General features: G+C 42.6%; 3 protein-coding genes and 1 long non-coding RNA gene across 7 annotated transcripts in view; 2 read left to right on the top strand and 2 right to left on the bottom strand.

Annotated features, from left to right (window-relative positions):
• Window positions 1–668, top strand: part of CSTA (cystatin A) — a 12236-nt gene extending 11568 nt beyond the window's left edge. For all 4 annotated transcript variants that reach the window (XM_013958042.2, XM_013958044.2, XM_013958045.2 and 1 more), the window contains exon 4: window positions 432–668. In XM_013958042.2, coding sequence (XP_013813496.1) covers window positions 432–560 — 129 coding nt within the window. In that variant the 3' untranslated portion in view covers window positions 561–668. The remainder of the gene's footprint in view (window positions 1–431) is intronic.
• Window positions 669–3342: 2674 nt separating this feature from the next.
• Window positions 3343–10580, bottom strand: LOC106497183 (cystatin-B-like). Its single transcript, XM_067302504.1, has 3 exons — window positions 10322–10580; window positions 4861–4962; window positions 3343–4158 (listed from the first exon to the last, which is right to left on the bottom strand). The coding sequence occupies exons 1-3, from the start codon at window positions 10385–10387 to the stop codon at window positions 4030–4032; spliced, it is 297 nt and encodes a 98-aa protein (XP_067158605.1). The 5' UTR covers window positions 10388–10580; the 3' UTR covers window positions 3343–4029.
• On the top strand, window positions 9775–11069 carry LOC106497210 (uncharacterized). Its single transcript, XR_001294772.1, has 2 exons — window positions 9775–10043; window positions 10579–11069. It is a non-coding gene; the product is annotated as an uncharacterized lncRNA (long non-coding RNA).
• A 2938-nt stretch (window positions 11070–14007) lies between these two features.
• On the bottom strand, window positions 14008–55573 carry CASR (calcium sensing receptor). The gene is made up of 6 exons (XM_013958015.2): window positions 55389–55573; window positions 45700–46006; window positions 41233–42114; window positions 23120–23350; window positions 19240–19363; window positions 14008–16378 (listed from the first exon to the last, which is right to left on the bottom strand). Exons 1-6 carry the CDS (start codon window positions 55571–55573, stop codon window positions 14928–14930), a joined length of 3180 nt encoding a protein of 1059 aa, XP_013813469.1. The 3' UTR covers window positions 14008–14927.
• Window positions 55574–71846: the final 16273 nt, after the last annotated feature.

Here is a 71846-nt window from a genome sequence, read left to right as displayed (position 1 = left end):
TGTACCCTCTAGGAGCTGACGTTGTCTCTGCATCTCATCCCGCTTCTGAGTCATCAGGATTTACTCATCGTCTTTTGTATCCTGCTCTGAGTATCCTGAGAAGTTGTATGCTGATGTGCTGGGATCTTGATGACCTTAATCAGGATGCCATCAACACATTTCTCCTGTTGTTAGTTCTGGTGCTTCCACATCGAGGCAGTCCTATTCATTTTCCTTTCATGTCAGTCTTAAGGTTTCTATACGTTTCTCTACAGGTATAGACAGTTTCAGCCACCTGCTACTAGCCAGACTTGGGTTAAGAGATGCTGAAGTAAAAATGGAGACATGCCTACAATTAAGCTCCTGAGATATATTTCTGCAAGTAAAGAGCATGCTTTGTTTGAACCTGCTTCACACATGTTCCTTACTTTCCCCATTGTTTTGGTTTTTAGGTCCAGGTTTCTGATTCCATGTATGCCCATCTGAGAGTTTTTCAGAGCCTTCCTCATGAGAACCAAGGTCCCAGCCTTGTCAGTTATCAGACTGGCAAAACCAGAGATGATCCTCTGACCTACTTCTAAGAAACAGTGGGGCATGGTTCCTCACTTCTGCAAGTCACATGTGGATTCAGCCTCTATCAGTAAATCCATGCAAATAAAGTTTTGAAAGCTATTTGTTCCTGTATTGCAGGTCACATGCTGTTTGGCTAAAGCGTGGATGGAGTCTGAGGTAACTTGTGCTGAAATACGAGAGTCAAAACTGCTTCTGTCACCTGAGGCACTCCAGCTGTAAGGCAGAGTACATCCTTTTCAATTTCTCTTTCCAAAATGCTGCTATGCATGCTTTGAAGACAAAACTTGGGCCTGCTGTGAGAGTGAGTGCTTTAGGCTTAAGACAGGCTCCATACCTTAGCACCAGACTGAGATGTCTTCTTGGGGTTGCTCTAAGCGCATTAAACACAAGCTACAGCTTCTCTTCAGTAAGCATGTGAGACACATTATTGCTGAAGAGGGGAGCTAAGAAGCCAGAACTTGGGTGCCCCCCCCCCCCCAAATACGGCTTCAGTGGTGTAGCTACTTGGGGTAGCAGCAGGAGAAGGGCCTCCAGCCTCAACAGAAAAAGCTGCATCCCAACATTAAGCCCCTGGAGCAGGACGCAACCATCCTGGCTAGAGAGTGTGTTTTACTGGAAACTTAAAGGGCTCGTGTTGTTTTTTTTTTTGTAGCATCAGCTGCCTGTTATGAGAGCAGCCTTCAACTGAGCTCTGAGTTGAGGAAGGTAGAGGGCAAGCCCAAATCACAACAAAAACACTTTCCTCTTACCTGAGCAGCTGCTAGGCATCCCTGAATTACCTGCAGTACAATCCAAACCAAGGAGGTAGGGCTTGGGTTCAAGATACTAAATGGTGAAAGGGTTTCAGACCATGCCTTGCATGTATTCATTTTTTTGCTGCGATACTGAATGGTGGGAATGGCAGTGTTGCAGGCATATGGTGTCTAGAAAGAGGCTGCTACTACCCCACCCCAATTGTCTGCATAAAGTTTTCAGGGTGTGGAGACAGCCTGTGCCCTCCTGTGACTTTGGGAGTAGTCCACCCCTGGAGAGTCCAATGGGTCCCACAAGAGCTGAAACCTGCAGTCCAGTGTTAAAAACTGTTGAGATAGATACAGCAAATCTGGCAACAGCAGCACAACATAAATCCAGCCCAGTCAGTCGTCAGCTTTTGAACCTCACTTCAATGCAGGGAGTTCCCAGCATCAAGAAATACTGCTTCCATCATTGCCAAAACCCACGGGATTTTTTTTTGGTTTTGTTTCTGTTTTTTTTTTTTTTTAACTTAGCAAAATAAGAAGTACGCCTGACAGCAGGTTTTGATGTGTGCAAAAGCACATATGCAGAGCAAGCAGTTTGAACTCCCCTAAGCCCCCTAATAATCAGTTTGGAGGCAGAACATGCTCCTTCTAAGCAAGGCTGGTTACATATTCCCGTGGCGTAAGTAAGCCTGCAAACCCCCTCCCCCCCCCCCCCAGCCAATAACACATGCATAAATTCACCCTACTCTCTCTTACCAAAAGTGCTTGTAGTTTCTTCAGTATGGGCATATAGAAGTAGGCTGTTTCTCCTCAGAGTTCAGCCTACATGGAAAAAAAATTTACAAGGCAAAGTTCAAAAATTTTCTAACCTTTTCAAAAAAAATTTCTAATCAAGCATAAACAGTAATGCTTACACAGCATCACAGACTAATGGTTGTGGGAGGAAGGGCCTGCTGGAGATCACATAGTCCATTCCCTCCCACTTCCACCCCCCCCCCCCCGCCAAGTGCAACACAGGGGCAAACATCAGATTTGACTGTCACCATGGATGGAGCCTCCACAACATCTCTGAGCAACCTGTTCCAGTGTTTGCTCGTATCAGCAGTGGTTTTGTTTTTTTAATACCCTAATGTTTAAGTGGAATTTATGTTATTTCAACTTGTGTCTATTTCCTCCTTGTCCTTTCACTGAGCATCACTGAGAAGAGTCTGGTTTGTTCTTTACCCCCCCCCCATCAGATATTTATATACACTGAAAATTCTACCCCCACTCCCCCCCCCCCCCAGCCTTCTCTTCTCAAGGCTGAGCAGTCACCATGCTTTCAGCCTCTCATGTCAGATGTGCCAATCATTGTCATAGCCCTTGGCTTGTATTTCCACATCTCTCTTGTACTGGAGAGCCCAGAACTGGACCCAGCACTCCAGCTGTGGCCTCATCAGGGCTGAGCAGAGGTGAAGCCTCACTGCCCTCAACCAGCTGGCAACACTCTTCCTAATGCAGCCTGGATACCATTGGCCTTCTCTGCCGCAAAGGCGCATTGCCAGCCCATATTCAAATTGCTGCCCACAAGGATGACTAGGTCCTTTTCTGCAAACTTGTCTATGTCCAGTTTGTTTACATGTTCCCTAACCTGATCCTACTCTGCCAAGTCTTCCTTTTTTCAGACCTTCCCATTGGTCTTAAGGACCTTGGATTGCTGAAGGCAGGTCTTTCCATTAAAGGCTAAGGCAAAGAAAGCATTGAGTACCTTGGCCTTTTTCATGTCTTTTTGTCACCATGCCCCCTGCCCCACTTGGTAGAGGGCCCTCATTTTCCCTAATCTTCCCTTTGCTACTGATGTACCTGTAGAAGCCTGTCTTGTTGCCCTTCATGTCCCTTACCACATTCAAAGGAAGTATTTCTAATTAGAACATAAAGATAAACATAAATGTAAACATAAAGAGAAATATAAAGGTATCTGGAATATGAAAAAGGCTCTGGAAAAACTCTGAGCAAGACAATAACCAGTACTGAAAAGCAGCAAATGAAACAGTTGAAACACCAGTCAAAATGCAGTCTAAACTCAAGAGAAGTATTTATTGTTATTTATGCAGATACATTGCCTAGTTTAAATTTCTTTCCAGGACTTTTCCTCAGGAATCAGAAAATAAGCAGGGTTTTTTTCAACTCATACACCCTCTACTGGACATTATAACCTACTGCTGCCAGTAGATAAACATGATAACCAAGGGAATGTTTGTTTCAAGACTACAATCCTCCTTCCTTTTCCATGCTTTCAAATTTGCTCATGCTCAAGTCTCTCTGTTGTTAGGTCCTTGACAATAAAACACATGGTACAATTTAAATCTACATGTATATTCACTGTTACAAAATGGCACAGAGAAGATCCAAGTTTTCCTCTTGCTCCTTGCTGCAGATACATGAATGCTAATGAGACTCCCCTTGCAATTTATAGACTGGGGAAGTCCACATACTTAACTCAGGCACAGTATTCTAGTCAAGTTGCACTGAAGTCAGTGCAGCTTCTTCGGGTTTGCATTAGTGTAGGTGAAAGGAGAGCTATGTTCCTCATTTAGATATTGCATACCAGGGAAAATGCATACAAGAAATAGACCTTTTCCAGCATTAAGTTTATGAAGAGACATATTCTTGTTCTCACTTGGACAAGAGTCAACATTTTTCAGCCTACAGAAAATGCATACAAGTGGCCATTAGGAATATGCACAAGATAAGCTTGCTAGAAATATGTCAGTTCATCATGCTTAGTCTTGCTGCTCTGGTAACTGTGAAGGCTCAGTGGCTTATTCTCGTGAGGAAGGCTTCTGAACACCCGCAGGTGCACAAACTCATCATTGCCAACATGGACCTGAAAGGTAAGAAAAACCGTGAGCTCCATGGAATCCCAGCAGCTTTCAGCAGGAGGTATGGTTTGGACTGGTGTGTCTTCAGGATGGGGAAGCAGGAAGGCAGTAAGAAAAACCATCATCTCAGAAGATGTGGTCTTGTTTTGAAGCAGATTAGAAATCATGGCTTTGTGGAAATATCACTTAATCCTTCTATGCCTGTTAATCCTCCCTGTGCCCGAGATAGGGAATGTACAGCTAGGGAATCAGAGTTACAGAGAGGTGGTTAATATATTCAACACCTACAAAATACTCTAATCTTATCTGGCACAACAAGCACTTAAATGCTTTGATCACAGTTGCTTGTTCTTTTGTTTGGCATGACTACAGGCAGAGTCAGAGAGGGTCTGATGCATCACTGTCTTTACACACCTGGATTTCACTTAATGCAATATTAGTGCTGAACATCATGGATGTGTAACTATCCCCCAAACCAAGTTTCACAAAATACTGAAGAGTAGAAATCATTATGGAAATAGAGAAGTATTCTTAACTTTATCTCCATTTAATACAGGTAGGGAGACAGGTGGTGGGGGGTGTTGCACACATTTTTTCTTATTAAGATGAAATCACAAGCATTCTTGTGTAGGTAAGTAGTTAAAGAAAAAAAATTCATCATATTATACATGTAAAAAAATGGGATCCCATTCCCCACCGCCCTGTACCTTGATGAAGTAATTTGTTCCAGCAACCACCTGGGTTTTAAACTCCACTGCAGTGAAAACATTGAAGGTTTTCCCTTCTTTTTCTTCTAGCTGAGGCTTCACCTTAAAAAAACAAAAGGTTATTTAAGACTGGTGCAAGATTCAAGTATTTAGGACTTAAGGCCCACAATGTCAGTGCCTCAGTACCATTCAGGTGACTGCTGCTGAGTTTCTAGACACAGAGTTCCTGCTTTTCAGAGTTACTAAAAGATCAAAATGGATAATGTGAAGACTTGTATTAAAGCAAGGCCAGAAATCTAGACAGGCAGCGAAGCCAAGACAGCAGTGTGATTCAATCATCACAGACTGAAACTAAGCCTCTAACAGAGAACTGTCTGGGTACTCCAGAAGACGTATTTTGACGAACGATTTCTTCTCTCCACATCTCAGCTTCCCTTTCTGTCCTGTGTACTTATCAACAAATGTAAAGTGGTTTGATACCTATATGCACATGACTTTAGGTTTTTGGTTTTTTTTTAAAGAGAAGTTTATAATGTATATACAATATTCAGCCCGAAAAAAAGGCTTTCTTCAGCATAGCCTTCCTTTTCAAATTCAGAACAAGTTATTACAGAGGTAGCATCACAGAACAAGCATTCAAAATCAAGCTTTAAAAGCAAAACGCGCAAATCTGAGGTTTTATAACACTGATTTGATAGTTCTTCTAGCATGTGATACTGTAGTTTGTAGTGTTTTCAAACCACAAATATTTTCCAAACAATAACTGAACCATAAAGCCTTCTGAGTTATCATTCCCAGAGTGTAAAATCAGCACTCGTAAGTCACAATAACTTGCCCAATACTCCAGATGGAGACATGAACTCATATGAGTTCCAGCTTTTCTTTCCTACATTTGGCTCTCTAGAACATCACTGTAAAGTTCTTGGTCAGGAAAGCAGAAGATTTCAGGTTTCCTTTACAAGGGCAGTAAGAATTAGTCTCGTAGTCCTTGCTGCAAGCTCAGTGCTACCCAGAAGGTCTTCCCTCCTGCAGTACCACATTATGCAGCTCTCCCCGGACTCCCAGTACAACAGGAAGAGCAGTGAGCAGATTTTCTCTTTCCAGCTATATTGTGTTATTTTCCTTTCTTCATAAATTCAAGGAGAATGAATATGTTTGCCATCCTGCCTGAATCCCACCTGCTTCCTTGGGAGAAAACAAGTGTACTCCTCAGGTGCTCTAGGAAACACAGAAGTAGGAACAGAAAGAATTCTTGCAACAGGATCTGTTCTCATGCTTTTCCCTCCCCAGTACTGAGAAGGTGCAGGCATTGGCCATCCATCCTGGCCCAGGGAGCCAGGACCATACCATACATCCTCTCTCAGAGGTCACAGCTCTACGCTTCTTCCAGGTTAGGAGCAGTACATCAAAAGTAAAAAATGATGTTTTAATAATGCTTTCCTCCATAAGATTTGTGCTATACAGAAATCCAAGTGAAACCAATACCTTTCCAAGGAAGGGTGCAGCTGCAGAAATCACAGCAATTCAGTCCTCCCTTCCTCCCACTGGGACTCAGAGGAGGGAGAAAGCAAGCTCAGTACCTGTCACCAGAGCTACTATCGCAAATTTTAAGAAGGGGTGGCAGTGGGGAACTATAGGTATACTGCTGGCCCTTTGCTGTCCTCCACTCCCTTAGCAATCCTAGATGCTGCACAAGGTTGGTTTTTTTTAGGTCTGAAAAGCAGCCTGGATCAGCACATTTTCTATTTCCACCAGAAAGCTGAACACTGGGCTCTATGACTGCAGACAGCTCAGAGTCACATGGCAATGACTTGTCACAGCATGTGACAAAAGGGCATCCTTGGTCAGGGTGGAGAGGGAGAGCCCAGAGAGAAATGCTCACTGAAAGAACCGATATCAGCCCACTTTGCTAGCAAACGATCTAGTGCTAGATCTGGGGTGCTGGGGGGACAGCGCACTAAACCTGAGCCAGCAGTGCGCCCCAGCAATAACAGCATAGCAATCTGCATTGGCACAAGTGTAGCCAGAAGTCAGAGGCAAGCGATTGCTACCCTTTACTTGGCATTTGTTAAGCATGTCGGGAGTAATATGTCCAATTTTCCTCTCCTCAGCCAGGAGGAGAGGCGGCTTGTGGGAAAGCCTCCCAGTAATGACAGGTTACTGAGAAGACAGAGCCTGGCTCTTTACAGAGGGCCATGGCAAAAGGATGAGACACAATGGTCATAAATAGAAACTGGAGGGTCTGACTAGATATAAGGAAAAGCTTTTTCCCCATGAGGACAGGGTGCCCAGGGAGGTTGTGCAGTCTCCATCCTTGGAGGTTTTCAAGCGCCAGCTGGGTGAAGGCCGGAGCAGCCTGGTCTGAGATGATTCTGCTTTGAGCAGAAGGAGAGGTCCCTCCACACCTGAAGAATATATGATTCAATCACAGGACTGAAAATTATCATGTCTCGAAGGCTCTGTGGTGTCCTGCATGCTCACTCTCAGAGCAGTCACTAAGAGACAGGTGGTTAAAATTCATCCCAAGTAACCTCCGAAGGCTGAACAGGCCTGGGCTGCGATCCTTGCCTTGGAGAGACAGCTCCTAGAGGACTCTCAACCCAGAGACACCGTCAAAGAGAAGCCTGTCCTGCTATTTCTCATGCTTTACCTGCTCTTGGTAAGCAGCACTACTTGCCAGCGCTACAAGTCCGACCAATGTTAGGCATTACACAAACCTTAGGAAACAACGTGATGGAGATGAGAACTGGAAAAGCAGGAACAGGAAACGTATTTGTGGTGAGCAAACTTGGCAGGCTCTAACAAATCTCTGAAAAGATTTGATTTTAAGCAAACAAAATTAATCTAAGAACTCTTATCTTGATTTAACAAAAAGAATGTTTTCATCATAGTCTGTATCCAGCTGAGCATATTATTCCATGGGTGAATTTCAGTTTTGAGTTTTCCCATGTATATTTCATTAAATAATTTAAACTGGCAGTCAAAACAAACTGGACAAACTTTGAAGTATTTAGTTTTAAAAGAAAATGCCAGATTTTTGGTAAATTCCATCACTTCTGAATCAAATTGGTTTGGTTTGGCTTTTACTCTTCACCTTGTTTTTGGATTATTGTACTGAAGCACTGCAGCCTGCCACAGAACAGAAATTCAGGTTTTTAAACAAATCTAGTTTTCAGTCCCTGTGCAATGTTAATTGCACACGAGCATTATCTTTAACACAACATTCAGGCCTTTTCAGAGCAGAACAATAACTGTCAATCTCTCAGCAAATCTCGATACTGTATTCAATACTGCAAGCTCAACTTGGTGCTTAAGAGATACACATCTCTTTTTAGGCAACACCATTGGATTCTACAAACTAAACTTTAATTTCAGTGACTGCTGTGCAGTCCCGTTGCCTTTGGGTGTTTTGTACATGCTTAGAAATTACTGCTGTCTAGCAAACAAATCTGGACAATGATAAAGAGCGCAAGAAACTATGATTTGCCCTTAATTTTTCTTCATTGGTGTGACACACCCTAGCTGGTAAAAGCAAAAAGCAGAAGGCACTTTGGAGTTATTACATGTAACTGACCTGAAATTGTACGTTTTGAAAGAAGGACTTATTTGTACATAGTCACTATTAGAGGAAAAGCATGTGTTCCATTCATGGACAGTAATTTAAGATACTATAACTAGCATCACTATTTGGAATTGCCAGTTGTTAGAGTTGAATTCTGCTTTGTGACATAACAGAGATATTTTCTTGCTTATTTCCCCCCAAAAAGTGGCTACAAAGTTTAGACTTCATAAGCCAGTGAGCTCCTCCTTCCAGCTCCTGTTTCCTTTTGAAAAAGGAAACAGATCTTTTAGAGTTCAAACATGAGAAAGCATACTGATCACCTTGTGCTAATATTACTGGTAGTTACTACATTATTTGCATAAGCTGGAACAGAGCTGTAGAGTGCCCCAGCTGCGCCTAAGCACTTAACAGTGCTCTCCAAATTCTTCTAACATTTCCTCTTAAAATCTTCAACTTGCTCTCTCTGAAGTCGATAAAACTTTAACAGAGACCAAGCAGGCACAGGGATGGGCTCCAAGTAGTTAAGAATTGCTCCATACATTTCTGCACTTTGCCAGCCTTCCTGCTTTTAAAGGAAGGGAGGGGGGGAAGGAGAAGTTTCTGCCTAGAGCATTGGCTAAACATCTAGACCTCTGAACATCCTTCCCACAGAGATGCAGCCCCAAAGCAGTGAATTTAAACCTATGACTACTGACTTACCACTCTTTGTTTACATATAGGAACGAGGCCCGAAAGGCAAAGAAAATGTGTGCTTGGAGAATGCTGTGTAGGACTGGGGGCACACCGTGTTTGGTGGGAGGTGCAAACTTAAAGCACTAATGAGAGATGAGCGAGCAAACAGCGGTGGAGAGGCATCTCCACAAATGGGAGCTGATGGGAGAAGAGCTCCCCCAATTTGCTTTCATGAACTTCAAGGCAGGCTCCCTCTCTCTCCAGTATCCAGGCACTGATAAGGGATAAAATCCAGAGTTTAAAGATAACTGCAGCACCTCTGGGGTAGATACTCGTAGGGTATCCTCACTGCAGGTCCTGGCTATGCATCACTACGCAATTTTTGACAGAACATCTAGGTGACGCACAGAGCGGTGGCATCACAAAAAAAAAAAAAAGAAAAAAAAGGACAGGTCAGTGCCATAAAGTAGTCTGGAGACCTCAGCAAGGCAGAGGGGTTTCAGAAGATGAGTTTCTAATCGCCTCATGCAAAGTTTAGCACCCAGGAATAAAAAACCCGCAGCTGGGCTTCCACGCGAGCACGTTTCCCAGAGAGCTAGCCGCACTGCCAGAGAGGCCCCAGGGGCAGCCGAGGTTTGGGACTCACCTAAAGCATTCCTGCTCCAGGCTCGGGACTCACCTAACGCACTCCTGTTCTGTGACGGGGCGCTTTGGCAACGCTTTCTTGCGAACAACAAACAGTACGCCATCAACCAGAAGCTCTCAGTAAGCTAAAGCCAAATCGAATGTTGCCTTGCTGGCCAGAAGAAACCAGACTGAGCAGGAGGGAGCCTGCCGAGCCCCAGCACCGAGTCTGGAAAGCCTTATTTGGTGGCTGCACCCATGCTCCAAAAAAAGGGTCTTGCGGAACCAGAAAGGGCTCAGGAAAGAGGTACCGAAGGCGCAGACGGTACGAAAGACCCGTGGGCGTCACTACGCTCGTTCTAGTTTTTTAAGCAAAAGGTGTGTGTGGGGGGGAGATATCCCACGGTGGGGAACACCCCCAGGAGGAGGAAGGCTTTGACCGACCCCTGCCGCCATGGCGCCGCAGCGCAGCCGCTCTCACGCCCGGCGGGGCGGCCCGTGGCCGGGCCGCAGCCAGCCGCCCCCCCGCCCCGGGGCAGGGCGGCTCCGCGCCCCGGGGCCGGTCCTGCCCCCGCCCCCACCCCCGCCGCGGCCCCCTCTCACCTCGTCCGCAATTTGCTGCGTCTCGCCGGTGGCCGACCGCGCCGCTGAGGTGCCCCCGCACAACATGATGGCGGCGGCCGCCGCTCTGCCTGGTTCCGCCCGGCCCCGCCCGGCTCGGCGCGGCCCCGCGGGGCGGCCGCACTCCGCCTTTTCTCGGCTTACACAGCCAGGAAGAGGTGGTAACCCCGGGAAAATGGTAGAGCAGGGTAGTGGGGTTTTTTTTGTTTATTTGTTTTTAATACCCTCTCATACAAAAGAGAGTGGGGCCGGCTTTCTCCAGGCTTCGCAGAAAACTTCCCATCCCATGAAACGTTGGAGTCTGCTAGCTAAAGGAGGAGAAAAGAAACCAAACACAAAGAGTTACAGGTAAAAGCTGCCTGCAAAATGAGCTACCGGAAAACTACGTTCAGCCCTCCGCAAATAATGCTGGTGACACAGTCCTGACGGTCCCAGACGGGAGCAGCTATGGGCAACGCTATTCGGAATTGCAGCTTGTTTCCCCAGCGTATTACTTTTCCCAGCACTCATCACCTGTATCCCGTGTTTGCTCTAGCAACATGGAAAGTTTCGCTCCCTGGGACTCTCTCCTTCGGCGTTTTATCGTTCCACCTTCCAGCTTGATTTCGCTCTTCCTCAGGCAACCAAAGACTAGGGTGAATTAGCCAACACCTGCTCCTAAAGAGAAGCTCCCTGGCGAGAGTTTAGCCTGCGTGTCCAGCTCTCTAAATAAATGTTTACTTCTCCCTGATTTCAATATCCAGATCCTTTGGGGGGGGGAGGGAGGGGAAGCCTTTCCCAACATCCCTTGGTTAATTTGGCAAGTTTAACAGCTACATTTATCAGCAGTGGGTATTGCATGCTGAAAGGAGGGAGTTTGGTTGCAAATCACCTTTATAGAGTGTCCTCTTTTTCTGAGCTTCCCTTGCATTTAGTTGTGCTCCACTAAAGTAAGTTGCAGGCAGTGGGTCTCCACAATATGTAGCTTGAGGCTTGCAGTGCTGGCTAAATGTGCAGTGGGAGCGGAGGGGGGTTCATCCTCAAACTGAGCACTGGCTGATTTGTCACTATAAAATTATGGCAGCTGTGGAAGCCTCATCATGTATAAGGGCACTTTTTTTTTTATATAGACATAAAAAATTAAAAACACCCCAAAGCTTAGAAATAAATGCCAACATTATTGACTGAATGTATAGGTGGTGAATATCGTACTCCCGCCAGCCTGTGAACAGTGCTGAGTTTTGAAAAGAAGGCAGCCACTGGTGACTTTCTGGTTTTCATGTTGTGTATGTTTGTGCATAGTCTTCATTTTATATCCTGTGCCTTCCTCATTCAATTCATTCAGAACATCAATGCTTTCAGTGCTGTCAGCTTCAGAGATGACTCTGGTGTCAGGTTTGGCCTACAGCAGTGATTCACAGTTGATAACGATAAAACTATTTGGCTACTGAACTTTTGAAGAGTGTTTGGGCCATAAACAACTATGTGTGTGTGTGTGTGTGTGTGTGTGTGTGTGTATATGTGTGTGTATATGTGTGTATATACATACATATATGTATATATATTTAAGATATTTCTGCCACCTAGTGGCTATCTCCGTGCACTCATTTAAACTCAAGAAACTCTGGGTCTAAACTATGTATTCTAAATTAAGGACGTAGGCCATGTTCAGCAGGAGCAGTGAGCAACTCTCACTGGGTTCGATGGTGGAGTTTCATTTTCACAAGTGTGGCCACAATGATTTGTGTTTTCAAGCTTTTTTTTTTAACCTGCTGTGCAAAAGTTGTAATCAAATACTGTAATTTGCAGGCCATACAGTTAAAGTTGGACTGGTTCATGCAGTTATATGCAGTAATTAAAATTTTAACCCATTGCAAGGTGAATGTAACAAATCAACAAAAGGGTTAAAGGAAATTGTCTTAGTATCATGCTCCTAGAGGTTCCAGACTTCCATTGCAGTCTCCCAAGCCACAACTCCTCTTCCTTATCAGCAACAAGTGGAGGTGGCAAAACAAAATTTTTATGCAGTAATGTCGCCTATAAGTTTTATTTGCCTGCCCTGGCAAAAGAACAACCAAGCAAAACCAGAGAATTGTGGTAGTCTCCCCAAGGCATTCACCAGGTCCTTTGGACTCTGCTCACACTAAGCTGCAGGCCTATATACCTTTCTGCACTGGTCTAGACTGTGTTCCAGCAGGTCAACCCCCAACCTGTACTCCTGCACCTGGGGAGGAATAACCCCCTGCACCAGTACAGGTTGGGGGTTGACCTGCTGGAAAGCAGCTCTGCTGAGAAGGACCTGGGAGTGCTGGTGGACACCAAGTTAAGCATGAGGCAGCAATGTGCCCTTGTGGCCAAGAAGGCCAATGGTATCCTGGGCTGCATCAGGAAGAGCGTTGCCAGCAGGTCCAGGGAGGTGATTCTCCCCCTCTACTCAGCCCTGGTGAGACCACATCTAGAGTACTGTGTACAGTTCTGGGCTCCCCAGTACAAGAGGGATGTGGCACTACTGGAGCAAGTCCAGCGAAGGGCCACAAAGATGATTAGGGGACTGGAGCATCTCTCTTATGAGGAAAGGCTGCGAGAGCTGGGCCTGTTTAGCCTGGAGAAGAGAAGGCTGAGAGGAGATCTTATCAACGTGTACAAGTATCTGAAGGGAGGGTGTCGAGAGGATGGGACCAGACTCTTTTCAGTGGTGCCAAGTGACAGGACGCGAGGCAACGGGCACAAACTGAAACACAGACGCTTCCATCTGAACATGAGGAAAAACTTTTTCACTGTGAGGGTGACAGAGCACTGGAACAGGTTGCCCAGAGAGGTTGTGGAGTCTCCTTCTCTGGAGATATTCAAAACCCACCTGGATGCAATCCTGTGCAATGTGCTCTAGGTGACCCTGCTTGAGCAGGGGGGTTGGACTAGATGATCTCCAGAGGTCCCTTCCAACCTCAGCGATTCTGTGTGATCCTGTGATTCATGTTTGATGAGAGGTGGAACTGGCATCTTCATGCCAGCTGCTTGTTCTTGCACATAGGATCTGGGAAGAGGGAAATAAATTCTGCAGCATAACCTCACCCTTTCCTGTCCAACTTTCTTGGGGCACCCTTTGTTTCATCAAGCCACAAAAAAATCTGTACTAATGACTTACTTCCAACTTTTCCAGTGTGGATGGAGAAGAACCAGGCATACTTTGCAAAACTAGGAGCACTTATGTCTGCTTTTGGGGGAGCAGGACAAGCACCAAGAGGAAGGAAGTTCTCCTATGCTCTCTTCTAAAGTCCTTACTCTTAAGGTAAAGTGCACACTTCTTGCACTAGGTGCCCTCTCTTCAAGATGGGCCAGGAGGGAAATACTTACCCTAGGCATCTCCAGTAAAACTCCTGGACATCTGATGCCCTGTAGGAGCCAAAATATACCCAATTTACTCACTTATCAGGGTGCATGTCTCAGAGCCCAGGCCTGTATGTCTTCCTCATCCAGTCATCTACCAGCATGCACAGTTCAAATATTTATCTTTTCCTACAATTATATTATCACTTTTGGGGGGATATTTCTGCATCTCTTAACTCCTCCATTTCCTCTTGTTTCATTTGCTTTGTTTCAAGCCCACCACTATCATCATGACTAGTGCAATACTATGTGTAGGTATGAGGCAGATTAATATGGCAAAGCACAACACTGACTATGGTGTGAAAGGTTTAGCCATGTATGCCACGTGGAATATTACAACAGCAACATGTCATTAAGCGTACAACTACTAGTGACATAATCAATCATGGATACATCTCATTGTGCTCTCGCAACATTCTCCTGGGGGATATGACAAGCTGTTCTCCCCCTCCACCAAAGCAGTCAGGCTGGAGGTGAAGCTACCTCAGCTGGAAGAAACCAGTAGGAACCTAGTAGCTTGGTCTAACGTAACGGAGTCTATGAAGAGCATTGTCTAGTATTTCCTACTGCTCCCACTTGTGGGCAGAAAGGAGATATTGGGACATTACTAAATATAAATAGCAGGGCGCTCTGTCACATTAAATACTTTACACATTCACACCCTTGGCTGTACACAGCATGCAGGATGTTGGGGCTTTTTTATTTTCCCCATGACTGTGTGTTCCCCAAGTGAAACTGTGTATCTTGCTTTTGTAGAACGGAGAATCCTGATGAACATGGTTACAGATCACATATACTGGATAAAGAGGGGCTATTATACATAGTGGGAAAGAGGAATATTGTACATAAGTGTAAAAGCAGAGTATAGTGGAATTGCCTAATTGCCTCCCACAGTCAGCTGAGTTGCAGTCTGGCAGGAAAAGATTACAGAGGCAAGGCAGCATGCAGAGTTCTGCTTAAGCCCCACCAGAGGCCATCTTCACTTGTCCTTCCAAGATGTCCTGATTTCAATAAAGCAAATGCAATTTCATTTCAAGGGTCCCCAGACACAGGCTTTGGACAGTCCTTCCTCTGGAGGCATGTGTGTTACCCTACCGGCGCTAACAATAGACTGTGGTGGGGCTGTGTCACAGATGTGCATCTTTGTTGTCTTTCCCAATCAGAAGCAAGAGGTGAGCAAGTTCCTCTTGGGGACTGGTGTGGTTTTCATGGTCTTCTTTCGTTAGGAATGTACTGTGTTCTCTGTGACAGAGCCACCTCCAGTGCCTATGAAATTTCGAGAGTTAGCCGATGGCAGGGAAGGCTCCTCCTTGGGGCCTGGTACCTCTTCTTTTGAGTCTCCCACCATTGACTCCTGTGAGCTGGACTCTGGGCTGGAAACTGCCTGAAAGCTGGGCTCTGCGCTGAGGGACTCGCTATTCTGCAGGGGGAGCAGAGCCCGGTGCCGCATCAGGCTGTCATCGCTGTTCTGTGCTTCCAGGGAGTTCCTGCGTTTGGTGGTCCTGTTGGCCACGGCATTCTTCTGCGGCTCCTCAAAGCTCAGCGACAGGGTGACCGTGCCGCTCCCGAAACTGACCTTTTGCTTACACCCGCGCTGCTGCTGGAGCTGCCTCTCTGTGGAGGCTGGTAGAGGGAAAGGGTCTTCATGGTTGCTCTTGCTGCTGGTGGAGGAGGAAGGGGTGGAGCCAGTAGAGCCCCCGAGGCTGTTGGAGCGCTTGCGTGACACATTGCTCCGTCTCAGCGTGGCCCTGGCAGCCACCTTGAAAGCATGGGCTGCTGTACTGCAGCGCACCTCCTCGATTGTGTTGCGGGAGGGCTTGAAGAGGATAATGTAGACTTTGTTGAAAAAGATGCAGGCCAGGAGCCCAAAGCTGGCAGCCAATATTGCAATCACCTCCACAGCAGAGACAAACTTGCCATATGTGCTGGCGTAAGCAGGGATGAAGGAGATCCAGACGATGAAGAAGATCAGCATGCTGAAGGTGATGAACTTGGCCTCATTGAAGTTCTCAGGCAGCTTTCGAGACTTGAAGGCAAAGAAAAAGCAGATGGCTGCCAGGAGGCAGGTGTAGCCAATGAGGAAGCCAAGTGCCATCAGGGAGCCTTCATGGCAGGTGATGAAGATAATCTCATCCTCCAGGTCATGGTTTCGGTAACTGGATGGGGGTGCTGTGTACAGCCAAATCACACAGATGACAATCTGCACGAATGTGCACAAGAAGACCAGGAGGAACTGGAGATTGAGCCCCCACCACTTGCGGTGGAGGCTCGTGGGGATCTTCGCCTCAAAGACGAGCAGGACACGGTTGGTTTTCACCAGGATGCAGGAGATGCAGAGGACAAAGCTGATGCCGAAGGCTGGCTGCCGCAGACGGCAAGTCCAGTCCTGGGGTTCACCAATGAAGAACAACGAGCTGGAGAAGCAGCACAGCAAGGAAAAGAGGAGGAGGTAGGACAACTCACGATTTGTGGCCTTAACAATGGGAGTATTGCGAAATTTGGTGAAAACTCCCAGGACAAAAGAAGCCAGGAAAATTCCCAGCACAGCGAAAAGAGTCAGAGCAATCCCAAAAGGTTCTGTCCAGGAGAGGAACTCTATCTGTTTGGGGATGCAGGATGTATGGTTCTCATTGGACCAGTAATCCTCAGGGCATTTGTCACAAGCACTTGCATCTGAAAAGTAAGTGACAGAGGAAGAGAAGGTTTGTTATAATGAAAGGTTGAAATGGCTGATGAGATAAATGGGGGCTACACACTGGCCTTCATCTTAAATACAGAGGATCTTTCCTTCTGGTGCCTGCAGGTTCCCAGTATCAGATCTAGGAGTGTTTTACCGTGAAACAACCAGTCTCCAATGGGTTACATAGCAAAACACAAAGGACATTTAATGCCAGCTTAAAAAAAGGCCTTCCCCTGCACTCTGGCTTTTCAAATCAATTTCTTGGCAAAACTTTGCATGTTTGATTACTATCAGCTGTTACACAGGCTCTGTCCCTTGCTGTTTCTTATTCCTTCATTTTTATCATCTGCTTCTCTCTGTCTTCATACCTCTCAAACTTCCATCATCATTTGAAACATCCTGCTTGCCTCTATTAGAGGGAAAATCAAAAGTGTGTGTGCATCCCTAAGTGCTTTGGGAGCCTCTTTCATACTCCAAAGACATGAATCTTAGAAGTGTTTAAATTGTTCATCCCTGGAAAGCAGGCACTCCCACCATACTCTCATTTCACTTAGAAACATCAGTGGAAGACGTGTCTTAACAACAGTGGTCTCCCCACACCCAGCAAAGCCTGCCACTGACACTTGCAGAGGGGAGTTTGATGCCTCCATCTCTTTCCCCTACAGGAAACTAGTTAGGGTATACTGGGCTGGAAACATCTGTCTCCGTTGGCTGCCATGATCAAAAGGTGAGAACCTGCACCTACTGCACTTCTTCTCTAACCCAAATGGGTCTTGTGTTCCAGTGGTGAGGGTCATGGCTCCCTTGATGGTGGTGGAAAGAGATTGAGAGCAGTGTTCATTGGAAGGTTACTGGCTAATGAAGGCAGAGTATCCCAAGCTCTCATTTTGGAGAGGTCTTTGGAAGGAGCAGCTATTATCAGACATGACACCGCTCTCCCAGTGACTGGTTGTCTCACTGTTCATGTCAAAAACTTGCACTAGATGTGAAAGTGCAGTCAGAAGCTCCTATCACCACTTGTCATTAATGCATTTCATTTACTTTCATTCAGTCAGTCATTTTTATTTTTCTTGAGCCTTTCACCTAGAAGGCTATTGCAAACTGCATGCAAGTTAGCAGTGCTAACTGCAAATACCAGGAAATACAACCACCTCTACCAGAGAAGGGGGCAGCTATTTAGCATTGCATCCTAAAAAAGTGCTTTCACTGCTGTCTCGAGCTGACTAGAGACCACACTGCCACTGAAACAGGTATTCCAGATCTCCTTCCTCCTCTGAGGCTGCCCATTCCTGCCCTACCTTTGTGTCAGCAGTAGTGCTCATGCAACTTCTTGTTTCCGCTGGAAGCTAAACCTGCCAAAAATGAGTTTTGTTTTCAGGGAGACCAGAGCCCTGATCCAGCTCGCTCTGTGGTCACACAAGTACCAGCACTACTACTGGACAAAAGATGGGAACAAACAGCTGGGAGAGGGCAGGAGAGATTGTCTCCTTTGGTAGCATTACAGTCACAGCTTAATGAGGCTGGCTGTAAAACAGCAGAACGCAGTCCCTCGCACCCCCCCCACCCCAAATTTCACCAGCACACCAGTGCCAGCTCCCCAAATCTTGTGAAAACACCAAGAGACCCCTCTTACAAGTGACCAGAATTGCTGCTATCTAATTCAAAAATGCTACCCCCCAGAACCCCGTGGTACTATATATTCATGTTAAAAAATTATCATTCCTATCTGATAGGATGAAAATCAGATCCTCCCAGAGAGGAATGACTGTGAAGTCTTGCATCCAGTTTACTGAAGTTTTCACCTCAAGCAAGGTCTACAGCATGTGCTGGGATCAGCGCTGCTAGTGAGGGTGTGAGGAGATCCTGAGCATTCAGCAGTGCAGAGGGGCCTGCTGTTCTGCAAGGATTTACTTGCCTTTCTTAGCTTGGAGATGCCCGACACTAAGGAAGCACTAATGGTGTTGGAAATTCAGAATTTTTCATCTGTCTCTAAAACTGAGGTTACTTTTTCCCTCCACTGCAGAACCTGAGTGGCTCGATCCGAGCTCCCACTGAAACCAACAGAAAAGATGTCCATGGATGTTTGATATGACCCAAAGATTCTGGTTGCTTGTAGTGTCTGTGTCCAACAGAAGCTGTGGTTGGTGACCCCGTAAAGGGAAATACTCCTCTCTGCTTGTGAATTCAGGGATGGAATGGACTTTATTTCTTTATAAAGCATGAAATAAAACCCTTACAACATGAGGAAAAGATGGAGGCAGACAGACAACTACAGAGTTTAGGATCAGGGTAGGGATCTCCTTCTTCCACATTTTTGGAGTGACAAAAGCTTTTGCTACAGTGCAATGGAATTTTCTTATGGCTGCATGAGAGGCTTCCTACATGCAAGTCTTTTTCAATTTCTCTGCCTTTTCCTAATTCAGAGCAGGAGTGACAAGCAGGCTTAGCAGAAGACAAGACCTGGCGACCATGGGACTCAACTCTCATATGTTTTTCAGAGAAAGTTCCTCCAGGCTTTCTGTGAAGCTCCCTGGCAGAGCAGGGCACAGCAAAAGGGGTAATTTATGCTGTCACTGCCTCTCCTGTGCCTGGTCTTTGGAGGAGTGGGGCACCTGTTTGTTTGGACTGTGACTTTGGCAACTTTGGCCAAATTAATAAATCCATTAATATGGACTTCGTAAAAGATTCCCAAGGAAAGGATCTAGCCCACCTTCGTGCAGGAGTCCCTGTGGGCTGTTCTGTGGGACTCCAGCTCAGCACTACAGGGAAGCAACCTTAGCACAATTGTGGGTGATGCCCACAAGAGGCCTCCCACAGTCCTCTGCAAACCCCAAAGAGGATCTGTGGGTATTACCTGTTTCATCACTGTACTCCCCATCAGGGCAGTCCACGCACTCGAAGCAGCAGGTGGGCTCTCCCTCAATAATGCCCTTCCTGGTGCCTGGGAGACAGTCCCTGCTGCAGTTAGAGAAAGGCACCTGCAAGAAAAGAGCCCAAGGATGGTTAATGGTGACAGTGGCCCTTCTGGAGCCTTCCTGCAGGAGGACCTTGTGCTTACTCCAATGGTGTTATTGCTTGATTGACATGCTAGATTGACAGCCTCAGAGATTCACCTCTTCTTTCCACAGAAAAGACACATCTTGCACATTGGTCTTCCCCCAGCTCACTGCAGTGATATTCTCCATGCATTTGTTTGAAGGATCACATCAAAGGATGGTAGGGAAGATCAGCAGATCTCTGTAATCTCTACTGTGTTGTGGGCACTGGGAACCGGTATGTGACCCATGATACATATACTATAAAACAGTCATCAGATGATTTTAAAAAGAGAAGATCAATCTCTACTGGCAGGAATTCGAATCAGCCTTGAAGAGGAAGGGCTCTGACTACTGACTCCCAATTCATTCTCTCTGCTATATATTGCATATTAGCTGGTAATGATTTATGGGAATTAAAACAGGTCCTTAAAGCCCACTCCAAGCTTGTTCTCCTGAAGATCCTCTCAAACCCAGAAGCAACAAGGTGAATTAACTAAACAAGAAGAGCTCTTCCTGGTTTTAGAATTCTGAACATCTAAAAGTGCAAATCAGCACCTATATGCAGATCCAGAAAAAGGAGTGTACATCCACATGGGGTACACCTTAGGTTTTCCATGTTTAAATCCATAGAAGGGATCTATAAAGCCTCCACCTAACTGTTTATGTTCCTAAGTTTTCATCAGAAAGGTCACTCCCAGACTTCTGCTACTGCAAATGACTATGTGTGTTGGCTATTGGCTGTGCATTTATACTATGTTAGCTTACTGGGCATGCTCATGTCCTGGCAGCGAGTGGTCCAACAGGCATGCTTAGTGCATGCCTACACACACTGACAAGAAATTCAGCACAACAGGTGGAAGTCAGGATCTCTTACACAAAAGCACGACCTGAGCTTAAGCTCACCTTTTCCCAAATAAATTAAGGCACTGACACAGAACATGACTTTCCCAGCTCAGGGGAGTTAAACTCACACTTTCCACTGCTGGTAAAGTGCCCTGATCTGTAAGCAGCTAAGGGCTGCTCTGGTTGGAAGCTTCCATTCACCTTATTGAAGGTTTGCCACTATGCTGAAAGGTAACAGCCTCCATTCCCTCCTTCCCCATTCCTCACACAAGGATCTGAACCCTTTTATTTCCTCACTTGTCCTGTTGCCTTGCCCAAGTGCTGCTAATCTGCTGATTTCCAGAAAGCTCCTGTATGAATGCAGTGAGTCCAGGGTATGGTTTGGAAATTGCTTTTGTCCAGGCACTGACCTTAGCCACAAGGTAAGCAAGCCCTCAGTTACAGCTAGTGGCAACATCTAGGTGGAGATGCCCATTTTATGGCTGATGTATCTGCCTGCAGCTGAGTGCAGACACCACTGCCTATCACTCTGAAGTGTACCTGCAGCATAGTTTGCAAACACTAGTTCTGAGCTGTTAAACAGGACTGATTAATTAATTAGAGGCATATCCAGGGCAAATCCCTGCAAGCTCCCCACTTGAAGCACACTTTGCAGCAAACCATTAATAACTATTCCTTCGGACAGCAAGTTGGGCATCTATCGAGCAGTTCCTCAGTCTAGACCACCTTTCCCTAGGCTGCCACTGAAGATGCTGTATGAGGCTGAATCAAAGGCCTCACCGAAGTAATGCACTGCTTCCCATTTACCTACTAAGCTGATTATCCTGCCAAGGAGAAAAATTAAGTTGGTTTGATGTGATTTGCTCTTGACAAATTCATGTTGGCTCTTTCTTATCAGTTTATTAGCCTCTAAGTATTTATAAACTTTTATAATTTTTTATCACATCTTTTTGGTTACTGAAGCTAGCCTCAATTGTGTGTAATTCCCTTGGCTCTCCAATGTCTCCTTTTAAAAATAGGTATTACGATTACCCTCTCTAATCCTTTGAGACATCACCCATTCTCCACACTTCTCAAAGATAAATTGCTAGTACTTTTGAGATTGCTTTGGCTGACTCCCTAAGTATTCTGTGGGAAATTTCATCAAGTTCTGCCAAAATTAATATATCTATCCTGCCTACTCTTTAACTTGTTCTTTTGCAAGTCTGGCCAATACTACAGTTCCCTTGTTAAAATTAACTACATTTAATCTGTTTTGATGAAGAATGAGGCACAGAAGGCATCAGTGAGTAGAGTACTGGCTATTCTCTGTGAACAGGGTCTTTTATCTGAAAGAAATTCAGAGTCTATAAATTGAAAAAAAGCTACAGTAGACAGAGAGATCACAATCCCTTTAACTGGAACACAATTTGCATGCCTTGGCATGACACTCGGCAATGTACAGCCATGTTTATAATAGTTTAGGACAAAAAATGAAGATAAATATTGTGCTGTCAGAGGAATTTAGACCAAGAGAATGTAATTACACTGTTTAAGCGAAAAAAAGGGAGCTAACATCCTAACTTTTGGAAGAGGTGTCAACAGCATTTGCAGTTATCAGACGGGGTTAGAGTATCACATGCTTTTAACTCCACTTGTAGTTTAGGCTCACAGTCTTCAACTGGGATTAGAAAGGCCTGAGCTCAGTATTCCTGCTGCAGTGTGCTCTGTCTGACCCATGCCCCCTTCAGAGAGCTCTGAATTTAACCCATAACTGAAGTTGGTAAATCTGGAGTCAAATGAGGGTTAACTGATGGTATAAACATGTTAGGCAAATGTAGCCACTGCAGCAACAGTTACCGGAGCTGTCAGTGAAAATGAATAATCACTTGAGGTGAATTGCTGTGTTCATTAATCAGGTACTAATTTAACATGTCTAAGCATTGCAGCGGAGCCTGGCAGTGACCCTGGTAAGCTAACACTCCATGTCACCCCTCAAGCCACATGCCTGCTCAGTAGCCCCTCTAGGAGCCATGGCTTTTATCTAGGGTGGAGTGGGCTGCTACTGTTGATTACAGCAGCTCACCTGGCTCCTGCCCAGAGCTCTCTGCACTGCATTCCCATCACATGGGGGAGACACAGCCTTGGACACCAGTGAAGATATGGTTATGCTGGAAAGATCTTATACCTGCAAGTAGGTGGAGCAGGACTTATGTCTAACTAAAGTCAATGGCTACTTCATGTACCTTTGAGACTGAACAAGTCTCTTCCAGTAGATAAAAAAAGATACTGGTGCAGCTCACAGTTTGAACAGGAGATCCAAGCTAACACAGGCAGATTAACAGGCTTTGTTCTGTTTGGTTTGCAAGGCAAGGGTGTGCGGAAGGCTGTGGGATTTGGAGGGTGAAGCCTGCAGAAAACAGCTGTGAATTTGACTAGGAGAAGGAAGAAATGCTTCTTGATACAAAGGTACTGGGAGTGGAAGAGGTGGCCATTTTCAGCAATGAAACTACCGCACTTAGGAAAACCTGACTGTCGACAGCCAGCATTGAGCAAGGAATTTCTCATCCTTGTGGAAACAGCATTACAAAATTCTAAGCTAACTATCTGGGCCAGAAAAAAAACATTATTTAAAACATTAATATCCATAACAACTCCATGGCTCATTGAACATATTGGAAGGGAGAAGAAGCAGCCCATTATTTCCAGAAGTGGGTAATGACGGTGTAAAGGACTAGGGCAGAAAATGCATACACGCTAAGATAAATGGGCCTTTTAATGAGACATGGAAACATGTGTGCAGTATGCAGAGTTATTTCAAATTTCAGCTTTCAGAAGTTTGGGAAACATTGCTGTAAGAATATAAGCACTTACCTCCTTAGAGAATCCACTCCACAGGATTTTGTTTTCATTGATAAAGAGCCTCTCCCCTTTCTTGGCATAAACATTGTAGTGCCCAACCTCCTCAAAGATGACTGAGCCATCCTCCGGAGAGAGATGCCAATTGATTATTGAGTAATTCCCTGCCAGGTCCCCAAACTCATCAAAATCCACCTGTTCTCCCATGTTATTGGTGAAATTTAAGTGACGCAGATGCTTCAGAACCTGCAAAGAGAAACAGAGACACCATGAATACCTGCATGTCACAGCCCTAACATAGCACAGATCTGCCATGTGGACAAAACCAAAAACAATATCACTTTACTGCAGTCCTTAATCTCTTAAAAATCACTTAATCACAGCAGTAGCAGGCTTTCTCTCATAGACACCACACACACACTCCCTCTCTCTCTCTCCCCCTGTAGAAACCTTGGAGATAGCACAAGGTATTATGGCAACTAAGGTAGATGGCACCCATCTGTAACACTTTGCTTACCAGGTGCTACCCATGTCAGCCTTTTAGCATTCCTCTCCAGGCCCTTCCAGTCACCTCTGTAAGACTGCAGCTCTCCTTCATGGGCAGAAAAGTGGCAACAGCCACTGAAGTGTTTCAGTCATCCAGGCATTCCTCTCACCCTGCCCTTGCAACCACTCTGCATATGCTCTCATTTGGCACAGTTCATCTTTGATCACTCAGAAACAGAAATGCTTGAGAAATAATTCAAACTTGACTTTTGATTTAAAAACCCCAAGGCCAATGCACTTCTGTAAGAAACAATGAATCAAACTTGTTCACCATGTGGCAGGCCTGGAGAGTTCACAGCACTTTTGTTGTCTCCTGGCCCTGGTTGCAGAGTTTCAGATAATCACGTTCTGTCTGTCCCCACATGTCGGCCCCGGATTTTTCACCTCATGTCTTAAACTATCGTACTCTGTGAACAAGAGCAATTAATCCCAGGAACACTGCAGCAAAATTAATGATCCGCCTGGCCTGATAGGTAGATGAAAGAAACAGCAGCATGTAAGAAAGCCTATACTAGGAGTTGTGATACAATTAATCCATATTGCAGGTATTTTTCTAGTCTTCATAAGTTAGTTGCTCATTTATGCAATTATCAAATTTTTTGCCATTTAATATTCTCAGACAGTTTCTCTACAAAGCTTATGCAAAAAGCCGAGGTGACACCGATGGCCTCCGGCTGGCAGCAGTCCTTATGGCACTGTGTCATAGTTGCTGCCGCAGTTCTAGTGCCTTTGACAGCATGTAAGTCCCTTTCTCTCTCCCTTACATGCAGGTCTCCAAACATACAATCCTGAATGACAAAATATGAGAAAAAATAAAATGAAATCATTTTGTCTGGGCAGGCAAAGCCCTCCTCACCCTGCAGACATGGAACAGACAAAATTGTTTGGTTGAAGTCTTTTCACCTGGAAGTGCAGAGACAGAGGAACAGAATAATTTCATTAATTCCTGTCAGTTTTGCTAAATTGTTTCATTTTTCTCTGTTTCCCTTTGAGACTCTCCTGTCTCAAGCTGACATCCCCAGAGCTGCAGAGAGGCCCTCCTCTTATCTCACTGTCTGTATTAATGCCAGCCTGAGAGAATCTGGAAAAATCAGAGTAGGACCAAACAGGACATGGCTGGTAATACCATTGATTTCTGTGTGATGTTGATAGAACACTTCCAAATATTACCATGCTATTCAGTATTTGAATACAGGCATACCTCGTTTTATTGCGCTTCACTTTATTGCACTTCGCAGATATTGCATTTTTTTTACAAATTAAAGGTTTGCGGCAACCCTGCATTAAGCAAATCTATTGGCAAGATTTCTCCAACAGCATATGTTCACTTCATGTCTCTGTGTCACATTTTGGTAATTCTTGCAGTATTTCAAACTTTTTCATTATTATTATATCTGTTATGGTGATCTGTGATCAGTGATCTTTGATGTTACTTTTGTAATTGTTTTGGAGCGCCACGAACTGCGCCCATATAAGATGGCGAACTTAATCGATAAATGTTGTGTGTGTTCTGACTGTTCCACTGACTGGCCATTCCCCCGTCTCTCTCCCTCTCCTCAGGCCTCCCTATTCCCTGAGACACAACAATATTGAAATTAAGCCAATTAATAACCCTACAACGACCTCTAAGTGTTCAATGGAAAGAAGAGTTGCACATCTCTCACTTTAAATCAAAAGCTAGGAATGATGAAGCTTAGTGAGGAAGGCATGTTGAAAGCCGAGATAGGCTGAAAGCGAGGCCTCTTGCGCCAAACAGCCAAGTTGTGAATGCAAAGGAAAAGTTCTTGAAGGAAATTCAAGTACTACTCCAGTGAACACCGAATGATAAGAAAGCAAAACAGCCTTATTGCTGATATGGAGAAAGTTTTAGTGGTCTGGATAGAAGATCAAACCAGTCACAACATTCCCTTAAGCCAAAGCCTAATCCAGAGCAAAGCCCTTCAATTCTCTTCAATTCTACGAAGGCTGAGAGAGGTGAGGAAGCTGTAGAAGAAAAGTTTGAAGCTAGCAGAGGTTGGTTCATGAGGTTTCAGGAAAGAAGCCGTCTCCATAACAAAAAGTGAAAGGTGAAGCAGCAAATGCTGATGTAGAAACTGCAGCAAGTTATCCAGAAGATCTAGCTAAGAAAATTGATGAAGATGGCTACACTAAACAACAGATTTTCAGTGTAGACAAAACAGCCTTCTACTGGAAGAAGATGCCAGCTAGGACTTTCATAGCTAGAGAGGAGAGGTCAATGCCTGGCTTCAAAGCTTCAAAGGACAGGCTGATTCTCTTGTTAGGGGCTACTGCAGCTGGTGACTTTAAGTTAAAGCCAATGCTCATTTACCATTCCAAAAATCCTAGGGCCCTTAAGAATTATGCTCAATCTACTCTGCCTGTGCTCTATAAATGGAACAACAAAGCCTGGATGACAGCACATCTGTTTACAACATGGTTTACTGAATATTTTAAGCCCACTGTTGAGACCTACTGCTCAGAAAAAAAAGATTCCTTTCAAAATATTACTGCTCATTGACAATGAACCTGGTCACCCAAGAGCTCTGATGGAGATGTACAACAAGATTAATGTTGTTTCCATGCCTGCTAACACAACATCCATTCTGCAGCCCATGGATCAAGGAGTAATTTCGACCTTCTAGTCTTATTATTTAAGAAATTCATTTTGTAAGACTACAGCTGCCATAAATAGTGACTCCTCTGATGGATCTGGGCGAAGTAAATTGAAAACCTTCTGGAAAGGATTCACCATTCTAGATGCCATTAAGAACATTCGTGATTCATGGGAGGAGGTCAAAACATCAACATTAACAGGAATTTGGAAGAAGGTGATTCCAACCCTCATGGATGACTTTGAGGGGTTCAAGACTTCAGTGGAGGAAGGAACTGCAGATGTGGTGGAAATAGCAAGAGAACTAGAATTAGAAGTGGAGCCTGAAGATGTGACTGAATTGCTACAATCTCATGATAAAACTTCAATGGATGAGGAGTTGCTTCTTATGGATGAGCAAAGTGGTTTGTTGAGATGGAATCTACTCCTGGTGAAGATGCTGTGAACACTGTTGAAATGACAACAAAGGATTTAGAATATTACATAAACTTAGTTGATAAAGCAGCAGCAGGGTTTGAGAGGGTTGACTCCAATTTTGAAAGAAGTTCTATTGTGGGTAAAATGCTATCAAACAGCATCACATGCTATAAAGAAATCCTTTGTGAAAGGAAGAGTCAATCGATGCGGCAAACTTCATTGCTGTCTTGTTTTAAGAAATTGCCACAGCCACCCCAGCCTTCAGCAACCACCACCTTGATCAGTCAGCAGCCATCAACACTGAGGTAAGACCCTCCATCAGCAAAAAGATTACGACTCGCTGAAGGCTCAGATGATGGTTAGCATTTTTTAGCAATAAAGTATTTTTTAATTAAGGTATGTACATTTTTTTTTAGACATAATGCTATCGCACACTTAATAGAAGACAGTATAGTGTAAACATAACTTTTATATGCACTGGGAAACCAAAACATTCATGTGACTCACTTTATTGTGATATTCGCTTTATTGAGATATTCGCTTTATTGCGGTGCTCTGGAACTGAACCTGCAATATCTCCGAGGTATGCCTGTAATAGGTCAGATGGTGGAGGCAGGAATTTTTTCTCTTGTTCTCACCCTCATTACTCCCCCTCTCTAGACCAGCTGCCCCATAAGTTGTGCAGCTGAGATGATCTCAATGAAGGCCCAGCCCTGTCCCTGGAAGACCTCACCCTCTGATGGACACTGCAAAAGAAAGTGAGGCTGAGGGCTCTTGGGACTCTCCTTTCCTCTTCTTCTTCCTCCTCTCCTGCTCCAGTGGCCCAGGACACCCCCTCCTTTACCAGCTCTCAATGACTGACCTCTGCTGATGCTGCAGTTAATGCTCTGCTCTGGCACTTTGCTCTTCACTCCAGCTCAATATTGCACTCTCATACAGAACTGCAACACTCTGCTAAACAGCTGCTGTGCTCTCTGCTAGGCCTGACAGGATTTCAGTGAGGGGTTGAATATTATCTGTATAGACAGGAGATGGAGACCTTGCACTTTTTTTGATTAAAGTTATTACACACTGGTGAGCTGATGTCTCTAACAGGCAGGTACATATTCATAAGAAAGCACTGATCCGCACTGAACGTTGTCTTCTCCCAGGCATGGCGTAGCAAATTCAGTTACATGACCCTACCTGGGGAGCAGGAGAGCCCAGGTGTGTCAGTTCCTGCAAGAAAGACGCATGCTCTACCTAGAATCCCACCAGAGGGACAACAGGAATGACAGAAATAAGGAAACCCTGTTTTCTCTTCCCACCAAATACCAAAGTTGGCCTTGAGGTCTAAATTTGTGAGAGGCAGCTTGTGAAACAGTAACTGAACAGCTGCTAGGACATGTTCCTGTTTCAGATTGTCATAAAATCCCAGGATGATACCTGTATATCACACAAGGGTTACTTTCTACAGGATGAAAGTAAGGTTTAAATGGCCAAGGCATATTTAAGCACTGAAATTTAAAAGAGCAAGTTGCAGACTCTACACCTTCCTTGAACAACTACAGCACTCTTTTATAGACACCTATCAATGATTAGCTAAAGCCTTTACAGTTAAAAACGTGTCACTATGTTTTGTAACTAAAGATAGAAACATAAATACCCAGGACTCAGTCCACAAAGACTTAAAAGATCCTGCTTCAGCAAGGGCAAGGAGCATGTGTCAGGGGTGTATGTGGCATACCCTAGAACTGAGAGTTTAAGAAAGAAGTGATGGCCACATGACTTGAACACATTAGGTCAATACATCATCAGAAGCTGGTAGAAGCCAATAGGGAGAGCATTCTGTATGCTACTACCTTCAGATGTTTTTTTTTTTCTGTAATTGTTCCTTTTTTTTCCTGTCACAGGCTACGCATTGAATTAGAATGTTTTTAAATTAAAACACTCATTATCAGAAAGGACTTGTAAATTCCTCTCTAGTTTACCCTGCCATTATTCCTGTAAAGATTATTCCAAGCCACTTAGTATCCCATGCTTTATCCAGGCTAAATATTCTGGCTAATGTGGTCTCCACTCTTATGGAAGGAACATAAGAATATAATACAAATACACCTGTATCAGGTCAGACCAGTGGCCCATCTCCCCAGGACCCCATTTCTGACCACAGCCAACAGCAAATGCCTAGGAAACAGAGGTGGACGTGACACTTCCCCAGAAAACTCTCACACATTTTGCAGCTCAGTGACTTCCTATGCCAAAGGTCTTTGCACTCGATAACCCTCGGTGGATTTTTCTTCCATGACGTTGCACTTTGTGTTCTGCATCTGCGCAAACTTTTCACAGCCACAGCTGCCTAAAGGAAGGAGATCTGCATTTTATGAGAAAAGCACCTCCTCTTGCCTATTGGAACAGGACATCTGCTAATGTCTTTTAATGCCCCTCGTGGTTATGTTGGAAGAGACAAAGAATTGTCATTTCCTAGTCACCTTTTCCATGCCTCTCAGGATTTTATAAACCTCTATCAGATCTCTCTTCAGTCATCTCTTTCCCAGGCTGATGAGTCCTATCCTTTAAAAAAGTCATGCTGACTCCTTCTTAATATATTCCCTTTATCCCTGTGTCTCTTCATTTAATTCTTTACTACGGTTTCTAATAATGGGCCCAGTCAGCCTTCGGTAGTTCCCTGGATCTCCCCCAGAGCCCTTTTTAAAAATCAATGGCACATCTGCCACTTTCCAGGTCTCAGGGTCCAAGACAGTTTTGAGCAGGGGGTTGAGCACCACAGTCAGCACTTCAGCTACTTCATCCATACATTCTGGCAGAGCTCTTGGTGAACACCATCATTCAATCCTGCCAGACAGTAATAATAGTAACAAAAAAGTTCATTTTGCTCCTGTGTTCCCTAGTCTCTTCTACAGTTACTTCAGTTTCATACAGATCCTCTGACAAGTCTCCCATAAGTAGGGTTTTAGCTCAGGACCTTTCTCAAGTTCTTCCATAGTGATCACACTTTTTTTCTGCCTTCTCTCTTCTTTTACAGTGATTATCTATGGCTCAACAGACTGACAGGCTTCCTACTCCTGAAGTGTTTAAGAAAGGATTTATGAGCTTTTACCCCACTTACAACCTGTTCCTCAAACAATTTTTTGGCCTGCCTTATTTTATTTTTACATTTAGCCTGCCAGAGTTTACGATACTTTCAGTTTTACTCACTGAACAGGACACAGCTCAACTTTTTGAAGAATGCTGCCTTGCTTCTAGTGAACACCCCTTACCCTGCTGTTTAGCCTTGCCAGTTCCTTATGGCATTTTTCCACTTTTTCTTGATATCCAGTAAGTGCTTACTTTGTGCCGCTAGTATTGGGGCCTGTGGTAGGCAAAAAAAAATAACTTAAATTGTAAATGCTGACAGGCAGCAGATAAATTGGTGTGTATGTAAATGTCCGAAATTGAACTTTTGTACTCCCAAGCACAAGCTTGCTAGCTGCAACCAATATGGGCTTGTTGTAAATTCTGGTAACAGCTGGACTAAACAAAAGTAACACGTCCTGAATCCTCTGATTAGCAGAGACCTGAGACAGAACCACCAATAAGGAAGCTGATCACACTTTGTGGCTCGATGTGAAGATGAAAAACTGGCAATTGAGCTGAAAATGGCAAGTCCTCCCATTCGCTTTGAATTGCTGAGGGTCCACTCTTCCCTGTTGTTTCAGATTCGTAGGCAAGCACCTGGAGGAGATATTTTCATGATGCTGTAACAGGCATAAGGACTTGAAAGCTCAGCTATCACATTAGCTGATGTTTTCTTTAACCAAGACACCAGGATATGCCAACACCATACATCTTGCCTTTTTCCGAGGGATGTCCTGAAGGTGACAGAATCTGTTAGACAATGGAGGAGGCAATTTATTACCACGCACAACCTGGGCCATTCCAGTTAAGCTGCCTTGTTTCCATTGGTTTTCTACTGTGGAAAAAGTGACTATTGATACAATTTAGCATTATAAGGGTAGCCCAGATGAAGAAGTTTAAGGAGCCCAGGAACAGAGCTAGGATTCTCGCTGTAAACACTGAACAACAAAATGAGATGACCTTTTGCTATGCACATGGAGCCTCATGCACAAGGAGTGCCTGGTCTGTGGTTGGGATAGTGGGCACTTTACGCTAAAATAATGAAGACTAGTCATCACCTACTGTACAAGGACTGAGCTGTGCGCCAGGATTGAAACTGTCAGGTTTGCTATCAGTCCAGATTAACGCAGATTACAGAGGGAGATTAACTCTGGAAGAAGGGCTGGGGGTGAAGAGTTGAAGAGAGGGAACAGTGACAGTCAGCCAGAGATTCACTGACAATATTGTGGAGGAATTCGGGCTTGGAATAACAAGATGGGGTGGACAACCCAGTTGCGGTGAAATGCCAGCTCTGCCAGTGACCCAAAATCACACTGAAAGAAAAGAGTTCAGTTCAAGACTCAAGAATAGCTGTACAAAGGCTGAGAACAACTTGAGAAGATTCAGGGTTGTTGTGCTTATCTAAGACCTGAATGACATCCTTGTAAAGTTAGGTAAATGAACAGCGCTACTGAAGGCTAAATGTATATGACAAATGCAAATTGCCAGGTACTAGAGGTAATAATTTAAGATGCTCATAATCTTTATTGGAAGCTAAATTAACAGTAACCACTCAAGAAAAAGGCCTGTTCATTATTCTAGGCAGCTCACTGAAAAAACTCTGTGTATTATGCAACTGAAAAAGCAACAAAATGTTAGGATATTAAAGTGAGAAAAAACTGACACTGAAAATATGATGCCAATATATACACCAGTAGTACATTTTCCCTGGGAAAAATGAGTTTAGTTCTAGTCATTTGATTTAAAAAAAAAAAAAAATCATAGAATGAGTAAGAGGGTCCAGAGATGGTGGTGATAGCTCTTAGCCAGCAGGCTTGACTTCCATTTGAAGAGAAATGAAAAAATGTGGGATTATTTAATTCAAGGAGGGAGACAGAGGAAGTTTATGTAACACATAGTGATTTGTAGGAAATGGTGACTTACTTACATTCTCACAGAAGCAGAGAACCCGTGAAACTGGCTGACTTCATTCAAAAGGAACAAAAGACTTTTTTACAAGACCCACGTTTACGTGATGGGACTCACTGCTGCAAGTCATCACTGACTCACAAAGATCAGTAACGTCCAGAGAAGCATAGGATGTCAAGCTGCCATGCCTAGGTGTGCAGCTTAGCATATTTTGAACTGATAACTGGTTTGGTTTAGTTTTGCTTCTGTTACAGATACGAGATCCCTAAGCAGCTGAGAGATACATCTCTCCTCCTCTTCCACTGTCCAGTGCCCTCTGCCCAAGGAGGGGCAGCAGTGGTGCTGACACGGGCACACACACACATATGTTTCATTTTTAATTTTTGTGAGAAAGAAGCAGGTCCTCCGATAGAAACTTGCAGAAATAGGGAGAGGGAGACAATGCAGATGGACTGTGTTATAAACACCTCACTTGCTGTTTGGTGGAAGTTACTTGGTGTTTCCTTTGCTCATGCTATGTTGTGAATGCTCAGTCTGCTTGGAAACTGATGGAGCCAAGAGTTGCTTATGACAAGGACTGGTTTGGTTGCCTGTACCTGGGCTTGGTGGGTTGTCTTGCATAGCTTTTGTAACCAGCAATCAAGGGACACTACTTAGATGATGCAAAGCAGCAGCAGCTTTGCCCTTTCTTGACACTGATGGGTAATATAAGTAGCAAATTAAAAGCAGCTACAGAAATAGGAGGGAGTTACTAGACCAAAAATATCAAAGAAGGCATGCATTTTCAAAATGAGGCTTGTCTGACATATAACAGAGCCACTCTGATGTAGGGTCAAATTGACTGAGGTATTATATTTACAAGGGTGGCCAGAAAGAACTCAAGAATGCAAGCCTAAAGGATTCCACAATACTGACTGCACAAGTCAGGCAACTGAGATATTTTAGAAAATCCCATTATGTGTTTGCTATTGTTGGCAGATGCCTCAATGCCATTGCAAAATTCACTCTAAAATGCTTTGGAAAGACCTGTCTGCTGAGTCACAGAGGTTCCCAAAGGAATCAAGAAATGATCTTACAGTATTTTGGCCTTGCATGGCTGGATTTCCAAATTGTTTTAACTACCAGTTAGGAAGGTGCAAGACACAGTGAGGATGGGACCAAGATGGGCCTCAAAAACTTGTGCTGGCCATGTGCAGAACTTCTGTCCAGCCCATTGCTCTCCACTCTGCATCTGTGCAATTGATTTTTCTTTTCTAAGCGTACTTGTCCATTGGATGCTAGTCTTGAGTTCATACTACTTAATGCAAAGCTAATAGTTAACAGCTCATCACTGAAGCATATGATTTTGCTAAGTTTGACAACACTGGAGAATATATCAAGAAAATTTTCACTTGTTTGGCCTTGACTGGGTCCACATAGCACAAGAAGAAGTGAGCAGACTGGCAACACCCTCTGCATTACATTTCAACTCAAGAATGATTTTCTAGAATCAAAGATTTACATAGGAAAATGTCATGTGAAATTCAGTCAACTGAAATTAAGTGCAAATGTGGTATTTGGAATGACAGCACTCCCCCGCCCAGATACCCTGAGTACTAATGCACTTCCTAATAATCAGGACAAAATTCCTGGTAGGCAAGAGAAAGATAATGTCTATGGAGAATGCCTAGACCTGGAATATAATGCTACACAAAATCAGGCAAGCTTCCTACTAGTCTCTGCCCCAGCAATGTACAAATGTAGATCAGTGATGACGGAGGTCTCAGTGCCCGACAGAACAGAGTCAATCCACTGACAAGGTAGAGCAAAGGACTGAACAACTGTACCTGATCCGCATGCATGATAAGCCCAGGGTCATTTCAGACATTGTGGCTGTGCTCGTTAAAATTAAAGCTCATTAATTACAGAATAAGGAAATATTGCTATCCTTATCATGCAAATAAAGCTCAACAGCACTGTATTTACTATGGCATGCTCTAAAAGCACAAACCCAACATAGATCATTCAAACAAGGCTGCAGAACACAAGTATTGTATTAACTGAAAACAGAACCTAAAAAACCCACCAGGCTATATATTGAGAAATTCCTTAAACACTAGAATTGAGAAGGTGTCATGTGAAGTTAGGGCAGACCCTCATGACTTACATAAGGCTGTAAGAGATAGCTAAAGGGATGGTGAAGGAGCCAGAAAGCTAAATGAATTATATGTAATTGCCCTTACTACCAGAAGAAAATGGGACATCTTATCCCAAGGGTACTTGTTTTGGAAGCCATCGTATGACATTAATGGAGGTAGAAGGTCCTTAAAAAGGGATTAGAGAACAGCCTGAGCAATTTAAATTGGCTCTAAAAGACTGACAGAACCATAGTTCATCACAGCACTCCACTAGCAATAAAAGGAGTGCTAATGCAGCTGGTTTACAATACATGCATAAAAATGCCACTGGTCTCAAATGACCGAGTCAATACATTAGCTAATACTATTCCACAGCAATCACAGTCCACCTCTCTGCTACACATCCAAATGTAGTGCACAACCAACATGGCATTTAAAGTTTCCCTCTCTGCCAGTCCATACAGGGCATGAAACACAGCCCCTTTGCAGAGGCTTTTATTCCTGCTCCGTGTGCCCCTCTGGAGATCGCCAGTTCAGCCTCTGATGGGCTGGCCACAATGGCTGCCAAGGGAAGATGCCATCATAAATGGCAGAGGGATGTCCCTGTAATGAAATGCTGGTTAGCCTGACATTGATCCCAGGGAAAAACAATGGGAAAAGAAGAGTTTTGAGTTGAGGATCAATTAGGATAGAATTATAGGACAGAAACATAATTACTGCCAGTATGGCTTTGAGGAATATAGATATTGTTAAATACAAGTTTGGTTGCCAAACAAACCCCTTTAGAAGTGAAATACCTAAGCTTTACATCTAATGCAAAGCATCCATTAAATGGATCAAGAATTGCCTGTCAGATGTCCAAAAGCAGATATCAACAAAGACAAATCATCAGTTATGGGTAGTTAATAGGGAATTCCTCCAGCCTTGGTAAACAACTCAGTGTTATCCACTATGTTCATCAGTAGTCTGACAGCAAAAATAAAAGTGCTGCTGGGAAAATTTGCAGAAAAAGCATGGATTAACGTAATGCTAAATAATAAGAAAGACAAAGCATTCCCCCCCGGCTGCTCTCTCACATCTGTGTTTAATACAGTGAAATTCAAAGTCATTTATCAAGGAATAGGAAATTCGAACCACAGCTACAGAACGAGTACCACATCCTGCAAAGTATTGCTGAAAACTTAAGGTGACCTTTCCATTGCACACTGTGGCAAGAAAGGCTAATGTAACTTGTGCATATATAAACAGGGCAGTAATAAGTGTATGTAAAGGAGGGATTTTTTTTCAATGTCTGGCTGTGCTGAGGCTGTTAGAGCAATATTGAATATATGCCAAAAAGGATGAGTAAACAGACAAGATGCAGAAATAAAGCAAAAAATATACCTTATGACTAAAAACCACTATGTTGAAATTATCAAGATAAGACTCAGAAAAAATTTGATCAATGTGCATAAATACTTTCTTAAGAAAAACGATGAGTACTTAATCTGGACCCTTAAATCTAACAGAGCAAGGCCAAATAAGGACCAATGCAACTTAAGGACAATTAAGTTCAAATTAGAAAGAAGACACAATCTGTGACAGGAAGGGTGACCAACCATGGACCATACTAATAAAGAAAAAAGTCTGCTAGTCAGTATGTCTTTGGGGAAAATAGATCTTGTTAAGTTCAAGTTTGATTAGCAAACACACTCCATCGGAAGTGAAATAACTAGGCTTTACATCTAATGTAAAGCATCTATTAGATGGATCAAAATTACTTCTCTGAATGTGGTGTAAATCTACATGGTTTATTATACAAAGGAGATTAAACTGCATGATCATTTGGAAAGTGACCCTCTTTTAACATTTTTGAGGTTCTTGTTAAGGTTTTGTGGAGAGAGACGGTCTCTGGACAAATGAAAGCAGCCATACGGACACAGGGAGAGCATGTTGTCAGTGCTGTCAGACTCCATTTTGTACTGTATTATGTTTGCTCCTATCTTTACCTAGAGCCATGATATGAAAGAACCATCATGGCCACCTAGTCTAGACCTTATGTCACAGTTGCTTTGTTTTTCACTTTTAACAAACATAATTTGAAGAAATCCATCGAATATAATGGCCCAGGGAACTGTGTTTACTAATGGTGAAGAATCTATTAGCAGAAATCCTGACTGAGTAAATGATGTTTTAATGCTCTTAGGATATCATTGTACTGCACGTTATGGCAAAGTATCTAAAAGCCTAGGGTAGGCTTATTTTTATTAATTTGTCTAAATTTAATACTGAATAATACATAATGAATTATCTGATTATTAAAGCTAATAGTAGAGCCTATGGTTACCCTATAAGCTCAGTGTTTTCAAGTAGCATAATTCTCATAGAATATCTTGCATAATCAAAATTTGATTTAAATGTATTTTCCATGGTGTTGGGGGCAATAGTTTCCCTGTGCATTTTCTACTGGTGATGTTACAGGCCTGGCCCACTCTCTACTAAAGTCCAGTCGAGTCTTTCTCCTTTCGGTAGGAGAGACATCCAAATAATACTCCATTAATTGTCTGCTTAAATGAAGAGCAACACAAATACTGTTCTCAGCTGATGACAAATCATTATCTCCAAACTGATGAATCAGAAAACATCTGGTTTTGCCCTTGTGAGAAAATAGCTGTATTTGCTGTACTGACCCACAAATTTCTGTGTGTGGTACAAATTGCCTACCTCTCATTTTGGTCTCAAATTAACTATTGTTTGCCCTAAACGGCCATTTCCCCCACAAAGGCACACTGATGAGATGGCTTGCTTTTTGTTCGTAACAAATATATCTCCAGTTTATTTGTAATGCAGATTAGGTGATGTTTTGCAATTACCTGATATTCAGCAGCCGACTCTAGTTTCATGGCAGTTCTTCCTGAATGACTGAGTCTCACACAAGCCTCAGTTAATACCTGCTCTGGTATTGCTTCATTTTCCATATCACAAACCAGCTGTATTCAATACACTATTTTAATTGTCCAGACAGCCTATATAGTTCAACTGATACAAAACTGATTAGATAAGCCCTTAGGCTCAAAGGTCTGGGGAGACACGTTACCTAAGGAATCATTCACTTCTTGAAAGCCTTGTAGAATCAATTTCTAGCCGTACAGACGTACCTAAATGTAAAGTTGGAGAAGGCACCAATCCATTTTCAGAATATTTACCTCTTCATAATGGGTATCATCAGCACAGAGGAAGGAAGTGTTGGCTGGAAGGTGCACAGCCCTGTAATAAAAGACTTTAGCTGTTGCTAGGTGCAGCCAATTTGCGCTTGTTTTTTTTTTCTTGTGGAAGAGCATACAGTAATTTTTCACTAAGTCTATGGTCAATCAGATTTCTAGGCATAGAATAATTTACATGACTGCCTCCTTAACCTGCTAATCATTTGGACAATGAATATTTCAGCACGCATAGCATGCTTTGCCTTGGTACCTAGAAGAGCTATCCCATTTTTTATTCATGAACTGCCCTAAGTTCTCAGCCTCCAGTGTAACCACAGCCTGAAAATCACCTGGGAGTCTAAATAAGGATGTTTTACACCACAGCCTTGTGATGGCACACCTTTGCCTCCTCATATCCACAGGAACCCATCTTCCCCATTTAATTGCAATGCTTTCATTGTGAGACAAAAAAAGAGGCCCATAAGCTGCTTGTTGGCAATCAGCAAGAAGACAAACAAATGGTCTCAAACGCAAAGTGGGCTATGTCTGAGGTAAAAACAGTGTTTTCCTGTTCTCACACAGAAAGAATATGAAGTAATAAATATCTGCTCTGAAGGACTGACTAGGAGTCCTTGCTTGTTTTCCTTGTGTTTTTTGCAGGACCACCCAGTGTGTGAGAAGAGAGAGAGGCATCATGGCGGCTCCTGTTAATGCCCCAAAGGGTTACAAATCTTTGCTCAAAGAAGAAATAAAAGAAGAACAGATGGACAGAGAGCTTGCTGTTAGAAGCGGCAGTGGGAATAGCTGTGTGAATCGAGACCAAGAAAATCAAGGAACTTGAAGGCCAAGGGAAAGAAGACATGGGAAATCTTATCAAGGAAGATGTTAAGAAAAGAAGGATACAGCAGCAGACTATTTATTTGAGCTGTTACTGAGAGACAGGACAAAGGGGTAGGGAATTCTGACAAGACATGTTTGAAGACCTACGTGCTATGCTTTCTCAAAGAAGCATCCGTCCAGGAGTCCAGAGCCAATGTCCCATCTCTTGCTGTACCGTCCCACCGCTCGATTCTACAGCTTATGGGACAGCCTGCACTTGGGGGAAGCCAGTCCATGAACAAGAGCAACACCCAGCATTAGCTGCACTCGATACAGTCTCCTGAGAAAATCACAGCTGACCAGAGAAAGGGCATCTGGTAAGAGGTGATGGAGCCCTTTACAAGGACTCTTTCTGTTGTATCATTTGTAGGATTGCACTTTAATACTTAGCATTTTGTGTAAAATTTTGCCTTTTCCAAATGCAACAGAAATTGCTTATACATTTTTGTTTTGGATTGCCTTGCACCTCTTTACCAGAACAAAATACTTCAAAAAGAAATATTTCATCTGATCTTGATGAATACTGTGCAGGATACCACATACCTAATAACACATGTAGAGAATACTATCTGGTCTTTACAGACATCCTGCACAGCTCAGTGTGCACCTGGACTATCTTCTGCCTTGCAGTAGGGTAATTTCATAAAACATTACTGTAGCTAGCATATACATTCTTCAGAATAAGTGCAGCACAGACATCTTACTTAAACAAGTAGCTACAAATAAGTAGAGAAGAAAGTTGTTACTATCTGACATTTTAGTTTAGGAGGCAGGTAAAAATTCTACCTGCCCTATGGTGAAACATACTTAGAGCTTTCTCAAACTGTAGATGGTAAATTCATAATAGTTGTATTGCACCCAATTTAACAAACTCACAGTAATTCTGTGCTATGCTTCATACTGTCCAGTTCAGATGAAATGATCACTGAGGTAAAAATGTGATTTGTATATACAAACCTACACATACACCCCACACATTATATAAAACAGTTCCCTCCAAAAGATTTATATTCTGAGTAAAAAATAATAACAGCTAGCAGACAATGAATAAATAATAACTCATATGAGTTAATGGACTAATGCCATTGAAAGGCAACAAAATTAAATGATACATAATTAAATTGTAGAACACACCATTTATCCTCACAAGTCACCGATCTCAGTGGCACAGGCTGCTCTGGACAGGAGTTTAGGCTAATGGAGCCATGAGTTCATAGGGAATGCCTTATCTGTCCAACACACCACCTGGCTCATGATTTCAGACACTATTAGCAGCTGCTGCCTTCAGTCTCCAGTGTAGAGGCTTCCTAACACCTTCCTCAAGCTCTCAGATCACTTTATAATAAGAAAGCCTTGAACTGATTTTGTGAAACAGGAGCAGGCACTGAACACTGGCAGAAGTACCACTGGGAATGAGTTTGATTCAAATAGAAAAGTTTTCTTCAAACTTAGGTTCTGGTTGTTCAGAAAACCGCTCTCTAGAGATGCTGGAGGATGCATGTTTGCAAGATGAACTCATTACCCTAGTGGCTGATGAAAGCTGCCCGAGGGTAATGAGGCGCAATGCCTGATGTGAAGTAGATGTGCACACAAATCTGGCATTTACCTGCTATTCATGTGTGTGATTTTGAAATGAAGTGAAAAACTGCACAAATATCAAATAAGCTTGATCGCCACCACCACCCCATAATAGCGGTCATTTCAAATATACCCTGTTCCCTTTATAGTACCCGCTATTCCTATCCACTCATGTTATCCCCTACATACTCTTTCTTGATGCTGCTTCCCTCCTTTAGGGCAAGTATGCATACCCAAATACCTGGATCAATGTGCTTCACATTTTGATATAGTCATCCTTCAGCATCAGACAAGCAACACAGAAATAAAAGGACCTTCTTCCCTACTATGGAATCCTCAACAAACACCACACTATTTTACTGTGCTATGGTATGAATATCCTGCTTTTTTACTTTCCAAGTTGACAAGGCACGAGGGAATGAATCAAAAATAAATTTATTCTGGAACATTTTTACTGACACAGTCAAAGCTAAAGCTGTCTATGACTTGCCCACTTCTGCCAGTATGCTCCTGAAAAGCAGAATAGGATTGAAAGACAGAAACCTCAGAGAGAGCTAGCAATTACAGAATTCCCCTAAACCAGGGTCAAATCCCTCACCCATCAAATCAGAGTAAAGTGGTTTCAGTAATCCTGAATGAGATACCTAGAGCTAAAGGATACAGGTTTCCCATAAATGCCAAGATGAAACCTCTTAGTTTGAACTCATTGATGTTTATACATTGACTGAGACTAGACAAGAACCAAACTGCAGTTCCCACATGTGAGTGTTGACCCAACATTCACAAAGTTTGTGGCATGGATAGCCTTTATTTTGGTTTGACTAGCCAGAATAGAGGAAATTACACATACAACAGTGATGTGAGCCTCATTATTTTCAACAGTTTTGTTCTGATTTCAGGTATGTTTGGATCCAAGTTTTCACTGATGGCCAAAGCTGGGAAAAGAGAATTTGCTACATATTTGGCATATATTTATTTGATAGCCCTACAAGCTAGTTCTCTTGTTTGAAAGTGTAGAGGATATTAAAAACACATGCTGATTATTACAGTGGATAGCACAATCAAACACATTATGGGGTATGGAGTACTCCTAAAGGATCAGAAAACAGAATGCCAGGAATACTATCCATATACTAGTGAGCAGAATACATCTACTGATTTGGTAAATGTGACTGAGTCATTACTATTGTTTTATAAGTTCACAGGTATCACTGCCAAATCAAAGCAGCTACCCATTATTTGCCAAAGAACCACACATTATTTTTCTTCATTATTCAGCCTGCTTTAGTTCTATCCTATATAAGTTTAAAACTGTGGAAAAGAATATGGCCTGTATGGAAAATTGCTGTGGGATTGCAAAAGCTGTAGAGCTTGCCAAAGAAAATGAACTCTGAAAACTGTTTTCCTTGTTTATGTGCTCTCTCCAGGCCTTCTTGTTTATGTAAGGGCTCAATATATGATCAAGTTACCATGCGTCAGCCAGGCTGCGGTCATTGTCTGTGTGTGCACTTTTGGCCTGTAGCAAATACAAGGAAATTTAACTTAGTTTAAACCCCTTTCACCGTAGGCAAACCTAACACAAATCACCTTACATTCACTGCAGGGTGGGAGCATGCACCTAACTCTCATGCAGCTAAGTCACAGGAGCCTGACCATGTTTCTGAGACCCAAGATTACCAAAGGCACCCCTTCCCCAGGAGAGCTCCTGGAGAGCTTGCCTTTTCTCTATAGCTATATTGCACAGACACACCATAATACTAATGAAAGACTCACCTGCCATGCCTCGACCTTCTTAATATCTGCACATGATGCATTAGTAAAGAGTCCTTTCCCAGGGGTACAGGTATATATATCCTGCAAAGCATGGGCAATAGAATATACTGCCAAGTACACATTATAGGATATCCGCAAGTGCGTGTAGTCCATGTATGGTGTCTCCACACTGGTGATATTCTCATCCCCTGTGCATGGAGGACGGAAGGCAGTTGTACCATTTCCAGCTCCCAGGCTTTCTTCATGGCCCTTGTGGAAGGAAGCTGAGGCTGGGGAATTTTTGGACCCATCGGGGAGATAGCAGTTAAATGTCTCCTCCCAAAACTCCTTGGCAAAGCCATTGTTGGTAGACTTCTTGGGATGCACCTTCTGCAGAAACTCACGAAAGCCTGGGATCTGTCCTGCCTTCAGTGCAAACCCAATGGTGCTGCCGATGACACGGAAGAATTCTGGCATGGCTATCAGGGATGAACTGGCCCAAGCCTCGCTTGCTAGCCAGATCTTGCCAGTGATGTTTCGCCTGACTATCTCTTTGATGAGGGGTTCCAAGTCTGGGCCACTGGAGAAGACAACAATCACTCTCGCAGTGGAGTTCTGGATGACCTCCACCACCTGCTGGATCTCCTCTTCATCTGAGTATTGGGAGATGAGCTCACTGAAATCAATGCAGATGTCTCTCTCCTCCGCCTCCTCACGAAACTTTTCAATCCCTGGCCGGCCGTAGTCATCATCAGCTGCAATCGTTCCTACCCAGTTCCAGCGAAAGTATTCAATGATGTCTGCCATTGCAGTGGCCTGATGCTCGTCATTGGGGATTGTGCGGAGGAAGGACTTGAACTGGTTCTTATTGCTCAAAAGACGACTGGATGAGGCATAGCTGACCTGTGAGAGCACAGGGAAAAAGCAACACAGACCATGAAGTGGACTGACTGGGAATAAATTGTCTGCATCTATCTAGCATCGCTGTCAACCTGTGTAACCTCAGATATGGTGAAGGGAGAGCTGGGCACCACACTCTGTCAGCAACATACTCTTAGCCTTTGATTGCACATGATCCACTCTGAGAGTCTGTATGTTCTTGTAGCTGTAAATATCTTACAGAGGCGCACATACTCGAGCAGCTGTTCAGACCTGAGAGGCTGGAGCAAGCACGTGTACATCTGTTCAGTCAAGGATCTGAGGAAGAGACACAGACACTAGCTTGGAGGAATGGCAAAGAGGTGTGCCACAGGTTGCCTGTGCACACACGTCTCCGTGCTTCCTGTCAAATCCAGAAACAAGGACATATCTTCCAGATAAATTAAGATCGTGCACATAATTCAGGAAAAATGCAAACTTCTCTCCTGAACTGGACATGAGACAGCAGCCTTGTATTGTCCTCCCAGGCCTACTGTGGAGAGCATTATCTCTCCTTGCCTGTCATCTCCCTCCCCGTCCTTAAACAGGCTCCATCAGGAACCATATGCAATACCCCTGCAGGCCGCAGTAAGAGAAATGTGATCTACATCAGAGGCCTTGATCGTGGGGAGTGTTAAGGTAATAATGGTCAATATCACCTTAGCACTATTTCCTGATTCCTGACCAGAATCAGCAAAGAAGTCAGCAGGCACTCCACACGCCATGAACCACTGTCTTGCAGTTAAAATGGGATTTAGCTACCAAGAAATATTTTATTTTTCCTAATCAGAACAAGTGCCATATGTTCTCAGGATATAGTTTGGATTTTCCAGAAGTAGGAAGAAAACAGTAAAATCCAAAACGGAATAGTTGAGTTCTGAAGAAGTTTTAAAACTCAGGTATCTTTGCATTTTGAGATTGGTATCTGAAGTCCTTAGGACTCCCTCTCACTTTGAAAAGATCTCTAAACAGTTCATTTTGCACAGAGTGGAAATCTACACAAAACCTTCTCTCCTCCTTAATCTCTGCCATTTAATGCTTAAGACTTGAGCTCTTCTGCTAGAAGGATGAAAAAAAGGAGCTCTCCTAATGCAGTTCCAAGCATCACAGGAGCAAGTCCCTCCTTTCACAGAGCTACACCCTTCCCTGGACAGGCTCCTGGGCCTGTGCTGCTCTCATCTCCTACCACCTACACTACTGCACATCCTATAAGGGACCTGACATCTGAATTTCCTTTTTGTGTATCTTAGGTGTACAAGAGCCAGGCCTGGATGCACCAAGGGAGTGTCACTTTAGTGCAGGTTACAGTGGCTTCCCCATTTCGATCTTAGCAGTGCCCATTCCTTTTGGAGCTTCAGAAGCTGTCCTAGCATACTTTTTAAAGGTGCAAAAGCCTATTTTTAATGATTTCCCTCCTTCTTAACTACTTGGAATTTTATAGGATACACTGAGATAACATATTGAGAAATAAAAATAGAACAGAAGTCATAACATTTTCAGTTTCTATGTCAACGGAATGAGTAATGAGCCTTACATTAATTATAAAATATATCTCCAACTTATACTGAAATGTAGGGTCTATTAAGCATGGATTTTTGCTAATGGCCTTGCTATAAATGGCAGAGATAATGCATATTCTAATGCTGCCCGACAACTCCCATTTTAAAAGCCTGCTCTCAGCTGTCAAACTTTAACCATCTGGCTAAAAATTTGTTCCACGTTGAGAACTGAACCTCCCGACACCTATCTGTTTCTGTAACCGCTAGATAAGAATACTTCCTTGTAACATAAACACCATTCCCTCCTCAAAGGAAAATTCTGAGAGCTGCAACGATCTATTCTTCTCAGTTCAACTCACCAACCTTTCTGAGCAGCCCCTGTTCACCTGGCAGTGTGATGTGCAAATTAACAGTATGCCTTAAAATGCCATCACAGTGCTTATTACATTCCCACCTTCCAATGCTACTATGGGCAATGCTTAGATAGCATATATTGGTCATAGCTCAAACCATTCTTCGCTTGCACTGAGACTGAATGTCCACCTCTTCAGATTTCTTATATGAGCAAGGGAGTCAGACTGCATTAAATAGGTGAGAAATATTATTGCCTATCAGGCAAGAATCATTCCCTCTTCATTTGTGGTACAGATGGGAACTGGAGCTCTGATTGAAATAAAGACATATACTCTCAGGATAGACTGAGAGTACAGTGTGACAGAATATTGTCACAAGGCCTCTTATAAGCTTTGGCAACTGTGTTGATTTTAGAAGAGGAATTGGAAATATTAGACTATACAAGACAATGTGTAAGTGGATAAGGCCAAGCATTGCTTTTCAAAAGTTCTCTTCAATAAGGAAATCTCAAGACAAGAGCAATAACATTAAGCTATAAAGTGCCAGCCTCATACTCAGGTTAGGGTCTCGGCAGAGCAACAAGTCTATCAAATAAAAGGATGGGACTGTGGATGTCTGCACCAGCCCCAGTGGAGTCAGCAGGCAGCAAGAAGGATGCTGAGACACAGCAGCTGGCACAAATGCCCTGCCACACAAATGACACAAGGACAAGGAGGGGCATATCCAAATTCTCTCATAAATGTTGTTTTGGAGGCCCTAGGGCAAAAGAAAGGCAGGTCAGCTGTGAAGCACCTGATCAGCAGAAGCAATAACTTCATAGATCACCTACTTGAATAAAGCAAGATACTGAGGGATGTAAGAGTTGTTGGCAACAATTGAGCTCTGCCGTTCTGAGCTCTGTGGGAGGGAGACATGACTAGACAGTGACCACAGTGAAGGCACATCAGGACTAACCTGTCATGGCTGACAATGGCCAATGACTTATCTAAATTACCAGCATTCCTAAACAAAACTGCTTTAGAGACTACCTTCCCCCTAGACTACGTTATTGTTGGCTGAATGTTGTTACTTGTCTGCCTGGTAACCTTTGTGTTTGGGGATCACAAATTTCTAGCAAGACAGATATTTATACCATAAGAACCACCCCTACCCCCACACCCACACATATACACACAATTTTTATTGTTTCTCTCCTTGAGAGTCTATTTTAAGTGGCAAAGACTGAACAAGCCGTAGAGGCTGAACTCCCCTGGAGCCCTTCTGGTGTGCAGGCAGGACACATTGGCAGAGCATGGGATAGAGAACTTGGCACAGCCACTGCATTTGCCAAATGCAAATCTGGAGAATGTGAGACTTAAGTCTTGTATTTCTCACCAGCAAGTATTCGGTTTGATTTGACTCACTAAGTCTAGAGGGAAATAAACTGCATTTTGTCACATAAACTGTCATCCTGCTTTAAAAAATAGTGCTCCACATCGCTGTGTTGCCTCTGAGTCCATTAGTACAGTTAGGACCTCTGCATTTCTAAACTTCCTTTGGTTTGAAACAGAGAAGGATCGTGTAAGGCAGCAGCCCAGCTCCCTATCACAGTTTTGAAAACATACTTAAAGATCCCCTCCAAACAGCAATATCCCCCCCTGTACTGAATGCCTGGCTAGTGCTGCAGAGCAGAGAGGCAAGCCACTTTGTAAGCTAAACAAGACAAGCGAATGCATACCTGAGGTATGTAGAAGAGTCCCAGCAGATTGGCCACAGCAGTAGAGATCCCGGAGCCGGTTGCACCCACGACTGCAATAGTGGAAGGGATATGTTCGGAGCAGTTGCAGAATTCGTCCAGGTTCAAGGAGTCTATCTTGTTCTGGGCTACAAAACTCAGGGTCGCCTCTAGGGCTTTAGAGACTGTATTGCAAGTGTCAAATATCCTGTATCCCAAGGTCATGTTGGGAAGGAGAGTTGGGCTACTGTTTATTTCTTCTATGGCAAAGATCATAGCCTGTAGCCAGCGGAAGCCTCGGAAATTATACCTGGGAGTGAGAAAAAAATAATAAAGAGTGAGAAGGCATCAAACAGAGGAGAGGGGACCAGGACCAAGACAAAGAGAGAATGAAAGATTCCAGATACAAAAGGCAAAGGCAACTTATATTGCTTAGCTTAGTCTTGTATCCTAGTGAATTCAGAAAGGTTTCCTTTTTCTTCAGCGGTTACAGAAGAGACATGCATATGCTGCAAGGTTTTGTTCTAGTTTTCAACTCTTCAGGTTTGGGAGCTCAGATCAGTGGTTGTGGGGATGAGATGAATTTTTCTAAGTCCCCTAAAGTCTGGGAAAGTTGAGAGAGATCACACCTGGAGCGGTGGTTTTGGCCTGTCCCTTCTAGTCAGGACATTAAACCTGGATCTTGTGATTCCTGAGCAAGGGCTTTAACACAAAACTATCCCTACCAGATTTTCTTCTGTGCTCCTCTGACACATTTCTGAATGCAGATGGCAGTGTCTGCTAAGCCCTGTGCTCAGTAGGAAGCTGTCAGGGACTTAGGTTCAAGGATACTCGGTGTGTAAATTGCTAGAGGCGTTAGGCAGGCAGTGTGAGCTGAGACACTCAGCACTGGCTGCCTCTGGATACGCAGGTGCCTGCTAGCCCCATTCAGGAAAATTCAGGCATCTGTAACACTGGGCGTCACATCACACATCTCGCACTGGAAAAGAGGGCACAGTCAACCTGGTTTTACCCCAGAATAGATAAATACTGTAAATTTAAATCCTAGCATAACTTGTTAACTTGTTAATTTGGTACTTCAGTGTTTTCATCAGAGAATAACTTTTCTCTTTATTATAGTGCTGTCATCCATTTGTTTTAGACACGAGCTCAGAAGCTGTGGCTGGAGCTAACCCAGGGTTAGGGAGCAGTGTCAGGAATGGGCTGCAGGACCTGGGAGTCTGTGTTTAGAGCATCACATGCTCTAAATGAACTGTTGATCAAAGTTGTTGAGGTGATCAAAGAAGTTGATGTGGGGGTGAGTGACTATTAATCCAAGGGAGAAAGAAGCTTTTTTTATGGAAAGCAGCAGAAAGTAGCTTTGCCATGTGCCATTCCTAAGTTTTACACTGTGTTTTCTCCTGTAAAGCTGCAAAAGCAACCAGCTGTGTGCCTGTGAAGCTGCCATGTTTTGGGATAATTCAGCTGGGATAGCAGAATCTTTCATGAACTGATACCTGCCCTTCCTTACGATGCATTACCTGTCAGGGGAGCAGTGAGTTTGCAGAGTTTTGAGTTGAGCCATGGCTGAAAATGGGAAGGTGCCAAAGCTGTTATGCTTGAGATTCATTTGAAAAACTGATGGGACCCTGAACTGTGGAATAGCCTTGGGAAACAGCTAATCCAAGAATGGATTCGTTATAAAATGGTAAATTTCAGGTTTCAGATGAGTGCCATTTTGAAATGTTTTGAGATATACTTCAGTTACCAAGGTGAAGGTTTCTTAAGTAAGCTATATCCAATCATGAACTTTCAATCTCTGAGATATATGACCCAAACATTTTTTAATTACTGGATAAAATGAACTGCTTCCAAAATTGATATTAGCTACATCTGACTTATTCAACATTGAATGAACTTAACCACATTACTTCCATTCTAGGAATTTTATCTGGTTTATCAGGGATCAGAAGTTCTAAAGGTATCACACCTAAGATTTACCTTTAAGTGTTAAAAGTGTCATTTATTCAACTTCACTTCACCTCTTCCAGAGATCTTTGGCCAACTTTCAAAAGAGGTTCTGCTCTGAGGTTGCGCCTCAAAGAACAGACAACATGGTTTCATACAAAGCTCTTCAGCAGCTTTAAGTCATAAGTTTGAGGCCAATAAAAATCCTTATTTATAATTTATGACCAAATGGACAGCTAGTTTTTTTTAAGGTCACTCTCTAGAACATGGACATCTTCTAGAACATGAGATTGTGCATTACATTTAGAAGTAACTTGGTCATTAATTTTTTTTTTTGCTCTAGTTCCAAACCATTGAGGAGTGAGATGCAATGGAAGAGCTCTGAAATAAAAATGCAAGTCTCAGAGGGAATGAGGCAGTGAACGTTCTGTAAAGAAAAAAAATGTACTGGGCCAACCAAGCTGCCTCACGTGGTCAGTAATGCACTCCAGGAATATCAGAAGGGCAACAAGGAAGGGTTTTATGATACTTCTTTTTAAAAAGCTAAATGTATTCACAGATATTTTCAATTAAAATGAAAACAGAATTTGAAGCAAGGAACTATGTTCAGGCTCCCAGTGTAAAGGAAAAAAACATTAACAGATTTTATATATTTCAAGGGGAGATTGCTGAAAAGCTGGGAAGTTCAAACGTACCATGTGAAAAACCTCATACATTTCAGTCTGTGTAAACAAAAAATAAGCCAGCTCACATTAAATTACACATGTGGAGTATGACACAGAAGTTAGATTGTGTTTTATGGCTGTTTGACAGCAAATTAATTTAGATTTTAAAAATGCAGCATGATTTCAGGTGGTATCTTCAGAATCAGTGAAACTGGACTATTTTCCCCTTGCCTTCAAAGAATGTGTTTGCCATTTAATTCAGCAGATGCAGGGTAAGGCCCATGATACATAACTGCTTTTATTTTCCTTTATGACATATGTTATTGATGAACTTTTATTTACAGCATTTGGCCTACCTACTGAAGTTTGGATTGGTTTTATTTTGGAAGGGAAAGGAGGGCAGGAGGTGTTGTCTGGGAGCTAGACTCCAAAATGTCTTTGAAATGCTTTTGATAATTTACCTCCAGCCAAACTAGTATGGACAGGGGATGTGCAGTTCTCCTCAGTTGCACCTCTGCTGGTATCAGCACCAGCAGTTCACCAGAAGATGATCAGACGGGTTAGACACAAACACACCTGGCTCTGTCTTCTCTAATACTGTGACCCCTGACAGAACTTCAAACAAGGTCTCATTTTGATAACACTGATATAGCATTATATCTGATACCAATACCAGTGCTAACACTGATATAGTCAGAGAAGAGAGCTCTGCTAAACTGGTTTAACTGAAGCAAGATTAACAATTCCTTCAAACCCTGTAAGTGGGACTTGTGTGGTTACAACTCCAGCAAAGGGCTACAGATAGATTTCTCTTGGCTTGGTGCTTGAAACTGGCAGCATGCTGCACAGATCCAGGTGACCTTGTGCTGCTGCTGTAACTGATGTGACTGGTCACTGTAATGTTCTATCAGCCATGCAGAAATTTCACCGGGAATTTCCATGAAGAAACAGCAACATCCAAAGGATTTAGTAACAAAAGAAAACTTTTCATTAGACTTCCAGTGTCCAGTGTCTTTAAATAGTCACTGAAAATAGGTGAAGAAAAGGAGCTTCCAAAACTTATTTTCTGACAGATTATTTTTACAGCTCCATTGGCATGGTCTTGTATTTTAACATTTCTAAGATGTGGTGCTATGAAAAGTGGCTTGTAAGCTCTAAATGAGAGTTTAATGTAAATAATTCAGTGCCCAAAGGTGTAGGTAGGAATTTCAATTCACGCTCATTCTTTAACTGTTTCCCCTCTCTCATGTCCATTCTCCCACCTGTCCCTCAGGCCTGGAGCATGCAATCCATTTCACTTGAGCTTCTTTCTAGTCCCAGGCAGGAGCAAAAACAGGCAAAGAGAAATCAGAAATTACTCTTCCACAAATTCTCATCTGAATTGTTCCATCCCCAGGGGATGGATTATCTTTGCAGCCCAGTTTGTCAGCTAGTAAACTCACAAGATCTCACTGATTCAAAGAGGGTTTTTTCCATTTGGTCTAAATGTGTCCTTCCAGGGATGTTCAGGAAGGCTAAAATGTCTCAATTAATGGGGCAAAGTAAGGGTAAATAAATTAAGGAACATAAAGTCACTTATATGGTTTGAGCTCCCCGGAGCTCCACGACCTGTGAAAGCCCGCACTAGCAATGAGGCTGCCCTTCTGGTGCCTGAACACAGCCACACACAGGCTGTGTGGCCCATGAGGTTATGAAATCTGAAAAGTGTGTGTGTTTGGGAACGTGTTTCACCCCAGCCCCTTTTCCTTTCCCTGTGAGGCCAACACCTCCAGCTTCCCTCCCCACATCACCACCACACAGCTGGAACTTTGGCCAGACTGGCACTTACAGCACAGGCTGGGTTAGGAAACAGCTGCTCCTGACCCTGCTCAGGCTGTTCTCTAAGTTTCCCCATCTGTAAGATGCAGCCAAAGCCATCAGCTGTATGAGGGACTGTCAGAAAGACTCAAGGGCTGCAGAGCCTACTTACTCTGCAAGAAACCCTGAAGAGAAACCTGAAATCCTGAAATATTGTTTGTTTGTTTATTTGGTTTGCTTTGAACAGCTCATACTATCTGGATCCAGCAGGGATATGGGGATCTGTTCGTCTCTATAAAGGAGCAACTCACAGCTTCATGTTGCATATTGACCTTCATTTATCAAAACTTGCAAGCCACCAAACTAAAACTAATAGAATATGATGGAAAAGAAGGACAAAGTAATGTAAAAGTTCTAAACACAGCTTTCACTTACCCTCCTGTAGCTGATACGTACTTTAACTCAAAAATGGTGACAAAGGCTGCATGCATCTCAGATCACACCAGTACTCCTTTCTCCAGTGGCTGTATTTACATACTAATTTCTCTGTCCTCTCTAAATTTCCAGTACATTAATAATGTATAATTGCTACTAGCACTTACTAGCACTGCTATTACTAAGACATGCAAAGGTGAGAACTTTAGTCAATTGTAGGATTCCCCCAGTCAGAAGGGTACAGTGAGTTGCTTACCATTCTCAAAAGTTAGGGCTATAGGTAAGGGGAGCTGTGTAGACCACCCCCCCCCCAAAAAAAAAAAAAAGACTCAGAAAGAGGAAAAGGAAATAATTTGGTTTTAGAAGGGAAGTTCTAAACAGCACAATACTCATTTGGTTCTCTAGCTGGATTAGCAAATATATCCACAAGACAGAGTGTTTAGGAGTAGAATTAAAATTCCTTCACCTCTCAGATAGACACACTGACTCAGTGAGCTAAAATGTCCTGGAGCTATGCTCTGTGAAACTGTGCATTATGATGTGAGAATGATGTTTTACCACATAATTTGAAAGCTCTGTGCCACAATGTGGAACCTTGACTGGACTGCTAATCAGAATTCAGGGAATATGCGTAAACAATTGTGACACAGTGACACCATATTGGCAACACTGTATCTCAACACACTAGGTATATATTCTCATTGCAAACATTACTCATTAGAGGAAGCCATGGGTACTGCCCATCTGTGCTATAATACTAACAATACTACTAACAATACTACTACTACTACTAGTAATGATATAATGAATCTACCTGAAATTGAAAAAGGACAGAGAAATTAAGTTATGAATAAGCTTCTGTGGGTGCTGGCAGAGAACAGGGGTCATGGATAGTGTGTGCTGTGCTCAGTCTCTGTCTCCATTGTATACATCAGATATGTGACAGCAAATGTTATTGGGAAAATTGCTGTCACAGCACCTGAGGAATACAAAGACAGAAGATGTGTTTATATCAAACACAGGATACTTGGTTGCTTAAGTAATAAACTATGTAAATATTTCTAAAATACAGGAAACAAAATTCCTGTCACTTTCCATATTCCTATCTTACATTTGAGGTGGCAAAATCAGGAGCAAATTTTCACTTTGGACTCTACAATTCAGTGCTTAAAGTGTGAAGACACATTTCCAGTAGAACCAGCACAAAAAGAACTGTGAAGAAATTGTTACTGTTCTTTTTTCCTTTCACTGCTGAGTATACAGTTTTCCAAATAAGCCTGTGTGAGGTACGCACAGTAGATTTAGGTCAGTATACATGCTGAACTGGGGAGAAAGATGCAGTACCACAAGAATATAAAGAGTGTGCAAACTGAAAGAGCGGAGGGACAACTGTCCTACCCATTTTGAGAAGCCCTGTTTAAAAGTATAGGGATGAAACTGAAAACAGCTAAATGTCTAGAAAATGTTCAAACAGCACAGACTGAGTTGAACAGAAAGGGAAGCCACATTTCTTATATTGTTTGACATTGAGGTGCAGAAGAGACAGGGGCAACCCATCCCTAGAGCTTCAGTGGGACCCATAGGTCTTTGCTTGGGCTCAAAGCCAGGAGCCTGTCATACTGTCTGATGACGTGTTACTATTGCTGCCTAATGGTGGAGAGGACGAGGAAAGAGAGAGGGTGCCCACATACTCCTAAACAGACCTGGATCTAATTTTTCTGTGTGATATGAGACACCTCTTTAATACAGAGTTTAAAAACTGTACACAGCTGTCTAAAAAGGGGGCAGATATACAACTGATTAGCCACAGCTTTAGAAAGATATAGCAGCACTGGAGAAGGCTCAAAGAAAGGCAACAAGGTATAGAACAGATTTTGCCCCAGGAACAAGCAAGCACATTAGGACTCATCAAGCAGGAGAAAGGAATAACTGAGGGGGATACAGCAGAGACTGGTCACATCTCAAGCAGCAAGGGCAATGTGAACAGTGAAGGCTTGTTTGCTTTCTTAGGAGCAAGGAGGGCTCCAAGTGAAGTTAGTCACAGAGGGTTCAAAGCAAACAAGGTGCGTGTGACTAAGCTGGGGAACTGTGTTCTGCTGAAAGTTGTGGATGCTAAAAGCTTACAAGAGTTCAACAACGGATCGGATTAATTCATAGAAGAGAAATCCATTGCAGGATAATTAAATACTAAAGATGTCACCCCTCATTTAGCAATCCCTGAGCTGCAAATTGGTATACACTAGCAGCTTTTGTGAAAGTATTGCCACATGCTTTCCCTGCAGTACTGTTAGCCAGGCATTTGCTTTTGACCTCTGTTGGAGACAGGATATTAAGCTAGAGGACCTTTGGTTTGACCAGGTACAGCCATTCTTATGTTCCTTTAGTGGATTTCTCATCTTACAAAAGTTTTTGACACTACAAGATTGGGAAGACTCTACTTTGGAAAGAAACTGAAACCTATCAATTTTTTGCAGAAAATATGATTAGACCCATTCCAGGCTAGCCAACTGCCCAGAAATGAGGAAACTCAATTATGATATGAAAGACACTAGCTAAAGTCTTAGCTCATGACTTGGTGAACATATTGGGCTCTTAGAGTCAGCATGCACAACCCTGCTCCAGCCTACTGCAAAATCAGAGAATTCAAAACTAAAAGGGACCACCATTTTTGTCTAATGAGACCTCTGTGTAAGTCAGGCAACAGGACTTATCTGAATTAAGTCCTGCTTGAAATAGAGAATCCCTGTGAGGAGAAATATCTGCTCTCAATTTAAAACGTTCCAATAACAAGGAATTCACCGCAGCCCATAAACTGTCCCATAGATTAATTGTCTTCATTATTAAAATCTGATGACCAGATTCAAGAAGTCTTTCTAACCCAACCTCTTCTGAATTGAACCTTTCCTGGAAATTGGCATTTTCTGGTGAAGACACGTGCAAAGAAACTGCTTCCAGCTACCTCTGGTCAAATCATCCCCTTGTTTCTGTTATAATTACGACTAACTCTGGAGCTAAATTTCTGCATTTCATTAAATATTCTCTCTATATTTGCACTGTGCTATCAACTCATGATTTATCCAGTTCTTTGAAGGAGTCAGGCAAAGTGGCCTAAGTGCCTCTTTAGTCAACTCCTTTCTGTCTGCCACTCCTTGGTGCAAGGGTAAGGGGAATACAGATCCTATTCCAGCAAACTTAAGGTGGAAGATGCCTTTTGGCAGATCAAATGCCACCCACAAGGAGCTCCCAATGGGTCCATAAGACAGTCTGTCTGGCTGCTCAGGATTTTCCCAACATTGGCAGTGCTACCTCATTATAACAAAGCTTTTGGGCAATCACACACTAGCAGTACTCCTGGGGGAACAGACTGCTTCATTCTTCTGTGATCCATTCTCATAATGTGTTCCTGTCAAAACTGTTACTGAGACCGACCCAGCACTGAGAGAAATGAATGCTACTTTCAGTTTACAGATATCGGCCTTGTCCTGCCTACCTCATGGAGCAAATGAAGAAGACAACGAGAGCTGAAAATATCCATTGCTTTTCAACCTTCCACTTTTAAAATACTGCTTCCAGGAGAGAGAAAATACTTAAACAAGCTGAAATTCTGACAGAACTTCTTACTCCACAAAGTAGACATTGCACATACATTTCATTCATGACATTCATGTGCATGCACAGAAGAAACCAGAAGAACATCTGTTTAATTACACTTCTTTCTGGGTGCTTCCTATGAGAGCATCTGGGTATGATCTCATAACTTAGATGGACATGTCCTGTTCAATATCTCAGTGGGAAACCACACCTGGAATCTGTAAGTGCAGCAGGAATAATGTCAGCAATTCTTCATCGCCATCTTCAACAAAACTGAACTAGATCCCCACTCTAGGACCAGAGGTCAAAATAACTAGACATTATTCTTTCCTATACAATTACAGAAGAGGTCTTGTGACAGTGAAATGCTTTCCCATGCATGGTGATGACAAAATTCCACACCAATTGCATATATTTTGTCTGTGTGACATTTCATTTGTAATCAACTTCTGTCACACTTCCCATTTCTAAATTGTTATGTGTATTATGTGCAGGATTGTAAGGTTAAAAATCCCTCATGTTTCATCATAGAAATGGCCACACTTCAGTAATAAGAGAAGGTATTTTCATGTGTATTACTCCCTCTCCCTTCAGGCCTAAGTGCCAAAGATGTAGACAAAATCTATATGCACTGTTTACACAGAAGAGGACTTTGGATGAGGAAAGTCTGAGTAGGGAGTTCAAGCCTTCGTAAAGGTCCTAAAGGGACAGCTGTGTGTTTAGCAGGATTTTTCAAAAGCAGTGAGCTGCCCAACTCTCACCTCTTCACTTGTTTTGGCAACTAAACAGTTTGCAAGTGCTTAGAAGATGAGAGGCAGAATTGAAAAAGAACCTAATACCTGATTTCCAAGCTATTTTTCTATGCATTGACTGTAGTAAAATGGATGTAAAGGCACTACTGGTTATTTTCCTTCCTTCTTCTAGGAAAGATTATTTTAGGATACTATTCAAATATCCACTGTGGAGGACAAGATAGATCAGTGTATTTGTGTTTTGGCAGCTTTGGGGAATATATGGATTGCCCTCTTTCACTGTCCACATATTACTTACCATAGTCTTTAACACATACACTTTCTGTCTTTACACACCTGTTTTTTTCTATTATTTACACCATGCTTTCCCATTACCTTGCAGAACTCAGTTCTCTACAAGCATCAGATCACAGACCATTATTTACTAATATAGCCTGTCACCACTAGTTGAGAAAGGTTGAGACTCCTCCTCCAAGACTTTTTATTTTCTTTTTTTATGGCTTACCTTATACACTCCACTGATTCTGGTCTTGATTTTAGATCCTGGTCTTTAGCAGCCACTCCAAAATGAATGGGGAACAATCCTCCAAGAATAATGTCTCCCTTTTTCTGTGCCCGCTGGTTTGGTCCATAGGCAGCAGTGTTCCAGGCAAATACCAAAAGAATCAAGCAGCAGCTATATAAAGTCATTGTTCCTCTTTTCACCAGGAGGTTATAGGATGCAAAAAGATGATGTAAGAAAGCAAGTGGATCTAGTAAAGTCAAGTAAGCTTTTTCTTTCCCTAATACAACACAGGGAAGATTTGTGACACATGTCTGCAGGGAGCTAAGCAACAGGGTGAGAGCCACAGTGCTGGTATTTCTCTCTCTATCTTCTCCATTGCAAACCAACAATTCAGTTGTCCTTGGTTCTTCATAACCAAAGCACTACGGAGAGCCCATCTCTGAGAACTGCAAAAGAAAGATATGAAAAGTGATCCCAGCTACACATCAGAGCCCACAGTAGTTCTGCTTTGTCAAATCAACCTCTCCATATGCACCCGAGGCTGCCCCCACTCAAAGACCTGCCCAGGGCACATCCTAACTTTGAAAGAACAAGTCAGGCACCAGTGTGATTTCAGCCACACCTTCCCACTGATGAATACACGGGACTATCCTCAGCCTTTTTCAAACAAGTGTCATGGATTCTTTCAGATGCCTAATTCTGTCACACACGAGAAGTGGCTTATAAATCTGCCTATGGCATGACTTTGGTCACAGGAGACCCTGTAAAACTTATAATCAGGCCTCAGTGAGCAGAACACACTGTGGGAGAGACTGGGATAGGCAAGTGGGAAATGAGGAAGCATGAGGAAGCTACAGCAAGAAACAAGTCTTTCTCTTATGCAAAGAACTATGATAAACTTTTGGTGTGGGTCCCTCCCCTCCCTTCCATTGACTGCTTTTTACTTTTTGGGTTGAACTTATCCTTGCTAAAAATGAAACAAGGCCACAAGAAAGACTTTGTTCATATCCTAAATGAAGATGACTTCCAGGGAATCATCTGAAATCAAGATATTTCTCCATAACAAATCTTGAAGGTTTAAAAGGTTCAGTCATTCCAGGCTTAACTATTCTATGGCTTTGAAGCCTGCATCCTGTTGGGATGAGAAATATTGTAGCTTCTCTGTGCTCAGTGTGTTTCCCCTGAAGCACATCTACAGGCCTGCCAAATTAAGAGCTAACTTAATTATGGCATATGAAAATGGCTATGGGGGGACAAAAAAATGATAATAAATGGCTGTTCAGTCCAGTGGGAATAGGAATAAAAGCTATTAGTAAAAAGCTGAAGTTAGTCAAATTCAAATTAGAAGCTAGGCATACAATGCTAATACTTAGGACAAGTAACTTATGGAGTAAGTCATCAAGAGTTTTCAAGTGCTGAGAATCTTTTTTATGAGGATTACTTGTTATGCACTAAAAATACCTCAACAGATTTAACTTCTACCTAGGCCAATGAGGAGCTACTGTAGGGAGACACTACAACTTCTGCCACACAGCTCAGACATGATGATCACAGGGGTTCTTCTAGCCCACAGGCTTAATAGTTATGCATGCTGTATGTCCCCCAGGCATTCGGAAATATCTCACACATTCTTGCTCAAATGAAAGTCCAGAAGCAGCAGTCAGTAGGAGAAGAAAACCAAAGCTCAGATCATTCTTGTGCCTCAGCAGTCAACACATTCAGAACAGCTGAGTATACGCTGTACTCCTCTGTGATGGGTTCATTCTAAACTATTTTTTGGTCCTGGCTTGGAAAAAGTTCATTTTTATTGGCAAGGGCATCTTTGTGCTAGGGATCTTTGGCTACAGATCAAAACATTTCTAGGTGAACAGTTTTCTACCAGGAAATGTGGAATCATACTGAATGTCTTGTAGGAAGATATGGACTTTCATATGAAAAAATGTATATTTCATATTCACAGGGTCAAAGTGACTCAGTCCAAAGTCAGAAACTCCCATTTTGGACAAACTTGACTGCTATATCTCTACTGTTGAGTGGGGATTTCAACACCTTCCTCAAGATTTGACAACATGAAATGTCCAACTGCTGCTGACACTGTTAGTCAGAAAACACTTTGGGACATTCCTCTGGAAAGCAACTGGGTTTACATCAAACTGTTGTAGTCAGCGTATAATGTATTCTATCGCTTGTGAGCACATTGTTTTAACATCTGACTGTACCTTTTACTGACAAGCCTTTTGACACCAAAACAATCAGAACTTTCATCAGAACCAGGACTAGTGGGTGATAGAGCATTGCCAAAAGTCAAAGTGTGGAAAACTCCTCAAGCTTTCTTCTCCCTCTCCAAGGCAGATGGACTGTGGCTTTTGCTTCTTCAGTGCCCAACAGAAAAAGGAAATACATTGCCTCTTTCCAGCTAGGGAATGTCATCTTCATCCCACCACTTGCAGATTCAAAAAAGGTATGAAAAAGCATACCAAGCATTTTCTAGGCTGATGTTCTTTCTCTCCACCTAGCTGAGGCTAAGTCTGCCAAGTCCTATGGGATGAATTGCTGAAGGTCAAACAATCATTGCAGTCAGCTGCAGATCCTTTTCATTCTGTCCTGGTTGAGAAAGCCCTCCTGCTATCAGATGCCCCATGAAAATATTTGCAGTCATCTACAAAACGGATGTCTGGTCTTGTGGCAGGAAGCAAGGCATGTTGTCTGCCTGCTGCTGCAGAGGGCTATACGCTGGGGCCTGCTGCCTTGACAAACTGCTAGGCTTCCTGCACACACAGTCAGGTAGCTGATGAATGTGCCACAAGCCCAGTGCTTCAGGAGCACATTGAGTTTATTGCAGATGAGGAGGTCCAGTACATCATGAATGCTCTCTGTCTCTGCTCACAACCCACTCCCTGACTGAGTTCGGAGTACAGTGGCCAGAGCAATCCCTGCTGCCTGCTCTGCCTGTCCTGTTTCCCAAGCGCTCCTCAGATCAGGCAGAAAGGAGGGGTGCAGTCAAGCAAACTGTTCTAGTATTGCCAGCCTGCTCCTTGCTGTCATCTTTCCAAGGGCACCCTCCCAACCCTGGATGAGCTGACAGCATGGGTACTGATAGCTGATAGCCCAGACAAAATGGGTGGGCAGGAATGGCTTGCTCCCCTGCTGAATCACTTCACCTGGCTTGCAGCCTGCTATTCAACCATTGCCGAGGGGGAGTAGGGGCTACACGAATTGCTCTGCGGAATGCAAATGGTCTGTGGAAGACCATGGCTGTCAAGTGAGCTCTGTCGCATGATGTGGACATCTCTGGTCCAGCTGGTCCCAGTGTATGTGACACATCCTAGGGGAGCAGAATGCTCTATGCTCTTCATCCTGCTGATAGTACTTACCTCCCTGCCTGTTTCATTGATCTGATACATCTGGGTAGGTATATCTCCCACCTAACCTCCATTTCTGTTTGGCACAGGCATGAAAGGCTATTTGGGGAGTTGCTGTTCTTAGAAGCTCTTGCAAGTTGAACAAAATATTTTTATACTGATTTTGGTTAGCTTCTGTGCATGTTCCAGAACTAGCAGCCACAAGAAAATTAATTACAACAGATCAGAATTGGGTGCCCTTCTAGGCAGTTCAGTAGAGACCCATGTTGTGTATGAAACTGCAGCCAAAAAGTAAGTAAAATGCTCTGCTGGGTAACAAATTGTTATTAAAAAACAGAAAGCAATAAAACACTATTATTAAACTCAGTTTAAACTTGCTTAAAAAGTGTGCTGGCTTAGATACCTCTGCCCCACTGTAGGATACAGGACACATCAAAGCAGCTCAGAAAGTCAGTGAAAAATTTGTGTGTCCGGGAGAAAATTCAGGGTTAGAAAAGCTGTCATTGTTTAGATTAATATGAATTAAAGAGATGATCTGAAATGATGAACAGTACATGGCAGCAACAGGCAAGAGTTCAGTGCTGACACTTGTGGATAAAGGGAGAGAAGAGCAACCTGGAGATCCAAGAGCACAGAGGCCCCTTTCTGTAGGGAGCACTCTGCCAGCATCTGTTAGAGAGCAAGGGGGACTGGAGGAGTGGGGCATTGGTGGCATGTCAGCTGTGCTACTATGGAGCATTCTTGTTAAAGCGTTGCTAGGATTGAAGTTGGCATGAAAAAAAATATTACGAATCACATGGTAAGCAATGGACAAAACATTCTGTCCCCAGACCATGGGCAGGCTGAGGAGTTGCCCCAGACAGCAATGCAGCCTTCCAGGGGAAGAGGCAGGAATCCTAGGCAAAGGGCAACAGGGGAAAGAGTGGCTGAATTTTTGTTTCTTCTGTAGTGGAAAGAAAAGAAAGAAGCTGATACAGTACAATGAGATGAGGGCCAGCACAGGTGAGGCCTTGCAGACCCTGTACTTAGAGGCAAGATGTTTGAAGCAGGGAGCAGTAATTTCTGGAGAAGAACTGCAAGGAGATGGGATGGTCTGATAAACACTACTTAGCCTAGGGCACCCACTCGCTTTATCCCTTCCACCTGGCAAAGAGACCTGGGGAGCTGCGTGCTCCTTCAGGGCCAGAGAAGGAGGTGCCCAAGAAAGGGCTTTTCTGAGCCCGGACAAGAAATGGTGTGTAGGACACCGACTTCACCAGCTGCTGTGGGAAGAGGGTGAGCTCAAGACTACAGTCTGCTGATATATTACTCAGGTTTTCCCAGTTTTCTGCTTTCGGTTTAATAAGGCTTTCATTTACCTTTGTGGTTCTTTGCTTACAAAAAGGGAAACAGTTTTCATCATGAACAGACAGACAATATAATTTAGTTTGCTAGGATGCTATGGAGGGCTCTGAGCTGAAGTTACTGAATATTTGGGAACCACTCTTTGCCACCATAGAGTATGCGGCTGAAGTGTTACATGTAGAAAAAGTAAATCTGTGTTCTTATTTCTCCTTTCTCATAGTAGACAAAGTTGAAAGGCAACAGATCTTAACTGGTAAAGGAGGGTTCATTTTAAAAACAGTATTTATGGAAATCAGTGCTACCAGATGTCATTCAAAAGCACTAAAAGGGATTAGACAACAAAAGCAAAATTATTCATTCATGGTATAGGGTAATACTTGGTATGCCTCTGAATAATTTGGAACTAGTTGTTTTCAGGGAGGAGACACAGAATTGAACTAATATCACAGATACTGTCTATGAACAGGATGGGCTGTGCATATATAATCTGCATCTCTGAGGAAGAATGTGAGGGACAGATCCACAAAGATACACTGGCACAAAAAGATGCAGATGCCCGGCAAGATATTCAGAAAAAGCAAAACTAGAAGCATGTCCAGCTTCTTGTAAATCTCACTGTGTCAAAATTTTCAGCTCTGCATACTTAAATACCTTCTACAGCTGGAACAACAAGTATCTCCAACTCATTTAATTAAGACACAATTCTTCCAGGTATTTTCAAGTGTTCTCCATACCTGAGACTGAAAATACCTGAACATACCAACTTCCTGATGAACAGCCATTTGCTTGCTGCCAGTACCAAGAGCTAACATCCTCTAATACCATCTTTTGTTGTAGCAAATCTTCCTTCGGTCCTCTTTTCTTTAATTGGATTAAGATTATGGCCTCTTCCTTATTAAAGGAAAGCTTTATGCAGCCAAAGATTGAATTATCTGCTAATGCATGCCTGAAGACATCAAAACTTAGCAAAATACAGGTGGAAATTGTACTGCTAATAGAATAAATTACTGTGCTCCTGCAGTTTTCAGCTAATAAATTAAAAAGATTAAATTAACAAGCAAATGAATTAACAAGGAAGCTTGTTATCTGTTACTGTTTTCTTTCTTTGCAAATATTTTTACGTTTAAAACACTATTTAGTATTAGCTTGTCAATATTTTGATTATAAGCTCTTCAAATGCAGAAACCCTTTTCTCTGTTCATTTATTCAGCAAATATAATTCCATGAGATTTCTTCTGTCGCAGAAATCTCAGAAAATCAGTATTTCAATTTCTGCACACTGCCCTATTTTTTAATTTCCCTCCCACTTGTTTAGTATTCTTTAATTAAGCTTTTTTTTTTTTTTTTTCTGTTTTGTAACTGCCAGATCTTTAGACTTTGAACTGTCTTGGAAGTAGAAGCAAAGTATCAGCCATCTCACCTAAACTCCAGTGGAGGAACTTAAAATTCCTCCAGGAAAAGGGGGAGAAAAGGGCCATTACTGTCATGACAAACACAGTATCTGAAGGAGGAGAGAAAGTACTCTAGAGCAGGCACAGGCATTAAAAGGATTGCAGCAATCCTTGCAATAATTGCAAATTTGCTAGTTGAATGAATGTTTCAGTTGTCAGGAACCATGCAGAAAAGTCAGAAATGTTCAATAAAACGTTTTTTCTAGCTGAATGTCACATTCATGACATACATTACTTACAAAGTACTTCTTACTCAAATAGTAACTAACCACAGTTTCAAACAGCAGCTCCTCAAGTTCATATAGTAACTGGGTTGGAAAGGATCTTGAGGGGTTATGCAATCTGCCCCTCAGACCAAGAGGGGCTCAACAATACCTGTACCATTCCCGACATACGTTGTTTAAAGCCTTCCAGTGAAGGAGACCTGCCAAATTCCCAGGGCAATCTATTCCAGTGTTTCTCTGCTCTTAAAGATGCAGATGTTCCCTCATATCTAACTTGAATGTTCTTTGTTGCAACTTAAGCCTATTTCTTCTCATCCTATCTATCATAGATTAATTTCTTCCTCTTCATAATAGCCTTATTTGGAATTTGAATTCTGTTATCACTGCCCCCCTTTTCCTCTTTTTTTAGACCAAGTAATCTTAATTCATTTAATCTTTTTTCACAAACAATGCTTTCTTGAATTCAGATTATTCTTGTTTCTTTCCTCTGGACTCTCTCCAATGTATCTCTGTATTTAGTGTAGAACAGTGCCCAAAAATGAACAGAGTGTTCTTGTTGAGCCCTTACCAGCGCTGAGCAGAGTGGTAGGATTACTTCATATGTCTTGCAGGCTACAGCCCTGTTTATACATCTCAGCATGGCACTTGTCTTTTTTGGAACAGCGTGACATTGTTGACTTGTGTTCAGCTGATGATCTACCATAAGTTAAAGTTGAACATGTTTATATCCACAAGGCCATGAAACTTCACAAGAAATTCTCATCTTTCAAAAGCTTTTTCACTCCCATTCAGATCAAAACCAGAACTTGCTAAACTTCTTGTGATCAACTTGGATACCATAAGACTGTCAACAAGAACCCACACGCTCAAGCTCAGCTTTCAGGATCTTTTTACAGAAGGGAGCCTGGGAAGATTCCTGGCCTTGGCCATGTCTCGTGGCAACAGTGCTATTCCAGTCCCACAGATCCTGAAGGACCCCAGTCTCCCACACAGCTGGCTCAGAAGAGCTGTCCTGCCCTGAGATGCCTGGATGATCCACAGCCAGCACAGCCTGCAGGTGAGGCTGCCCCAGAGCTGTGGTGTCAGGCAGTCTGGAGGAGACAAGCTGGCCGCCTGCCCACCAGGGTCCTGCTGGACATGAAGCAAGAGCCTGTGAAAACTCCAGCTGTGTTTCAGCAAAGCACTGTGCCCACCAGGAGGTTGCCACAGAGCTTTTTGCTTTTTATAAATCACTGTTTTCTGATGAAATGCTGTTTTGTCAGAAAATCCTCAAGCACTTACGGTTCAGCCTTTGCTTGTTGAAATCTTCAAGTTTCTGTATCTTTCTAAAAGGTCCAGTGTAGCTCAGCCAAGAGTCACATATCTGATACAATAATTACTGCCTGGAGAGCTATGTGATGTGTTATGCAGGTGTCAGACTAGATATTCATTAAGGTTTTTGTAATGCTAAGTCTGGGACTCATTAAGCATTACTCAATGGATATCTATAAGTCGTTAAAATGACAGAAAAAACTTAGTGGATATCCTGTTATACCTTGAAATTCCCTATTAATGCAAGGCATACAATTAAATTACAGTAGGGTTGAAGCCATAAGCAGCACACCTGCCCCTGACAGACAAGTAAGAGGTTCAGGTAGAAGAGAAATCACAGAGAAGGTGTATGTGGCGAAGTCTGTGCCTGATCTCATTGTCCAAGACAACTTAAAGAGGACATTTCTGTGTAGAAATGGACAACGGACATAGGACACCAGCCTTCACAGACAATTTTAGACACTGAGGTGCTAAACAGATTATAATTCTGAGGTTCCATGACAGTGTGAGAAAAAGTGAATTGTTCATGTACGTCACTAAAGCCTTCTTGCACCTGTTTGGTCAAAATGAGAGATGAGCACATCAAAGATGCAATCAAAACCAGACTGCTAGTGTGCTCAAAGAGAAGAGCTATGTTTGGACTTAGACTGTGGAAGTAAACTTTTATGTCTTCAAAGAAGACACGAGTTAGCTAAAAATGATTATAAAGCACTTGTTTTCAATGCAGAAAGAAACTAGTCTTACCCCCAAAAGAACAAGAAGATTTTTATCTGAAAAAATAGCATGATTTGCAAATGGAATATCAGCCTTAGAAAAGTTTGGGGAGTTCAGAGACAAGAGGAGTGCAGAGCAAAATTCAGATCTAGAATAATGATTTGATTTTATAAACACTACCACCACATTTGGTTTCAAATTAAATCCAAAACATGGTTGCTAGAGCTTCTCCTGAGAATGAGACTTCAGAAAATCATCAGGACTACCAGCATGGAATCTCCATGGCAATATTTCCATGCTCTGCTGTTAGCTTAAGGGGGTGTTCTCTGAACTAGATAGAATTCTGCTGGCAGGAATCAGGATGCTAATATCCTATATGTTACAGAAAACAAATGTTAAAAAAGATACTTCACAGTCACACCTGGCATCGAAAAAGTTAAGAGGAGGCCAAAAATATTTCATATAAATCAGCCATGATACTGAAGAAGCTGCTGAAGCTTCTAAAAGACAAGATCTGGCCAGGTCAAATGAAAAAGCCTTTGGGAGGAATAGTCCCCAGAAGAAAAGTAGGCCTAGAACATGTTTAGGTTGGCTATAAAAAACCTAAGTAGTTGTCCCAGAGTAACATTCTCAGTTCTCCAAGATAAACTAAATATAAAAAACATATACTAAACCAGACAATTGTATCACATTTAGTTTTGCTAGATCTGATATGCCCAACATTGTAAAGTTTGTCAGTGGGTCAGCATCTGCTGGGCAGATTGACACAGTTTTCATAGTTATAACATTCTTTTTACATAATGGCCATATAATTAGTTCTCCTTTAACTCTAAGCTAATGTACTGGTGTCAAAATAATAAAATACCTACTAAGAAAGGGTGTGGAGTCACATTCATCTGTATTTAGTACTACTAAATTGCAGATTGGCAGAATCTGTCATATGCCTAGGCAATCACTGTTGATATTCTGTTTAACAGAACAATTTGAGAACAAGAAAGCTTGAACTGTTCAAGATTGAAGTCAGAGCAACTGGGGAACTGCAGATATAGAAAAAGGCAGCCAGGACAAAATGGAACACTTTGTTTCACAGAGTCCCAAACAAATTTGGTGGCAGCAATGACATTCAAAAAAGCATCAGTACCTGACTTTTGCACAAACAGGCAAAAAATACAGACTCATTCAACTCTTCAGGCGGCATTTACCAGATATGGATTTAGTGGGAGATTACAAGGCCTCTGATCTCCCTGGTACTTCAGCACTGGCTCATAAAATGGACACAACCCCCATGCCAAGCAACATACCTGGGATTGCATGACTTTATAGCAATTTCCTTTCAATCAGGACTGCATCTGACTTTGGGATTCACATAACACTTTTGAAATAACTTGCATTCAACCAGTAAGTAGCATGTGTATCACAGTTCAAAATCCCTAACCAGTGTAATTTGGTCCCAGGAACTGACATCACTTTGTGGAAAAAATACTGTGTTTGGCAATGCTGGGAAGCAAAACAGAAGTGGTAGAAGAAATACCTTAGAGATTAATTGAATGCTCTCAGCTAACATCATTAACTGTTAGCAGATGCTGGGCTATAGGTAGTTGCTGAACAGTGAGTACTTGATGGAAATGCATGCAGGGGGTGACCTATGACTTTGGAGCCATTTCTACACAGGCCTGGCTGAAAACCTATGTGCCACAGTGCTGTAAAATAGCCAGATAAGTAACTCCAGGGGCCTCATGGGCATAGCTGATTTCTTCCCTCTGAAAGATAAGAGTTTTCTACAATAAGAGCTAAAGCTTATTTCTGCAAGAGAAACCACAAGGCTGTGGAACAACCTCCAAAGAGATTCAGGCAATGCCAGAACTTCTCACCTTCCCATTCATGTGCCTTCTCCAGCGTAAATGTAGCAAAAGTGCATGTGTATGTATAAAAGGGATTACTGAAATGTGTCAAGATGTTAAAGCATCCTACCAGCCAAAGCATTCTGCTGTGCCCCCCGTGGTCACCAGAAAAATGACTAGAGAAGAAACAACATGTGACAAATTCATTATATTGCTTAATAAACCACTAAGAAACGCTTAGGAGCTACTGCACCATGCATGCACCACATTATCAGATTTAGAGAATTTAGGAATCCATCTGGTCTTCATTTTAAAGCTGTTCTGTTTCGCCTCTCTATGTTCTCGACTGTGATCTCCTTCTCTTGCCATGTCATGGTTTACTAACTTTGTTGTTTCCTATCTCTGCCTTCTGTTGAAAACCTACCATCTTGTCAGTTATTTAAAGTGGACGAAAAGTTGCCTTAGATACAATACCAGTCTAAGGCTCCATGAAAATATCATGAATTTTCTCTTCATTTTGGGGGAGATTGGGACCCTTAAGAGTTGCTATAAAATAGGAGGTGAAATATTTTACTAAGGTACGATTTTTTTTAATGATATAGTATCTCTAACTTTTCTGTCTTCTAAAGATAGTCCCACAAACCATGCTAAACAGGGTGCATTCCAGAGATGGTTCATTTACCCCACCCCATATTTTTGGAAAGTGACTAGACCCTCCTGGATAATGGAGGAAGAAAGCCTGGGGAGTGCTCTGCAGGATGAGGACACCATACATCCTTTCGGGAATGTGTATACTCCGTTGGGATGTACTTTGCAAAGTTAGATTAATTCAGATTTTGCCTGCAGCTGAAACAGTGAGGCATTCAACCTGTGTGCCTTTCAGGGTACCTTACATTCCTGCATATTACATATACATTCCTGCATATCAAGCAAGCCTTTTCTCCTACATCTATTACAGAAGCTTTGCCAGCAAGTGACACCCAACTGAATTGCTCTTAATTTCTAATTTTCAGGATTAATATTTTTCTAGAGATGGCCCTAGAAAGAGCAGGGAGTGGTGGGGGAGATGCCAAAGTAGTCTGTTGTATGTAAGAAGTTAACATTATATAACTTAGTGCAATGTTACTCAAAAGAGATCTCTCACACCTTCTGACTAGCCAGCGTAAGCTATTCTTGTTAGCAGGTTAAAGGTGATAGGACATGAAATAATAGAGTAAGAACACCCATTGGAGGAAAAGCAGGAGTATCTTTCTGTATTTTTCTGAGTGAAGCAACCAGCTTTTGATCATTCTTTTACAAAACAGCAGGAGCAAATAAGCTCACATCCTATAAATAAACATGAGAAGAATCTGGGTTGCATCAGCAAAATTCTTCTTTCTAAAACTTTCTATGATATATCAGTATTAGTTATGGGCCACTAGAAAAGTCAATCTGTCTGAAGTGCAGCTTTGCTATAAAGTAGGATAACCATTCTGATAGCAATTGGCGTGGTGTTGTGGAAAGTGATGTTCCCAGCATTGGCAAGTGGAAGGGTCCTTGACATGACAAATGCTTCTTTCCCCTGGCTGGAGAGCCTTATACAAATCACTTCATCTGTCTGGGGTTTGGTGTCCCAACTTGTAATAGCTGCCAGTAATCATTTCAGAAATTTGTTGTGATTATGCTTCACCCATGTCAACAGAACTGAATATCAATTGAATCAAAGTTGATTAAAACTTTTCTCTAATAAAAAAATACAGATTGGAGAGTTGAACATTTCCCCCAATTTGACTTTGTCAAATTGCTTGCCAGGGAAAAAACATATTTTGCTTAGTAATTTCCTTTAATTTTACTTGATTAAAAAAAAAATCCTGAGTCTGAAACAAAATACTTTATTTGATCCTATTTTTTCTGCAGAATCCTCAGTGAACCAAACAATGAGGACAACTATAATTCTGAGCCAATTTCAACATAAATCCAATTCAGAAAAACACTTAAGTATGTGCCCAACTTTACTGAGACTTGATTTTAATGAAATTTAGTAGAGTCTAAAAGCTTAGCGTGTACTTTAGTGGTTTGCTGAATCAGAGGCTAGACTAGCTACTGGCTGGCTGCTCCATTCTAGTTTATACTCTTATTGAAAACAAATAAACACTTTCTTTGTATTGGATGGTTTATTTTTACATTAAGTCCAGCATGACTTATTAATAAATCCCTTTGGATCTTTTTTGTGGTCTTTTTTCTACCCTTTCTTTTACATTTCTAGTACTATACTGTCCCAGGATGTCTTTTTTCCCCCTATTTTCCTATTGTCTATTTTCTTTTGTCTATAATTTTCTAAACTGAATAATTATTATTCCTTCTCCAGCTTTCTTCTCTCTCTTCCTTTCATTCTAATACAAAAAAACTCTTTCCTATTTTTTATATTTCTCTTATCTGTATACTATATGTAACCTCTCCCTGTTAGCCCTGAAAAAGGCAGGGTGAATGGGGAGCTAAGAGTCCCCCAGAAAAAGAAAATAGGTTCAATGTGAAGGGAGTTTCAGTAAGATCATGAGAAACGGCGGACTCTAGCAAGGATAGAAGTTCTGTTGAGCCCATAAAATTCACTAAACACACCGGTGGAAGGCAGAGAAGAAAATCAAGAGTAGTAGAAATGCAGGCATGAGGAGAGTGACTGGCACAGAGCACGGATATGTCCCACTCTCACCCTATGGGAAGAAAACAGCAGGTTTTGCTGACTCTTCTTTTCAGAGTTGGCTTGTGCGAGCATGTCTCATGGGGGCAGAAGCACAAGGTGGAACACAACACTATATGCTATATACTGAGCCCTTAATGGGTCCAATGACCTTTATTTGCCTATGCAATGTGCTGGAAGATCAAAGTGATGTGGAAGGACATGTTTATCAGTTATGATTATTTATATTATTCACCTAAGAAAAGCTGGCCAGCTGCTTTTCCCTGCAGATGTTGTCAGTAAGATGATATCACAGACCCATGATATACTTTCAGCACAGGTAGTAGCACTTCCAAAGGAGCAGGTGTGCCAGTTCCCAATGTAGCTCTCCCTTATTACTCCAGCTGCCTTTTTCAGGGATTCACCACCCTATTTAAAACTCTTGCATGAAGCAAACTTTCTATGATTATTTATAAAAGATGGGGAGGACAAGTTCAAAAATTTTTTCAATAATCCCACTCAGATTCTTCAACACACTCCTTGTAAATCCTACAAACACATGTTTTCTGCTCTGTAAGGTATGAGGACAACAGGAATTGCCATCTAGATTCAAATCAGCAGTCCATTTGGTTTGAGACACTGCCTCCAGCAGTACCCAGTGAAATCTGCTTCAAAAACATTCTGCTAGACAATTATAAAATAAGTATCCCATGGGGAACATTTCCAGCTCCATTAGTTAGCAGTTGGTTAATGTCCTAAGCAAACAATTTTGTGAAAATCAGCCCTAGTTTAAAAAAAGCCAGTCCTTGAACAAAATAATGAACACCTTAACTTTATTCAAGCTCATTTCTCTCCAAAACCAGAGGAAATAACAAATGCAGGATTTAAATATCTACACACATTCCTGCAAATAAAAGTATATCCCTGAATGATATTCCCCCATCACTTTCCCCAGGTGACAGTCACCTAAGACATCACAATATAACCTGTGATTTTTTATTGCACCACTGTTGGAGAGTACCAGTAGCTCTGAAGAGTCATCAGAATAGATCATGAGCCTTCACCTCAGATTTTTCCTGCAAATTCTGGCAGTTTAGCTCAAAATGCTATGAAGAGGAGGTTAAACTAAATGGTCTAGATTTGGCACTGAAACAGAATGGGAGTATGGTTCTTGCTGTGGAGACTGCAGAAGTGAAGAATATGCTCATGTAGGGGTAACATCTTAAACCACTGCAGCTAGATCCAGAAGAACTTGTCTAATCATGCTTAAGTGTGGGTTTCCTTTGATACATTTATCTCAACAGAGCTGTTATGATGATTTTAAACCCCAAAAGACTAGGAATTGTACCTTTCTCACTTCCAGATTTATTCAGGTGGAGAATTCAGTATTACATCTGATTCTACTTTCATATTCTGAAAGAAGTTCCATATGATTTAGCTGGTAACTGAGGTATTGCTCAGTGTGAGTAAAAACAGCAGAACTGAGGCGAAGGCAGGCACAAGGAAAGGATAAGGACAAAGAGCTGTTCACCTTCTAAAATAATGTTTAATGCATTCTGAGCAAAAGACTTTATCCATTCTTTTTTTCATCGTACAAAAATGCAATGCAGAAAAGTGCGTGTGTTAATTTTCTTTCAGCACACAGAAACTTATGTGCTTAAAACAGTACATGACAGAAAATTACCATTCTATCTGTCAGAGCTCCTCTCTGAAATAAAGCAGGAGATCCCAGGTTTGCCTTTCATGAGTCTAGTTGCTAGTCTTCCTCTTCTTTGTCTTTCTAAATGTAGCCTTTTTTCCCCCTTGTATGAGACACTTACAACACAAGTTTTCCAGTTCATAATTTAAGAAAGATTGGTGAGAGTTATCAGAGCTTCAGAGCAGGATAAATGACTATCTTCTGTATCATTTCTATAACCAGCACAAAGAATTCACAGCAGCTTGGGAGTAGGAGCAAGTATGGGGTTTGTGTCATGGAAAGAGCTGAGGGAACACCTGGCTTTATTGCACAAGTTGGCACAGTAAGAATAACCTGAAGGATCTCAACTGGAAAGGAAGCTTGGCTGCTGGAGTACAATTGTTCCCCAATGGAGTAGAATCGTTCAGGAGCACTACAGACCTGGGGGCAGGTCGGGGTGGGGAGGGAGCCCTTGACCAGCAAGGAAGAAGTTAATACAAGAATCCATGGAAGATACATGAAAGCTTTCACGTTTTTGCCCTTTTTGCCAAGTTGTTCAGAAATCAGAAGATATTTTGGACAATGAACTGTGAGCTGGTATTCCGGCCAAGAGACTGGCCCTGGACCAAAGCAGCTACATAGGCCTAAGGTAATTAGGATTATCAGAGACAGGAGAGCAGAGACCCCTAAGCACAGTGACTGACAAAAGAGACCCTATGTGCGAACTTCAGTGCATTCTGCTAATACTTCCTTTGTGCACAGTCACGTTACTTGACCACAGTGTGGCAATCCTAGTTATCACACAGTGCTTTTTCAAATAATATCTTTTTCATAGGCTTTTTTTCCCCTCATTCTGAAGGTGATCTTTCTGGAACACAAAAACACCCGGGGTCACACTCCAGTGAGCCCCAGCCACCTCACCTGCCTGCCAACTCTGCAGCTATACGCGCTTCATCTCCGGGACGACGGTGTGACTTTTGGAGGTTCCATGCCTCATTTAGCCCTGGTAATGGCCTAATTGGGTTGGAAAAATGCAGGAGCAGGAGCGTGATAAAAAACAGCTCTGCTGTGCTTATTTAAGCAAGTGGAAAAATGAAAAGAAAAGAATAGAAAAGAAAAAAAAAACATTTCCTACCTTGACTAGATATTTATGTGTGTATCATCTTTGTTTATAATGGGGAATTATGCTGACTGGTTGGGCTGCTGTCAGAACCAATAAGGCAAATGAATGAAATGCCAGGACAGGAGCAAACTTTGATGGGTTTCACTTCCTGCAATGGTTTCCACAGGAATAAGCCCCCCCCCACCCACAGTGTATGACTCCACTCCTGAATGGTTCTCAGTAGTGGTAGAGTTAATGGGTGATTTCATTAGCTATGCAGGAGGAGAACCAAGGAAATTCTAGTGACAAGAGTCACTATTCAAGACACAGGCCCATTTGCCAGCTCATGTCATAAACCAAATATTCTTTCATCTTTCTTAGCCCTAACTTTCCCCTTACCTGGAAAAAGTTTTGCTCTTTACAGAAGGAAAAGCATTCTGCCCTCTCTTGACCTCCTCCTATAATTTTTCCTGACAGTCCATAAACCACCAAAAGAGGGAAATGTTATCTCTGCCCTCCAGAAACTTCAGGAAAAGAACTTGAGGGAGACAAGAGGCAGTCCACTTTTAAGTTTCAAAAGGTGAGAACCCTTTCTTTTAGGGATCTGTTTCTCCAGCAAGGACACAAGTGCAAGACCAGGGGATGAATCAGATTCCCTTTCACCAAAACACAAATCCGAAGGGTATTCTACTGTGAAAAGGGCAGCCTCCCTTCTGATGGTCCTTTTTATTTTGGGCTTCCATGGTCCCCAACAAGACCCCAGATATTTAACTGG

Source organism: Apteryx mantelli, chromosome 1 (genome assembly GCF_036417845.1).
Source record: "Apteryx mantelli isolate bAptMan1 chromosome 1, bAptMan1.hap1, whole genome shotgun sequence".
Classification (NCBI taxonomy): domain Eukaryota; kingdom Metazoa; phylum Chordata; class Aves; order Apterygiformes; family Apterygidae; genus Apteryx; species Apteryx mantelli.
The sequence above is the reverse complement of the archived record's forward strand: the minus strand, read 5'-3'. Positions and strand labels throughout refer to the sequence as shown.

Coding starts and splice junctions, on each gene's coding strand:
- CASR (XM_013958015.2), bottom strand. CDS start 55,573: ATGACTTTATATAGCTGCTGCTTGATTCTTTTGGTATTTGCCTGGAAC. Junction 23,351..41,232: donor AGAAGGTCGAGGCATGGCAG/GTGAGTCTTTCA, acceptor TTCTCTTTGCAG/GTTCTGAAGCATCTGCGTCA. Junction 16,379..19,239: donor GGAGTACAGTGATGAAACAG/GTAATACCCACA, acceptor CTTACTTTTCAG/ATGCAAGTGCTTGTGACAAA.
- LOC106497183 (XM_067302504.1), bottom strand. CDS start 10,387: ATGTTGTGCGGGGGCACCTCAGCGGCGCGGTCGGCCACCGGCGAGACG. Junction 4,963..10,321: donor CGCAGCAAATTGCGGACGAG/GTGAGAGGGGGC, acceptor TGTTTTTTTAAG/GTGAAGCCTCAGCTAGAAGA. Junction 4,159..4,860: donor GAACAAATTACTTCATCAAG/GTACAGGGCGGT, acceptor CTTACCTTTCAG/GTCCATGTTGGCAATGATGA.